The 59935-nt window shown below is 38.9% G+C and overlaps 9 protein-coding genes, 1 non-coding gene and 2 pseudogenes across 11 annotated transcripts; 6 read left to right on the top strand and 6 right to left on the bottom strand.

The window, feature by feature from the left end:
* The first annotated feature begins 206 nt into the window (after window positions 1-206).
* Window positions 207-3523, top strand: LOC121767802 (T-complex protein 1 subunit epsilon-like). The gene is made up of 9 exons (XM_042164133.1): window positions 207-560; window positions 779-1097; window positions 1551-1899; window positions 2083-2215; window positions 2314-2366; window positions 2437-2539; window positions 2717-2883; window positions 2968-3081; window positions 3207-3523. The coding sequence occupies exons 1-9, from the start codon at window positions 362-364 to the stop codon at window positions 3375-3377; spliced, it is 1608 nt and encodes a 535-aa protein (XP_042020067.1). The 5' UTR covers window positions 207-361; the 3' UTR covers window positions 3378-3523.
* A 1302-nt stretch (window positions 3524-4825) lies between these two features.
* Window positions 4826-8517, bottom strand: LOC121767803 (ultraviolet-B receptor UVR8-like). Of its 2 annotated transcripts, none has more exons than XM_042164134.1 (7): window positions 8313-8517; window positions 7450-7486; window positions 7034-7314; window positions 6589-6938; window positions 6104-6505; window positions 5584-5971; window positions 4826-5345 (listed from the first exon to the last, which is right to left on the bottom strand). In XM_042164134.1, exons 3-7 carry the CDS (start codon window positions 7256-7258, stop codon window positions 5103-5105), a joined length of 1608 nt encoding a protein of 535 aa, XP_042020068.1. In that variant the 5' UTR covers window positions 7259-7314; window positions 7450-7486; window positions 8313-8517; the 3' UTR covers window positions 4826-5102. The 2 variants fall into 2 exon arrangements, with proteins under 2 accessions (XP_042020068.1, XP_042020069.1); XM_042164135.1 differs by having other exon boundaries at window positions 8356-8512.
* Window positions 8518-15296: 6779 nt separating this feature from the next.
* On the top strand, window positions 15297-16049 carry LOC121767276 (photosystem II core complex proteins psbY, chloroplastic-like). Its single transcript, XM_042163515.1, has one exon. The coding sequence runs from the start codon at window positions 15447-15449 to the stop codon at window positions 15966-15968; it is 522 nt and encodes a 173-aa protein (XP_042019449.1). The 5' UTR covers window positions 15297-15446; the 3' UTR covers window positions 15969-16049.
* Window positions 16050-19376: 3327 nt separating this feature from the next.
* Window positions 19377-21626, bottom strand: LOC121766650. Its single transcript, XM_042162927.1, has one exon. It carries the CDS (start codon window positions 21624-21626, stop codon window positions 19377-19379), a length of 2250 nt encoding a protein of 749 aa, XP_042018861.1.
* Window positions 21124-21230, top strand: LOC121769629. Its single transcript, XR_006043649.1, has one exon. It is a non-coding gene; the product is annotated as a small nucleolar RNA R71 (small nucleolar RNA).
* Window positions 21627-23294: 1668 nt separating the features above from the next.
* LOC121768149 lies at window positions 23295-26844 on the bottom strand (annotated as a pseudogene).
* Window positions 26514-30317, bottom strand: LOC121768148 (annotated as a pseudogene).
* A 5230-nt stretch (window positions 30318-35547) lies between these two features.
* Window positions 35548-38497, top strand: LOC121767192 (two-component response regulator ARR11-like). The gene is made up of 5 exons (XM_042163408.1): window positions 35548-35867; window positions 36477-36629; window positions 36705-37085; window positions 37168-37244; window positions 37407-38497. Exons 1-5 carry the CDS (start codon window positions 35738-35740, stop codon window positions 38355-38357), a joined length of 1692 nt encoding a protein of 563 aa, XP_042019342.1. The 5' UTR covers window positions 35548-35737; the 3' UTR covers window positions 38358-38497.
* Window positions 38498-38603: 106 nt separating this feature from the next.
* LOC121767194 (small heat shock protein, chloroplastic-like) lies at window positions 38604-39574 on the bottom strand. The gene is made up of 2 exons (XM_042163409.1): window positions 39205-39574; window positions 38604-39124 (listed from the first exon to the last, which is right to left on the bottom strand). Exons 1-2 carry the CDS (start codon window positions 39413-39415, stop codon window positions 38673-38675), a joined length of 663 nt encoding a protein of 220 aa, XP_042019343.1. The 5' UTR covers window positions 39416-39574; the 3' UTR covers window positions 38604-38672.
* Window positions 39575-40599: 1025 nt separating this feature from the next.
* LOC121767904 (transcription factor MYB20-like) lies at window positions 40600-41715 on the bottom strand. The gene is made up of 3 exons (XM_042164236.1): window positions 41553-41715; window positions 41303-41432; window positions 40600-41129 (listed from the first exon to the last, which is right to left on the bottom strand). Exons 1-3 carry the CDS (start codon window positions 41683-41685, stop codon window positions 40688-40690), a joined length of 705 nt encoding a protein of 234 aa, XP_042020170.1. The 5' UTR covers window positions 41686-41715; the 3' UTR covers window positions 40600-40687.
* A 7663-nt stretch (window positions 41716-49378) lies between these two features.
* LOC121767881 (stemmadenine O-acetyltransferase-like) lies at window positions 49379-50847 on the top strand. The gene has a single exon (XM_042164214.1). The coding sequence runs from the start codon at window positions 49417-49419 to the stop codon at window positions 50686-50688; it is 1272 nt and encodes a 423-aa protein (XP_042020148.1). The 5' UTR covers window positions 49379-49416; the 3' UTR covers window positions 50689-50847.
* Window positions 50848-58395: 7548 nt separating this feature from the next.
* On the top strand, window positions 58396-59667 carry LOC121768002 (stemmadenine O-acetyltransferase-like). The gene has a single exon (XM_042164339.1). The coding sequence runs from the start codon at window positions 58429-58431 to the stop codon at window positions 59641-59643; it is 1215 nt and encodes a 404-aa protein (XP_042020273.1). The 5' UTR covers window positions 58396-58428; the 3' UTR covers window positions 59644-59667.
* Window positions 59668-59935: the final 268 nt, after the last annotated feature.

Raw genomic sequence — 59935 nt, 5'->3', positions numbered from 1 at the left:
TGCATATAAATTATTGTAATTAATAACTTATAGTGGAGGCTTAATTAATCATACTTAAAAATTCATTAATCTTACCTAAATTTAATTAGAATAAATATAGCGTACTTTCAAAGGCACTCACAAACTAACTTTCAAATAAATCACTCATTTTCATAAAAAAAATCTACTTGTTGAACAAACACTATATTACAGTTATGCCACTGATTCACACATCGAAGTAAACTAGGGCACAGAACCTATTCATAAACCTTGGAGAAATTTCTCAAACCACTCTCCTTCCCTCCACTCTTCTTCTTCCTCTTCCTCTTCCTCTTCTTCCCCATCCGCATAGAGGTCCCATCCGCTCGCCCGAACCCGCACAATGTCGCTGGCCTTCGACGAATTCGGCCGCCCCTTCTTCATCATACGGGAGCAGGAGCAGAAAACCAGATTGCGCGGCCTCGATGCGCAGAAGGCCAACATTTCCGCCGGCAAAGCGGTGGCGCGGATCCTCCGCACCTCCCTAGGCCCCAAAGGCATGGATAAAATGCTCCAGAGCCCCGACGGCGAGGTCACCATAAGTAAGCCCTCACTCTGTTTTGCCCCCTTTCTTCTATTGTGCTTTTAACTGAACTCCTAGGGTTTTAGATTTAATATGTACGCTTCGTGATAGCTTTCAGTTTCAATTTTGTTGAGATTCCGTGTAGAAATTATTCCTTGTTTTCTGCTTTTAATAGCTCCGTGCTAGATTTCAGCTTGATTTTTTCTCTGTTTAAAAAATTGTTGCTTTTGTTGTCAGCAAATGATGGTGCGACGATTTTGGAGCAGATGGATGTTGACAACCAGATTGCGAAGCTCATGGTTGAGTTGTCACGGAGTCAGGACTATGAGATAGGAGATGGGACGACTGGAGTTGTTGTAATGGCAGGTTCGCTTCTAGAACAAGCTCAGAAGCTGTTGGAGCGTGGAATTCATCCAATTAGGGTTGCTGAGGGATATGAGCTGGCTTCGAAGATTGCCTTTGAGCATTTGGAGAGTATAGCGCATAAATTTGAATTTAGCAGCGCAGATGCGGAGCCTTTGATCCGGACTTGTATGACTACTTTATCCTCTAAGATGTAAGTGCTGATATACACTTCTTTGAAACTCATGCTATTATTTGAGTATATTGCATGTTCTCTGTTTTCTTATTTTGAAAAATGGCAAGTTTTTCCAGTTTTTGATGGGCTCTCTGAATTCTAGTGGAGTGTTCATATCTTAGGAGTTCCAGATCTGAGATACAGTTGTCGATGTTCTTTTCATTGTGCATAGTGAGGAAGCTTAAGAACTTGTTTTGATGAGTTCTGCTAAAGCAATCGTCTCTTTCCCTCTCTGCTACTGCTTTTGAGAATGAAATTTTGTTCATTGTCTTTTTTATGCCCTTAGCATTATTAAGTTATTATTGTCTTGATCATGTGAAAATGTGCTTAATGGACTTTACATTCAATTGTTAATGGATTGTTAAGTTCCCAATACTAATATTCAGCCTGCTGATTTTGACTTGTTTCTGTATTGTCAAATATGCTCTGCAGAGTGAATAGGTGCAAGCGCAGTTTGGCTGAAATTGCAGCCAAAGCCGTGCTCGCTGTTGCAGATTTAGAGAGGAGGGATGTCAATCTTGACTTGATTAAAGTAGAAGGGAAAGTTGGCGGGAAGCTAGAAGATACAGAACTAATATATGGAATTGTTGTAGACAAAGATATGAGTCATCCCCAAATGCCAAAACAGATTGAGGATGCACATATTGCAATTTTGACTTGCCCCTTTGAGCCACCAAAGCCAAAGACTAAACATAAGGTCGATATTGATACTGTGGAAAAGTTTCAAACTTTACGTCAACAAGAGCAGAAGTACTTCGATGATATGGTTCAAAAATGCAAGGTGACTTTTTTATGCATGTTATATTGTTTGGTCATCATTGTTTGTTCTACAATCTTTGCAAAATTTGTGGCAACTGTAAATCATGTTGATCCTTGTCATGGTTTAATCTATGTTTGGTATGTATGCTTGAAATCCATAGAAATAGAGACGTTGGTGTAATTTAAAATCATCAATTTGTCACAGGATGTTGGGGCCACTCTGGTGATCTGCCAATGGGGTTTTGATGATGAGGCAAACCATCTGTTGATGCACAGGAATTTGCCTGCTGTCCGATGGGTTGGTGGTGTGGAGTTAGAGCTGATAGCCATAGCCACAGGTTTTTGGCAATCCTGCAATTATATGAATATTTTTTTACTTATGTTACTTTCTCTAGTTGGCATATCTTGCGAAACATTTTCTCAACTTTGTTATTAGGTGGGAGAATTGTTCCCAGATTTCAGGAGTTAACAACAGAAAAGTTGGGCAAGGTAAGCTTGTACTTTGCCATACTTACATCTAAGAAACCATATGACCTAACTCTTTGATTACTCATGTCAGGCCGGTTTGGTTCGAGAAAAAGCTTTTGGCACCACTAAGGATCGGATGATATATATTGAACACTGTGCGAATTCAAGGGCCGTGACCATATTTATACGTGGTGGTAGGTATTCTTTCAAGTTCTACATTTTGATATGATTTTAAATCGATCAGAAGCAGTTGAGATTTTCCATGGTCGATTCACTTCTTGTTATTTTCTGTTTTTACTTTGGGTTGTGTGCTCATGTCAAATGCTAGAACACGGACGCGGATTGATTCTTCTGTCCTGACAATGCTTTAGGTAATAAGATGATGATAGAGGAAACAAAACGAAGTATTCATGATGCCTTGTGCGTTGCTCGGAATCTCATCCGCAACAACTCCATAGTATATGGTGGTGGCTCAGCTGAGATTTCCTGCTCAATTGCTGTGGAAGCAGCAGCTGATAAGTACCCTGGAGTCGAGCAGGTCAGCCCACATCCTTCCCTCTTGAACCTTCAGTTTCCACTTTCAAGACAATTTTAGCTTAACAATTATCTTCCAATTTTGCAGTATGCAATCAGAGCCTTTGCAGATGCCTTAGATGCTATCCCGATGGCACTGGCCGAAAACAGCGGCCTCCAACCTATAGAAACTCTATCTGCTGTCAAATCCCAGCAAATCAAGGTACTTTCGCACCCGGCTTCATGTCTCGCGCATTCCTTTTATCAGAATCAGATAATGGCCGCCCTTTGCATCTCTTGCTTTCGGTAAACACGAATACTAACATGGACATGATCTTCAATGTGCAGGAAAACAACAGCTACTGCGGTATCGACTGCAACGACGTTGGCACAAACGACATGCGTGAGCAGAACGTTTTTGAGACTCTGATCGGGAAACAGCAGCAGATTCTGCTTGCAACACAAGTTGTGAAGATGATATTGAAGATTGATGATGTTATCTCACCTTCGGAGTATTGATTTTTCTACATGATTTGCTTGAAATCTTAAATTTTGCTGTTATCAAATGCTGCAACAATATTTAGGTTGTGGAATTGGTCAACCTCGTTTTAACTTGTGTGGAACTTTGCTTTTATCTCTTTGAGATGGGCTTTATTTATTTCTCATGTGACGTCTAATTTCCCCTCTTACACTTTTTGGTCTATATACAAAATTTTCCAAATTTAATCATATACTCCAGTCAAATTCTACAGGAATGCAGGAATCATAGAAATAATTCGTGCTGTTATTTTACAAAAATGAAAACATGAGCATTTTAATTTTTTGTAATATTCAGCCAACGTCGTTATTTAACCCTAAATTGAAATATGTCTAGGATTATTGTTTAATATTTTATTAAATTGTAGGTAAGTTTTAAAGTGTTTGAAGTTAGTTATACTTTACAAAAATATGCAGTTCACCTGGATATCAAATATAACACTCCCTTTGTTAAGACGTTTCTATTTGGCATAAGAATTTAGATAGTGGTATTTAGTGAATTATAAATAGTAAAGTAAAATAAAATAAAAATAAAAGAATAAATTAGAAAAGATAACAAAATAAATTAAGAAATAGAAGTAAGTTCATTATTGTTTAAATAAAAAAATGTGTCTTTAGATTAGAACATAAAAAAAATCTCAACTTCAACGACGAAGTTTCCAGTGCATGTTTACATAAGGATCCATTACTATTAATTTCTTATTTATTGTGGTATTATTGTCAAAATTTCATGCATCTTGATCATGATCTTTTTATTCAAATTAAGATTTTTTATTTTGCATAATTGACTTATTTGTAGCCCTAAATCTAATTGATGCTGATGCTATGGCAAAAAAATATATGGAAAACAATTCCCGATATGATTTATAATAAATCATCAAATATGAGAGTTTTGTAATTATCTCATTATTCCTTTTTTTTGTAGCAAATTACCACCTATGTCTCAGTCAGTTATATAACGGCGTTTCAAACATCAAACCTGTCATTTTTTAAATATTATTTTATCCACGTGTTTTAAACCAGTGGCAAACATTAGCATATAATCACCGAAAAGAAAAATAACTTATTTTGTAGACCGGGTCAGAATTCAACATTTCTATGTGATTTATTTGGCAATTTGCCTCATATAAAAAGGCTGAATAATTTTAATCTGGGGGCCAACTCTTAAAATTGCAGGCCAAATAAAATCATTCAGCTTTCAGCATGCATTTAAATTTACAAAAATGTAAAATCGTCCTTTCAACATGAATTTAATTATACAAAAAATGTAAAAATACAACCCTAACATTCACTACACAATAATATACACAGCACAATACATCAAAATAAAAACAAATCTCCAAACAATAGAAACCAAAAACACATTAAAGATAGAACAAAAAAGTGCAAAAAATTTAAAATAGAAGCTTCAAACAAAAAACCTCACAGACTAATAATGGTTAAAAAAGGCATTTTTTCACCAATCTTAATAAGTTAAAAAAGAAATCTTGATGAGTCATTCTTAAAACTATTTACTGGTTTCAGACAAAGAGCTAACGAATTTCTAAAGGAGGTTAATTCTGCAGCTCCTAAATTCTACCCTTATTCACAATCACTGTTTCTATTTACACATACCATTAAACCATGAAACCATCATATATCTACAATGCAATGTTAATAATAAGATTATAAGGCAAAGGCAAAGGCAAAGGCAAAGGCAGATTATAGTCAACTGAGGTCCACCTCGACCCGGTCTGGGTTCGCCCTCTCCGTTTGGTTCGCCGCGAGCTCGACCCCGAGCTGCCCCTTGTCACCCGCCCCAAACGCGTAGAGCTTGTCCGAGTCCGTGAGTGCGAATGTGTGCGCGTTCCAGTATATCGAGTTCGTGAGGCTTATCTGCACAACCCTCTCCTTCACCTCCTTCAACGAGGTCACGAGCTCCGGGCTTAGCACGTTCGTGTGCCTGTTTCCCTGCAATCGAGCAAACACACACGTTAGATCACGAATCGAGACATCAATTGTGGACCAGAAGATCCTAATATGTGTGACGATGAAAAACAACTCAAGACATTTTCCCTCTAACCGATAGATCGAGGGTAGATGGCGAACCATTATTGATCCTCTTTAAGAAAAAAAAGAAAGAGAGAAGATCCTAATCGGTGTCTCGTCTCTAACATGAGATGAGACACAGATTGGCACGAGATCAAACCTGCTCATCAGCAGCAGCGGTGTTGTGTCCGAGGCTCGAAGACTCTCCACATCCGAAAGAATAGACATCTCCATCGTCCGAGACAACGAAGGTCGTGTAGTCCCCTGTTGCAACGTGTACGGCCTTGACATTGCTCAGTGCCTCGACTACTTTGGGAACTGATTCGCAGTCCTCGTTCCCGTGCCCCAAGCATCCGTACCGCCCCCATCCCCACGTGCATACCCTTCCATCCTTCCCGACCACTGCAGCGTGCCAAGCACCGGCAGCAACCACAACGGGCTGAAGATTCAACACTGCAAACTGCTGGATTAATCTCGGCTGCTTCTCATCCGTTCTAGTACCGTGCCCAAGCTTCCCACCTAGCCCACACCCGACAGAGTATACCGACCTAAAATCACGTACAAACGGGGCATGTCATGTTTTAGCACGACAAAGTCTAACACGCAAGAACAACATCAAGACTAACAAAGCCAAGAACTCAACAAATTTGATGTTAAAATAAGGATAGTAGGGAACACACATTCCACTAGGTTGACATGCCAAAGCAAGAAGGTAGCAATAGCCAGCTGCAATTTGAACCACAGGTATATTTTCGAGATCTCCCAACAACGGGCGAGGCTCAAGATCATTAGGTTCCATTTGATGGCCGAGTTTGCTCTCGTCTCCCCATGAAAAGGTGTAAATCCTGCCTTCTCTAGACAACACTGCGGTGAAGAAGTTCCCAATAGCAGCTTGGACAACAAAGATATCTTTCAAAGATTCGACTAGGTGAGGTGTAGTCACTAACTTATTTCCTTGAGCCCCGTATTCGGCTTCACCAAAAGAATCTTTCCCAAAGGCATAGACGCGTCCTGCATCACTAATCAGCATTGTTCGTCCAGCCCCAGCCGCAGCATGAATAATGCGGATTCCTTGCAGAGATCTGCATCAAAACAAGTATGCATTATCAACTTCACCCTTTTGCAACATCGAGGGTTCTCCTCGGGTTTAGAGAGGATATCCGACCTAATTAGGGAAGGGCGCGTCTCCTCAGCAGTGGTTCCATGCCCAAGCTGGCCGGAGCTGTTGGAACCAAATGAATACACGGCTCCTTTAGAGGTCACAGCGAGGCTGTGGCCAGGGCCGGCTATTGCCTGCGACTTCTCCCTCCTCGTACATGCTTCCCCGGCCAGCAAGTATCTCAAGACAAGCTTCCACGAGCCACCACAACTCTGCTTCAAGCATTGCTGCTGCTCTATTGTCATTGGCTTGAATATGGCCCTCTTCTGGCACATATCAAGAGCTGCAAGCTCAGCCAACGAGAGTTCGTGGTCAGGGGTGAAGTGCGCAGGCTGCCTAAAAAACGAACAAGTCGCCTGCAACAAGCATTATGAATTCAATCAGCGGTATCATCAACTCTAATGTCAATCAAGAATCCAACTTTGGGAAATGGCAAGTAAAACACACTTGCCTCGAGTTTGGCAAGATCTTGCGGGTCTAAATTGCAGGCGGAGAGGAAATGCAGGACGATGGAGGGGTTAGCAGACAACGGGAACTCCCCGGGGGTTTCATTCCCAAAGCAATGCCGTTGCTGCCTCTGGTGTGCAACATGGGGAGGCGGAGCAAGGGGCGCGATTGCCTGCTCGGTGATATTGTGGTACTGAACGCTCGATGCTCCACTAGCCGTGGCATCCATGGGCACCGCTATATCGCTGCAGTGCCCTAACTAGGCAAGAATGGATAGTCTAACTACTGAAATATAACAAATTCACAACAAAATGTAAGCTTTTTTTTCGATTTTTTCTACCGCTCTAACTAGGCAAGAACGGATAATCGAACTACTCAAAGATCACAAATGTAAAATGTAGGAGATACAATAATCAATACCTTTCTAGCTACTTGTTCACTGTTATTAAAATCAACCCTGCATTACAAAACACAGCTATGAATACACAATCAAGAATCAAATATATGCAAAGAATGAAAAGTCAAAAGAGATGCTAAAGATGAAGAAAACAACACCAAAAGTCACAACTACCAATCACAGAGAGCTAAAGTGAGAAACACAAGCACACATCAATGATCAAACCAGAATCAACAAAAAAACAATATGTGATCCAATGAGAAAAGGTAATAACCCAAATTAAAGCATCTAATCAAATGATATCCGACAAGCAAACACATTCTAACAAGCAACTATCTTCTCCACAAGAAAAAGAAAGGTGTAAGCGTAGATTGTACGTATACTAAAAATTAAGAATACTGTTGAATGAAGCATTCCCAAAACCACCACAGAATATCCCAACACACCAAAAGCACCCAAAAATACAAAGGAATTCTCACAAAAAGAGGGATAATCTAAAAATCCCATAAATGATTTGGCTGATGATCATGATTCTAGAAAAATGATCATCGCAATCCAACAAAACAAATTAACCTCAAAAAAACCAGTCTTTCAACATCCGATCGCCCAAAAAAGTTAAATTCCCTTTACAAACTGAATATCAAGTGGGATTTTATCACAAAAACCAACATGGGGCAGTCTCGATTCTGCACATTGTTACACAAAAACAGATCAAGAGACAAAAGGGGTAAAAAACCCAGAAAAGCAAAAGCTTTTCACATGCAATAGGCGCACAAGATTTCCCCAAAAACCCACGTATGGAAAACACATAAAAAATTCCGATCACAAAGCAACAGCCTTGAATTTGGGTTTCACGATGATCAAAAGGGAATTTTCAGGTGATTACTTGCGGTTGAATTTTTAGCCTCGCAGATGATTAAAAATTTGACCTTGATGATGGGATATTTGTGTAGAATTCGTCCTCTTCTTTGAGAAGGGGAAGAGAGAGAAAAGGAGAAGTTTTTGTTCGGAAAGAGATAGTATGTGTGTGACTGTGTGTGAGGTTATATAGAAGGCCTTTATTTTCTCTATAAATCGGATGGAATGTATTGAAATTGAAGGGAACAGAAAGATATGAGGTGTCAACCCTGTTTTATTCTGTGGCTTCTGCTCACACTCACACGTTTTACTGCGTGAAAATTATACTGTTTACATGCAAAATGGTGAATTTCATCATGTGTAGAAGAAGATAAAGAAATTTGGGTGTATCTGACTATAATCCAAGATTTTGGGAGATAGAATTTATCCAAATCTAACAAATTCAGGAATTTAGCTATCCTCTTAATAACGTTTTCACAATCTCACCCTATATATTATTATAATTATCTCAGTGCAATTACGAAATATACATTAGCTTTTACGTCTGATATATCGTTTACACTATATTTTATCAAAAAATGAAATAAATGATTGTGTAATGGAGAATATCCTTTCTATATCTCAAGGGTGAAATTGTCATTTACTACACATTACTTAATCCAAGGTTGTATAATTTGAGGTGTGACCTCAAATTGCGACTCCCAATCATATCTAAAAGAGTATATGATAATATAACAAGGATGAGGATAGTGGAAACCTATATTTTCTTATGTTAGAAATGAGGACCAATTATAGTTGCTCACATATAAATGTAGAATATATGTTTATTATTATCTTAAATTTACTATAAATTTATAGTAAAAAGAAAACTACACTTCAATAAACAATCATGAAGAAAGAGTGATTGTAAAGTTTTGTGGTATATAGCTTGTTTATTAGAAAAGCAAGAACTCAACGCATCCACATTTCATAAATTTTCAAGGTTTTGAAATAGCAAATCATTCGAATATATATACCCAAACTTATAAGAAACAAAATTCTTATTTAAAACAATATTAATTTATAATCAACGATAAAAGTGTCACCATGAGAGGGAGCTCAGTTGATCTAATTGATTTGGATTATCATAATTATTTTATTTAATAGGAACAAAAATATGTATATAAAATGTAGGTTTGTGGCTATCTATTGGCCTAATTTCCCCACTTTTGGACTTATTGCTATCATATTAAAATAAACCAGTGATATTAAATGTGTGTGACAAGGGACCATAGGATTGAGTCAATTTCTTCATCCATTATTGGGAGCTTTACCCAATTAAATATTGATGGCATATTATCTCAATTGGCACGTCATGTTTGATCCATAACGACTGAGCATTATATATTATTCCGATAAGGGAATGTGATATTATTTGGTCTAAATTTGTCAAGTGCTGTAAATTTGTCAAGCAACTATTTTATTTATTGCAATATATGTATCTATATAATATACTCTCTCCATGTATATGCGCACAAAGTTAGTTTCATAAATACATGTAATATCTTAATAAATAGCAATATGGCAAATGTGAGGAGAGATGCTTATAAGGTGGTGGCTAGATTGCTTTTGTAGTGGTGGTGGTCTTTTTCATTTTTCACAAATTATGTAAACACCTAAAGAGATCTAAATAACGTGGTCTTGCTGAAAATATTTGGAAACTCCAAATGTTATTAAAAATAATGTGCAATCTGAGAGAGAAATAGCAAAAAAGAACTCTCTTATGTTCACATATGTCACAAATATACTCCATTTTGTATTCGACATAATAGAGAAAAGGGCCATACAATACCGTAGGTGGGTGGGAATGAATTGTGATACACTAGCTATAGTGAGCGGATGGGCATATTTATAATACAATCTATACGACACCTAATAATAGAGACTTTGGATAAATAAGAATTATGATGTAAATTGGTAAAATATGTGAAAAAATAGAAAAAAATTATTTGAATTAGTGTTAATTGATAATGAGACTAATGTAAAAATAGTGTAACATATGGTGAAAAATTTTTACAATAAAAAAGTGGACTAGTTTTGGAAAACAAACAAAATTAATAAAAGAGGACATTTTTTTTGGAAATTACATAGAAAGACCAAAATAATACTCCTTAGGTCCTTCCATTCTTGAAAAAGTATGAACATTTTGTCCAGTACGGGTTTTAATGTATAATTGGTAAAGTAAGAGAGATATAAAGATAAAATATTGTTAGTGGATATGAGTCCAACCGCATTAGAAAGAAAATAGTTTCTAAAATTAGAATATTCATACTTTTATGTGGTGTTCGGTTTGCAAGATAAAATATACCAATATACAATCTAAGAGCATCCGCAGCGGTGGCGAAAGACGCCACCGCCGTCCGCGCCGTTGGCAAGGCGCAGGACCGCCGCCGCTGCAGCCGCGCCGCTGGCACGGCGCTGCTCGATGTATCGAGCACGTCCGTGCCAGCGGACGCACACGTGGCGCGCTCCCATTCGTCAACGGCATAGCCGTTGTGTTTAAACTTTTTTTTATTATTTTTTTTTAAAAATCGGTATTTAATTATAAATAATGCTAAAAAATAAAAAAAATATTTTCCAAATCCCAAAAATATGGCCGTTTTTTTCCCGTTTTTTCTGAATTTTTTTGATTTTTTTTTATTTTTTTTCCCCAAAATCATCTATAAATACACACATTCATCATCCATTTATCACATCAAATCATCTCTCATTCATAATTCTCATACAAACTATCAACACATTCATCCCCCACTCAAAATCTCAAATGGATTTCACCCATATTATGGCGGAAGCGGAACGCGAAGAACAAGAATACTACGAACAACATCGTGTCGCTTACGAAGCATATGTCGCGGCGAATACCCCTGCTCCTCCTCCTCAACGAACCAGATCAAATCGACGGTACATCCATCGTGACCGGGAGGGAGCCCACGAAAGGCTCGTTGCCGACTACTTTGCCGACCAGCCGCGGTTTCCGGCAGATTACTTCAGGCGCCGTTTTCGCATGTCAAAGCGCTTGTTCATGCGAATTGTCAACACATTGTCCGCACGTGTTGAATACTTTCAAACAGGTGTAGATGCAGCCGGCCGGCAAAGTATCACGGCGTTGCAGAAGTGTACGTGTGCCATCCGACAACTCGCTACTGGGCAAACGGCCGACATGTTCGACGAGTATTTGCATATCGGTGAGTCCACTGGAATCCTATGTTTAAAGAATTTTTGCGAGGGCGTTCGTTCTGCTTTTGGGGATGAATTCCTTCGAGCACCCACCACTGATGATTGCCAACGGTTGCTTCGTCTTCATGAATCAGTCCATGGCTTTCCCGGAATGCTTGGCAGCATTGACTGCATGCATTGGAGGTGGAAGAATTGTCCGACTGCTTGGAGGGGGCAACACTTGAGCGGTCACAAAGGCGGCGGCCCAACGCTTATCCTTGAGGCGGTCGCCGACTACCGCCTATGGATTTGGCATGCATATTTCGGCGTTGCTGGATCCAACAACGACTTGAATGTGCTATATTCGTCACCACTCTTCAATGATGTGATGAATGGTGTAGCACCGGCGATCGACTTCACCATCAACGGAAATATATACCGCATGGGTTACTATCTCGCCGATGGTATCTACCCAAGGTGGTCGACGTTCGTGAAGACGCTCCACAACCCGCACGACCCGAGACGGGTTCTTTTTGCGCAGCGTCAAGAGTCAGCGCGGAAAGATGTCGAAAGAGCCTTCGGGGTCCTTCAAGCTCGATTCAACATTGTGAAGGCCCCGGCTCGGCTGTGGTACGTGAATAATATCGCCGACATCATGTTCACGTGTATTATATTACACAACATGATTATAGCCGACGAAGGGCCGAGGGCGGCTAGCTTCTACGACGAGGACGAAGCCGGAAGCTCAACAGCGAGGTCTCCCCTACGCCGAGGCGAGCATACGACGGTTGGCCAGAGGATCGAGACAAGACACACAATGCGCGATACTCGAATCCACAATCAACTACAAGAAGACCTAATCAACCACATGTGGGCGAAATTCGGCAACGAGTAGTGTCATTTTTAATTTTTAGGATTTTAATTATGTAATTTTTAATTTTTAGGATTTTAATTATGTAATTTTTAATTTTTAGGATTTTAATTATGCAATGTTTAATTTTATTTGTCATTTGTAATATTTATTGTGGGTTTTAAATGAATTTTAATATTATGGAAATGTTTTTGTGTAATTGAATTTTATATTAATTGTGCTCGTCCTTGCGGAAGAGCACAGTTGTGGGTGTTGTGCTCTTGCCAGAGAGCAGGCATGAATAGTACCGCCCGGGCCCACAACCGTGCCGCTGGCAAGAGCACGGTTGTGGATGCTCTAAGATTGAGTTGTGAGATTATTTTAGTCATAGGGAGGTTAGCTATGACTAATTATCCCATGATTATCCATCTAGGATTGAGTTGTGAGGTTGAATCTCATGAACCAAACACACAACAAATTTAATCCCGGATACAATCTTGCAAACCGAACACCCATTTAAGGGACAAACTTCATAATTTTCAAGGACGGAGGGAGGGAGTAAGTTGAGTTCATATATTATAGCGCATTTTCCCTCTTGAACTTCGACCATTTACTAATTGATTTTTTTCTCTACTAAATAGCGTAATCTGTTATTGAATACTTGAATAGTTAGTAGTAATTGAAAATTTAAAAAGGGAAGGGGAATTGCATTATCGACGATTTCGTTCTACTTTGTAACTTAGCATTTTTTACTATACAATTCCTAAAATCATGTGTGATAAATTACTCATATAATATCACGATTTAATCCCCTTGAAAATATCAAGGTTTAATAATCCTGACACGGTTGAATTCATGCACTTGAAGGAAAGAATATGTGTATATATATGTAGGTATATAGTAGAGTCTTTATTAAATTACATATATTTCTAGATATTAATTGAAGTGGTATTTACACTCAATCTGCATGTTTTTCGCTGGCCACGATGCCCAATTCAATGTTTTCAAACTGTGATTCAATTAAATGCGTCTTGATATATAATATGGAGTATGTATTTAATTTACCCATTAAAATCAATTTTGTTCGTCAATCAAGCAAATAAATAAACACAAGCAATCATTTATATTAAAGAAATTTTTTTACTCAACTTAACAAATATTAAGATTCCTGACATTACTTGCAACAGTAATACTCTATGACCTACAATGCACTAAAAAAATGTATATGACCTAATCACCCACCACACCTTAGTTATAACTAATAAGTATATTTATATAATTAAGACGAATGTCATGAGTCCTACTAAGATGTTACCACCACTTTAATGCATAAGTTATTACAATCTTTTATTTTTACTCCCTCCGAAATATTTAAACTCATTTTCTTTTTCTAATGTCCCTGACACATTTTTTAAAATATAAATTTAATTATTTCTATTTAATTCTGTCTATTCAATTCATAAAATAATATTATAGTACTATAAAATTTCGTGATAAAAATGAAATGTTTCGATCGCAGGGTCAAGAAATCAATGGACAAGATTAGAATGTACATATGTCAACATAGTCCATACCAAATGTCAACATAATGGTACAATCGTCCATACACTTGTTACTATATACATGTCCTCTGCGTTTAAATATTATTACTCCTACATTTTTATGTATGTTTTAACACATGATTTCACATTTTTGCATAGATGTTAAAATAATGATTCATCGATTATAAAACTGAAATACCGAAAAAGTGTTGGTTCAAATTTTGTTTGTCTAAGTGAATGAAAATCCGTAATGAAAAAGGGAAAGTAACAAGGTTTGTAGCTTTCATTTTGTTGACAATTACTATATGGTTGTAGTGGATATCATAACTTATAGTACTGGTATTCCTGATGCTTATAAGAAACATGCATATGTTGAATAAAAATACCCCTAATTAGTATGCTAGCTTTTACTTATACGACAAGCTATTATTAACATCTCCCCCTCTCTCTTGACTTTTTTATGTTTGACTTTTCAAAATTCTTTATTTTTGATATGTACATCCGTTAACCAATATATATTTATTTAGTTACGGCATGAATTTTGTGAAATCGTATAAATACATTACTATGAATATAGAGTATTGGTGGAATATATGTTCCATCTTTCTAATTATTTTAATTAATTAAATATTAGATACCTTATCTAAAATAATTAAAATGAGTGAACCTACAACAAATTAGAACGTTGGATTGGGGGAGAGAGAGTAGCATCCAAACACCAACTATGTTGGACAAGTTTTGTTAATAAAATTTAGAAATATTTTAATAGATGTATTAAAATGATTCTATTTATCGATGTACTCGTATATAATGTAATAAGCAATAATCTAATAAAGTAGCCCAAAACGTTTTAAAACATTAATTATACGTAGAGGGAGGGGAGCCCAACCAAAGGCCCAAAGAACTTACAGAGACAAAAATAGTAACTATTGATAATTACAGAAATGTGAATTGGGCTTTTGGAAATCAGGATAAAGGACCTCAAAATCATGGGCTCAATATCATACATAAGCTTACTGCTTTGTCCGCCGGCTATTAAATATCCTATATTTTCTTTTCTTTTTCGCCGCATTTCACTTTCGCATTCCGCAAACTTATCACATCCACATTTTATTACTAAAATTTATAATAGAAATATATTTTATGTTCCAATAACATTTTTTCTCCCTTTTTTTTATAAAGTTAAATGATTTCTTAAAGTCTAAAAAATGAGACATGTATGACTGGACAGAAGGACCATACGGAGTACTATTTTGAATACTTTCATCATCCGATTCCACTAAATATCACAATAAAAACACTATATTCCTAAAAATGAAAGAATATGAGAAGAAAGTTTGTGATAAGAAAATGGAAGTGGGGCATTCCACATGAGGTCCAAATCTCACCCACCAATCACACCCTCAAGATAAGAAAACAATCCAAAATCCTAACTCCCATTGGTTCCCAAATATTTCTCCCCATTTCCCTTATTTTCACATTCCAAAACTTTCATTACACTAATTTCTTGGTCACCCTTATTCACCCCCAAAAACACACACACACACACACACACACACACACAGACCTCCCACCAATGGCAGCCACAATGGCCACAACCATGGCACTCCTCAACCCCAAATGCTTCACCCCCAAAACTGCCACCGCCTCCGCCAAGCCCCTCTTCTCCCTCCCCAAATTCCTCACCCCCGCCTCCGCCGTCCCCCTCACCGCCCCGGCCGTGGCGGGAGCCGTCTTCGCGGCCCTGTCGGCCGCGGACCCGGCCTTCGCGGCCCAGCAGCTGGCGGAGATCGCGGAGGGGGACAACCGCGGCATCGCGCTCCTGATCCCCATCATCCCGGCGATCCTGTGGGTGCTCTACAATATCCTGCAGCCTGCGCTCAACCAGATCAACAAGATGAGGGTCAGCAAGGGCCTCATCGCCGGCCTAGCGGCGGCGGGGCTCTTCCATCCGCAAGAGGCGGCGGCTGCGGCGGAGGCGGCGGCGGACAACAGGGGGCAGCTGCTACTGTTTGTGGTGGCGCCGGCGATTGGGTGGGTGCTTTACAACATCTTGCAGCCTGCTTTGAACCAGATTAACAGGATGAGATCGGATTGAGTAAAAAGGATGTGTGTAATTGTATGAAATCTTCTTTTTTTCATGTACTATTCCTCTTAATAGAAACTCTTTCTTGCACAATTTTCTTCATTTTGATTTTCTTAGGGTTTAACATATAAGTGTACTGCAAATGGATAATTTGTGTCTTCGCCTCGTGGGCCCACAAGATTTTGTCTTTAAATATCATAGGCTTTAATTGATTATAATTGCATACAAAAGGATGCAAAGCCCATGGGCCCAAAGTCTTTAGTCCAGTTAGAAAATTTGATGAGTTAAAATCGGATCTTAGGAGTATTTAAAAAATCCAATCAAGCTAGTAGGTACTCCACTTGGTAGATCAATCCCTATCTTTGGGTATAAAGCAATTTTAAATCCGTGGGTAAGCTCTAGGTCCTACCTATTGAGGGGTGCCTATAAATAAATGTGGGGATTAGTTACTGGGCCTGCTGATGGAAAAAAAAATCCAATCAAGTTAGTTGGTTCTTGGTGGAGTGAATGATGTGTAATTTTAGAGTTCTTAATCAATGTATAAAGATTATCAAGTTCAATTATTTTAACTCTAATAATACTACACTACTGCAAGAATACAGTATCGTAGTAGTATTTCAAGTGTCGATCCACAGGGAGGCGAGATTGCTTACACTTAATATGACTACACAAAGCATAAAAATATTTTGTTTTGATTTTGAGATGGTTAACTAATTTAAACTACTGAAACGAGATTTTTAATACGAGAAAGACAAGTCACTCCAAGTTGCTCACTAAGCTTGCGTTGTTTTACACCATTTACAACGAAACATACGACGGGATTATAATTATCAACCTAATCGCGTGCACTGAACATGTCTACGACGTATAGTTCACAGTCAGCTGAACACTTGTTCCATGAACCAACTTTCAATGACATTTAATTCCTGCGGATGCGCGGGAATAAATGTCGTCTACTATAATCACTTACCTAATCCACTATCAATTTATCCCCTGAACAGTTCTAAATCGAAAGCATACCAACAAACGATCAATCCTAAGCTATGTTAAAGAGACTATAGTTAAGATTTAACAACACTACATCATTAGCCAAAAACGTAGCATTTTAATTATCAAACACATTGCTGGTATCAAACATACGATTCAAGGTGTTAAAACAAATACACAAGCCTAGATTACAACTCGGAGCAACAAAGAGAGCCTAGCCTATACACATAGTAGAATGTAGAAATAAAACCATAGGTGTGATGCTCTCGTCGAGTGGAGTCGGGATTCGGGAATGGATGGTCGGAATAATGGCCGGAATGCCTTCCTTCTCTTCTTCCTCTCCTCCTTTCTCTCCCTCTGTCTTTTTCTCTGTCTCGTCCCCCCTCTCCAATTCATTTTCCCAGCCTTTTTAATCCTTCAACCGCTGGGTCAACTGCAAAATCGCAGTTACGCGACTAAAACGCCCGACCGGGCGAATTCAAAGGAGGTAATCGCCCGACCGGGCGAAAGGCTACTGCATGGCCTCGCGGGAAACGCCCGACCGGGCGTTTAGTTGAAATCAGAACGCCCGACCGGGCGAACTTTCTGGACTCCGCATGCACAATATGGAAACGCCCGACCGGGCGTTTAGCGACATCAAAACGCCCGACCGGGCGAACTCTCTGGAATCTCAGCTATGCATTTCCGACGAACTTCCAGCTTCTAACACCCGAAACTACACTCAAAGCACGACTTGGTGAGTTATAATTAACATGAAATCCGGGGTAAAGAATAGGAAATAAGCTTCGCATCAAATACCCCCAAACTTAAGCTCTTGCTCGCCCCGAGCAAGGTACATTTTTTAGCACAAAAACTCAACGCAAGTCTACCCCGCAGAGAAATTTTCATCACAAAGAATCATGTAGGGACGTGAGTGACAAAATCTAAACCCCCAACATTTCCAATCGAGATTTCCCACTCTCAAGAACAATCACTCATCCCCCTAGAACGTCAAGTTAAGGTGCACTTCAAAAAAAGTCCAAGCATGCGATCAAACAACTCAAACCATCATCATTGACTCATTAAGCAATACTAACCACATAGACTCACAGATTTCAAATCGAACCTCTTTAACTCTACCAAGTTCTTTACACAACATCCACAAGCATCAACGATAAGGTCCAAGGTCTTATTTCAAGGTTGTAATGGGGCTAGGGACGAGGTAGGATAAGTATGGATAGTGAGCTCAAAGGCTACACATTTGAGTGCCAAAATCTTCCCTCCTACAACTTCCTTCCAAAGATTAACCAACGAAAAATTACAACCAAACCCACACTCCCCCAAACTTGAGATCTATTCCAGACGAGATTACACAAACAAACATAGAAGCTCTATCTTTATTTCATCAACTTTTTTTTTTTTTTGTAAAGACCTCGACTTTTGTGAATTTGGAGGTCGTCTTTTTCTTTTTCTTGTTTTTTTTTTCTTAGAACTTCATTCTTTTCACCTTCTATCAAGTCTAGAAATGTCTACTCTTTACAATTCACCACCCACACTCAAACTCAAACCACAAAGCTCAACTTGTATTTAGCACCCAAATAGTAGCAAGGTCTATCGATGAGGCTAAAATTAGGCTTATTTCAGTGGCTAAGTGTTTGGCTAAGTGTTTACACAAAGAATAAGAAATTAAGCTCAAGTTGGCTTCTAGGGGATCATTTGATGGACTAGGCATGTGATCATTTGGCCATGGAGTTCATCCTAGTGCCTTGTCCTCCCAAATCGTTAACACAAACGAACGCAAGCACTTCACTCGATAAAGCAAATCAATCCAAAATAATTTCCACAAGTCATGCGATTTTCATACTCTCCTCAACTTAAGAAATCGGATGTAATCACAACATGCTCTTTCAAATAAATTCATGCACCCATTCCATTCATCCTAAGCTTCAAAGATCAAGTAAGATCAAGTAAGATTTCCTAACCAGAAAGCCGAAGATAAAGCATGCACCCGTCAACTACATAGATTCAAAACATCTTTATCACGCAAAACACCCAAAAAACATACATCATCACAAATCATTCATAACCCCCCCAAACTTGAATGCATCATTGTCCTCAATGCATGCAAAGAAGACAAATAAAGTAAAGGGAAAGGAAACTCCCCCAAACTTGGCATGACGTCCATAGTGCATTCGGGTGGGAGGGTGGGTGTAAAAATCCTTTGCAGGTGTGCTTCCTCCTAAGCTCCAATCCTAACTCCCAGTTGCTCCTACAAAAAAAACAAAAACTACAAAAAGAAACACTCAATTCAAAATAAATGTTGGAGGAAAGAATTGAGCAAACAAAACCTCCAACATATGAAATCAAAAATAAAAACAAAAAAACTTGGGTTGCCTCCCAATCAGCGCCTTTGTTTATAGTCGTTGGCTCGACCTTCTTCATCCTTGTCTACCTCTATCCAGGCTCCAATAGGCGCTTCCCCGCCTTCTCTTGCTTGATCACCACATTCTCTCCATCTACTCGAAACATGACCGTATTTGTCTTGGTCTCTATCACAACATCACCGGTTGCTAAAAATGGCCTACCAAATAGGATAGGCATATCCTTGTCCTCTTCCATCTCTAGGACAATGAAGTCAACCGGGAGTACAAATCTATCAACCTTCACCAAGACATCCTCGATGATACCTTTTGGTTTCACAATTGAATGATCCGCCAATTGTAGGTCAATGTCGATTGGTTCAATCCTCGCTTCTAGACCGATTGACCGTGCGGTTTTCAGAGCCATCAATGATATTCCCGAGCCTTGATCAAGTAGGCACTTTGGGAACTCCTTATCTCCCATCTCACATGGGATCACACAGCTTCCAGGGTCTCTTCTCTTTGCCGGCATCTTTCCCTTCACAAATTGTGAGCAAAATGCGCTCAATATCACCACACCATCGTCTTGTATCTTCTCCTTTTTTGCAATAAGATCCTTAAAAAACTTGGAGAATTTAGGAAAGTGTAGGAACAAATCCACTAGGGACACATCTACATTAACTTTCCTGATAATGTTCATCATCCAATCGAGTCCTTTCTCTTGAATTATTTTCCTACCCTTCTTCTTATTCTCGACTGGGAAAGGTGGTGGCGGGATAAAATCTGGAAAATTAAATGGACACTTCGGGTCCATTGCCGGACTTAGTGGATTCTTCTTGTGGATATCACTCATGGTTGACTCTTCTTTTTCTTGTTGACATTCCCTAGCTTCGGTAGTAGCCCACTCAATCCCCTCGTCCGCCCCTGCGTGCGAGGTTTGTGAGCCAAACAACTTGTCCGCCCCTGCGTGCAAGATGTTCGAGCCATTTTGTGCATCTAGCATGATTGGAGACTCAAGATCCTTTCCACTTCTTAACTTAACTGCCTTGCACTGTTCAAAACCTTTAGGATTGGGCACCGTATCACTCGGGATAGCATTAGGAATTCTTGTGTGAGATGCTGTAGCAATCTGCCCAATTTGAGTCTCGAGATTCCTCAATGTAGCCTCCACCTGACCAAACTTCTCTACCGTCCTTTCTTTGAAGCTCTCATTCTCCTTTTGACTCTTGGTCATGAAGGAGAGTATCTGTCCCAATTGATCTTCTACCGATGGCTTCTTCTCATAACCCGGGGGTTGAGTGTTTGTCCTCCATTGGTTCCCCGAGTTGTTGCTAGGACCACTTTGATTCCAGTTCGATTGCTGAGGCCTCCAATTCTGCTGATTGCTGTATTGGTTGCCTTGGTTAAACCCTTGGCCATTGTTGCCAATGTAGTTCACATCCTCGATTGGTGGTCCTTGAAGACTAGAACATTGATCAGTATGATGCCCTCCTTGACACAATCCACATCTCATCACTGCCACTGCTTGGGGTTGAGGAGTCAGTTGCAGCGATTTCACTGCCTTTGTCATCGACGACATCTGGGTGCTTATATCTGCCAATTGAGCTTCAATTGCAGATACTCTCTCTGCATCCTTTGTAGCACCGAATGTGTCTCCTCCTTTCTCCGCTGCTCTCCTTGGGTTGTGCCAGTTCCGTTGATTGTTAGCCAACCTTTGGAATAAGGCTCTCACCTCCTCATGCGTTAAGTCATCCAGGTTTCCATTAGAGCCTGCAGTAACTAGTCTCGTGCCTTCATTGTTGAGTCCCTTGTAGAATTTCAAAAGGTCATGCCCCGGAGCTAGACCATGGCTCGGGCATTTCCTTATCAAGTCTGTGAATCTCTTCCAAGCTTCTGCAAAGGACTCATCATACTTTTGTTGGAAAGAAGTGATCTCTTCTCTCAATTTCTCGATCTTCATCGGGGAATTATATTCTAAGAGGAACAACGTCTTCAACTCTTGGAATGTTTCAATGTTGTAGCCCGATATAGAGTCATACCAAGCTCTTGCTTTCTCCCTCAGAGAGAATGGGAATAAGACCCTCTTGATCAGATTGTGTTCCACATTCGGGGGTCTGTGAGAGTTCGTCAACTCGTAGAAGGCATTGAGGTGGCTCATCGGGTCTTCATCATCCCGTCCATGGAAAAGATTCCCCCCATTAACCAAACTAATGTAGTGAGGTGGAATGTTGATGTTGTTGTTCGCATAAGCAAACTCTCCGGGGTACTCAATTCCCGATCTAAGAGTGTCGCCAAACCTCACAACGGGTGGTGGGACAGCGTTGTTGTTATTATTGTCGGCCATCGACTCAGCTTCCAGATCACTGTCACTATTCTCAAACAATGGGTTATCTCTGATTGGACTCGGCGAATCCTGTTGAATTTCAAACCCGGTTGAACTTCATGACCCTTTCCTTCTTTGATAACAGAGTAATCCGAAAGGCGGTGTACCCTGAGATCTCGTGTGCATTCACGACTTTTTTTTTTTTTTTTTATCTACACAACAGAAAATACACCAAGCACAAGCACAATATATTTCCTAATTACCGAAAGCGAGACCTCTCGACAACTTCGGGGTAAGTACTATAAAAAGTGTGTGCTTAAGTGAAAAACTAAACTACCTAAAAACTAAACTAAGAGTTAGCTAAAAATTACCTAAAAAAAAAACACTCCTTCGTCTTCAAGTCCGGACGTGGTAGATGGCTATCACACCGTAGAACACGAACAAAGTACCTAAAAAACTCAAAAAGAAAAAATCAAACAAAATAAAATAAAAACTAAAACAATTAAGCATAAACAAGCTATTGCCTCCCCGGCAACGGCGCCAAAACTTGATGTGTAATTTTAGAGTTCTTAATCAATGTATAAAGATTATCAAGTTCAATTATTTTAACTCTAATAATACTACACTACTGCAAGAATACAGTATCGTAGTAGTATTTCAAGTGTCGATCCACAGGGAGGCGAGATTGCTTACACTTAATATGACTACACAAAGCATAAAAATATTTTGTTTTGATTTTGAGATGGTTAACTAATTTAAACTACTGAAACGAGATTTTTAATACGAGAAAGACAAGTCACTCCAAGTTGCTCACTAAGCTTGCGTTGTTTTACACCATTTACAACGAAACATACGACGGGATTATAATTATCAACCTAATCGCGTGCACTGAACATGTCTACGACGTATAGTTCACAGTCAGCTGAACACTTGTTCCATGAACCAACTTTCAACGACATTTAATTCCTGCGGATGCGCGGGAATAAATGTCGTCTACTATAATCACTTACCTAATCCACTATCAATTTATCCCCTGAACAGTTCTAAATCGAAAGCATACCAACAAACGATCAATCCTAAGCTATGTTAAAGAGACTATAGTTAAGATTTAACAACACTACATCATTAGCCAAAAACGTAGCATTTTAATTATCAAACACATTGCTGGTATCAAACATACGATTCAAGGTGTTAAAACAAATACACAAGCCTAGATTACAACTCGGAGCAACAAAGAGAGCCTAGCCTATACACATAGTAGAATGTAGAAATAAAACCATAGGTGTGATGCTCTCGTCGAGTGGAGTCGGGATTCGGGAATGGATGGTCGGAATAATGGCCGGAATGCCTTCCTTCTCTTCTTCCTCTCCTCCTTTCTCTCCCTCTGTCTTTTTCTCTGTCTCGTCCCCCCTCTCCAATTCATTTTCCCAGCCTTTTTAATCCTTCAACCGCTGGGTCAACTGCAAAATCGCAGTTACGCGACTAAAATGCCCGACCGGGCGAATTCAAAGGAGGTAATCGCCCGACCAGGCGAAAGGCTACTGCATGGCCTCGCGGGAAACGCCCGACCGGGCGTTTAGTTGAAATCAGAACGCCCGACCGGGCGAACTTTCTGGACTCCGCATGCACAATATGGAAACGCCCGACCGGGCGTTTAGCGACATCAAAACGCCCGACCGGGCGAACTCTCTGGAATCTCAGCTATGCATTTCCGACGAACTTCCAGCTTCTAACACCCGAAACTACACTCAAAGCACGACTTGGTGAGTTATAATTAACATGAAATCCGGGGTAAAGAATAGGAAATAAGCTTCGCATCAGTGAACAATTGAGAATGAAGTCATAAATTTTCCAATTTACAATTTGAAAGATCACGATGAGTTTGAATCTCATACTACTTACTAGTCAGTAGACAAGAATGAAGAGGCAGCACCTAATTAATATAAAATCGAGTGAAGCTTCTGATCCTTCCGCCTGCATCCCGACCAAATATCTGAAGAGAAGGTTGTCAACAAGTTGGTTAAGGAAGAAGGAGATTAGGAAGGCCTGCAATGCATGAGGCCAATAAGGTGTGCAGATGGCATCACTTTGGCCAATCCATCTCATGCTGGCTTTGCTGTATGTCTCTGCAGATGGACTCAATAGTGATTAGATGACATTTTTGTTGCCACCAACATTGGGATCTGTCAACAACATTCTTGTGTTTTAATTATAAATAAATGTAACTTTGATCCAAAAAAGTCTTTAAAAAATTCTAAAGTCCCCCAAAACACAATGCCAAGAGATGTCTAGTGTAGTATTTGAATTGAAACCACGGATAATATTAGTGCAATGTATATGGACTAAACTATAGTAATTCTCATTTGTGAACAACATGAGTTTTAATGAAAAATTGGTAAAGTAAGAGAATGGAGAAAATTAGATAAAATAAGAGAGGTAAGGAGAAAAAGTAGAAAGAAAATAAGAAACTGGATAAAGTATGAGAGAAAGTTTACATTTTTAAAATGTGACTATTTTTCATGAACACTCTAAAATGGCAAAATATGACTATTTTTCATGGACGAATAAAGTATTTATTATAAAATTAGTAATCGTTAGTAAATACTACGTGTACCTCAAAAATAAAATCACTTTTGTCATTTTAGTATATCCTTCAAAATTAATCCACTTCAATTTTGAATAGCTCCATTTTAGTAGTTTTTTTTAATGTGACTCCATTTTCCACTATAATTTTCCCAAATCACATTTTATTCTCAAATTCTTTAATTTTATACTAGGACATTAAAAATCAAATGTAAAAAAAGTTAACTGTATGCGTACCTTAATGTATATAATAAAAAATGGAACACCAAAAAATATGACACTACATCATAGACGAGCCCTATTCCATTGCAACAAATTAATTGAATAGGATAAATTGCAATGCAAAAGAAATAAAAAGAGAAAAGATCTGTCAAATATATTGCTTTAAATCTGTAGAAAAAATTTCTTTGGTTAATAATTATTCACCAACCTGGCATTGCACATCAATTCCATATTGTTCATACTCCAAATTCAAGCTTTTTGACAGCATTGCCACATATCTGAACACCAAAATTCCAAATACAACATTAACATTAACCTAAAATCAAATGAATAAAATTAAGGTGAAATATCCCTGTGGCGGCGTAAACCGTGTAAAGCGGATACGACGACAGGCAAGCGGAGGAGCCGGATCCAATGTTGACAATCGCACCTCTTCCCCTCTCCATCATCCCCGCCACCGCCGCCCTCGTAATCCACGTCAACGCCGCCGCATTCACTCCCACGACGCTCTCCATCAACCTATTATCCACCTCGTGCATGAATCTCGCGTACGGATACGCTAATCCGGCGCTATAAATCAAAATCCCCAAATCTAAACCCCTAATCTCCGCCTCCACGTATCGCGCCATCTCCTCCCCGTTTCGTAAGGCATCGGAGAAATCGACCGTGACGGTTTTCACCTTGACCTCGCAGTGAATCTGCCGGATTTCTCGCGACGTCGCCTCCAGTTTCGAAGGATTCCGGCCGATTAGGACGAGATTGAGGCCTCTCGCTGCGATATCGAACGCTATTGATTTCCCGATGCCGTCGGTGGAGCCGGTGATTGCCACCCAGGATCCGTACGATCTCAGATCTTTTTCCGGCCGGATGAATGTGGACCATGTGTTAGGAGGATTTTTAGTAGGAATTTGGAGAGGTTGATGAAGCCGAAGCAGGCGGCGGCGAGGATGAAGAGGGATGGAATCTCCATAAGAGGGGAATCTGGAGCTGGATGGAGATGCAGTCTACTGTAAATATACAATGCAAGGGTTTTTTCTTTTTTTTTTTCTAGAATGAAACTTAGATTCCGTGTTTGTACGGAACTTTTTTTTATTCCGTGTTTGGGAGAGACGCATGACCCTCATGCTTCTCCTTTTAATGAAACGCATGACGATAATGCATCTTCGGGTGTTTTGCCACTTGCAGTCTCACAATTCGAAAAAATTGAGAGACGCAATCGTCATGCGTTTTATTAAAAGGAGACGCATGAGGGTCATGCGTCTCTCCCAAACACGGAATAAAAAAAAGTTTAGTACAAACACGGAATCTAAGTTTCATTCTAGAACAAAAATAGAAAAAACCCTACAATGCAAGGTGATATCTTCGAGGGTTGTGGATTTCGTTTTTAGTCCCTGTAATTTCACAATATACATTTTGGCCTATCCATGTAAACATGTTATGTTAGTCTCAATAACTTTTCGAAATAATTTTAATAGAGTATAAAAAATTATCTTATGAGTAATAAATTTTCTAGAATACCTCATATTTATTTTTTTGTGATTAATTAATACTTTAATCAGAGATTTTAATATGAATTTAATAATAAATGGGTTAAAACATTGCCTTTTAATTAAAGACATCCTAAATGAAGGAAAATTATAAGCCTATATTTAGGGGACATGGATTATAATATTTTGTAAAAGAATATATTAAGCATCAAAATAAGAGATTGGAAAATTAAGGTACTAGTATCTTATACTCTATATATCAGTTTTAATTTTGGCAAATTATAGTCTTCTAGGTTGAGACATCAAATTATATTTTAGGACAATGGCACATTATATATAGCAAATTAAAATCGATAATTACGTGTACAAATTAAGATCTAACACCAGCTAAGAAAGTTTGCAACTTGATGCAAGTTGGTGAAGAGACTTAATTTCTTCTTACATTACAATAAAATAATATAATTGGATGTTTGATTGTACAACAATAATTCTTAGATTCCCTATCACTTCGAAAATTACATAATTTAGGATTGTTTTTTTATTGAAAGGCAAAAAGAAAAACAACCATACATCATACATACCACCTCAACAATTTTAAGGTTTTATACTTGGGACATCTTTCCTTATTTCATGATGAATCGATTTTGACAAAACGAAGTGTGACAGTAAATTATCGTTTCCTAATAGAGACTAAGACATTTACATAACCGTGAAGCAGCCTTTTATGTTCATCCAGACAAAAAAGGAAGAAACTTGAAACCTAGAAATCTACCAACATTAACTGGTTTCCTTCCTTCTTCTTTACTATAAAATGTAAATGCCTAACAAATACACTAAACTCATATTCTAGCTCATATATAATTGAACATTAAAAATTTTAGCAGGTAAAGAGGAACATACATCTCGAATATGGCAGCAGAAATGCCCCCGTCTCCAATTTCTGTCATGTCATGTTAGCTGCTATTCACCGGAAGCAGCCGATCTCATCCCAGACCTAGAAAGTGCTTGTGTTATGCGTGTGATTTAGGAAGGCGGATGGTCACTGCAGCTCTAGTTCAAGGCTACTCGAACTCAACTTGCAGGGACTGTGTTCTTGGTGGAAAGGGTCATCAGCACAATGCACGGAGCTCAGCCGGTGCGAGGAGTTCCAACTGCTCTGTTCTTGCTCATAGTCGGCTGTTTTCACCATCTCCTCTTCTTTCAGTTTTATGAAGAAAGTCGATGACCAATAATCATTGGCCAAATTCTTCAAGCAACGCGTTGGATTAGGCCATATAAGAGCCTTAGCAGGTAAGACAATGTATGTACGGCTCAAGAAAAGAGACTAACCATTTTCATCAACTCAATCAACGCATTCTTGAAGAGGTCCGGGTGTGCCAAATCTGGAGTTGATAGGATCTCTTGCCTACAACGATGTGATATGTTCACCTTCATTGTTGCACCGGGAGTGATACACGTGTCAATAATGTGGCGTGCCATAGAGATTCTCCTGACATGATCGTCAACTGAGATTTTTTCGAGCTGCAGCAGCTCCTCGTAGAAATGGACACTATCCCCTGCCAAACAGCTGCATAAGGATGCAGACGCAGTTCAATATCATCACACGGGGGAAGAAGTTAAGACGCAAAAAAAGAGGAGTTATATAGATTCTGTAAATGTAATTGACCTATCTGCAAACTCAACAAACCGACTGACGGAATCTTCTGTTTTCAAGAAGCTTATCCAAAGGGTCGTTAGGATTTATCGACCGTGTTGATTCCTGTTGTACTAAAAGACCACTGTCAGGAATGCTGAGGGCCCGGCCCATCATGGTGTAATCCTGTTGGTCGTTTTTCATCGAGCTCAAAAGTGAGGCAAGTGGTTGTGACATTGACATAGAGAAGAATGCCAGTAGAAGGAAACTTGTCTGTAAAAGTGCATGATTATGGAAAATGAAAATTGCAAAACGAAAATAAAACGGGATTAAGTCATCTGAAGAAACTGGCTACGCTTACCATGATTAGTAATACAGATCTTGAAATGATTTGGATCAATGCATTGCCTTCATAGATCTCGTTCAGAGTGTAAGCGACCACCCATACTCCTTCGAGAAACAAAAGGTAGATGCAATAAGTGAGCTTTTAACTCAGATTATGAATTCAAATATTTAACATGCGTTTTTAGAAACTTATACTATTAAATTCATAGAGTAGAAGGTATAAGCAGAAATTATGTACCGATGCAACAAGCTGAGACGAGAATTCCTCGCCAGAGGTCCTTGAGTTCATGGAATCTAAACTCGATATGCTGACTTGCTCCAGTAAATCCAACTAAAGCAGCAATATACAGAGCGTGAACAGAAATAACTGGGATGATCTAATAAGTTTTCATGTGGCAACGGTGGTTTAGAGGCTGGGTGATTTGAATAACTACATTCCCAATTCTCAAATCATTAGCCGAAAATGTTTGTAGCAATACACTAAGAGAGAAATGAACTCAAAAAATCAAGACGAGATCAGTAGATTTATCAAATCACCCCTCAAGAACCTTAACATTCTTGGCAAAGAGCACATGGATATAAATGCAAACAAAAGAAGTAAATGCAAAACACTTACTTGCCGAACCCACAATCCAGGGAAAGAGAGCCAGTGAAAGAAATATAAACGACCGGATGGGTGGAAAACGTCTCCTGAGAGATCATGATTCATGAGCATCAAGAGAATAAAATAAGTAAGATCTTAATCGAGTTTCTTTGTATGAATTTTATGGTATAGAAACATAGGGTAAAAACAAAATACTAGTATACTGTATGATGATGAAGCAATAGTGTTACTACCAAACCCTTCTCATTTTACTTTTTATATCCAACTTTCAACAACTACACTTTGGTGGAAGCAAGCCTATTGAATATCGATCTCAACTAGATTATTTTGTACTCCGTATAACATAATTTTAACACAATTCATGGCTAAATTAATTCATGTTAGATCTTGTTCCTATACTAACTTATCAGTATATACTCGGCACCACCCTCTATCACCCTTTTCCATGGAGTATGCATGTATGCAAATGCCCCTTTATTCCATTAATCAAAAACTAAATATTGGGAATGGGAAATTCACTAAGATACAAATGCATCATTATTCATTACATTCCAACAGCTCAGAAAGAATTACTTACTTAACAAATAAGTTATACAGTTGATATGCTTGTACAATACGGCAGCTCAACAGCAAGCCAAATCCTAATGGACCTTCAACCCAAACTGGGAGCAGATGAACAATTAGGTACAAACTAATGCATGAGTGATTCAATAGACAATATATTACACGAAGATACTCGTACAGTCATGCTGTAGTAAAATTACCAGCCCATATATAGCAAGAGCTCCACCAATGCTTCCTTCTGAACCTCAAAAAACCAAGGGCCATCTGTATAGACCACACCACATTCAACATGTAGGTGAAACGGAACGTACATCTCAAAAATTAAAAGTTGAATAAGGGAAAGACTTTACTTATGCTAAGGAAAAAAGAGAAAGAAAATACCACAATCAATAGTAAAAGGTTGAAACTGGCAATAACTTGCATTGCTACAAGCCAAAAGCCGCTTCCTTTAGGTCTCGGGATCTTATGAATTAGATAGGGCACACCAGCCTTTGCAAGAAGCCTGCAACAGGTAAGCAATTTTCTCATCTCAACAAGTCTTGTATATACATACAACAGCCATGATTACGTAGTGATTCCCACACACCTATAGTCTATATTGTTCTTAAGAGACGTGGTTAATTAGAAACAGAACTCCCTACTTGGACTCAAATTCCTCCTCTACTATGATACAAGGCAGTTTCCTTCAATATTTTGATAATGTTTCACACAAATTTAACAACTAATAATAAGGAAAGAACTACAAAATCCCTACAAAATAGCTTATTTTAGCATTTTATCTCCTCGTTCATTTGGGATTTAATTACATCCAAGCATTTAGCATTCAAACCTAAAACAATCGTTAAATTGACATTAATCTTTGTAGTTAAATTGACATTAATCTTCATACAAAATCAGCTCAATTCAGAATCAAATCCTCAAAAATACACCATAAATCATAATTTTCATTCCCACGACAGAATTAGCAACCAAAATTGATCAGAAATAACAAAATCCTAGTTCATATCAAGCAAAACATGAAGAGCCTCAAGTTCAAAGTTGTAAATATTGACAGCACAAACACAAAAATCTAGTAAAAGCTAAAACAACGTTTTCGAAGATGAATAGATTGGAGAATTACAGGATAACAGAGAGTATAGCGACGGAGACGGCAACATAGTCGCTGGGGCAGCCTCCTCTGACAGCACAAGTCGCCATTGTCAGGTTTCAGCGCCAACTTTTTGAAGAAATGTCGAATTCCACGTGGAATTTGTGAAAATTTCACAATAATTGGGGTACTTGAATTTGTTTCACGACAATATAGTACGGAGGAGTATACTTTAGAAAAAATAAAATATGTAGTCATATTCACGATTAATATATTCGTATTATAAAATAATAATTATATAAAGAAAATATTGGCCGGTCTCTACTAAAGTATAGATTGCTTAATAAAGTAATAACACTAGTAAACATTTGTTAATTTAAAATGAATAGTTTTTAAGATTTAGAAGAAAAAAGAAATATCAAGCCGGCCATTGACAATTCTAAAAAATGTATCGTTAAGATATATAGATAAGATGACATGTGTTACTATAATTTGAAAACTTTGACTATATCTAAATACATTTGACTAATATACTAGTAAAACATTTTAAAATGATACACCTATATCAACAAAATATAGTTTTAGTTTTGTGGATGACCTTAGTTTTATTTTTGAAGATAAAAAAATTTATTATAAATAGATAGTACAAATTAATTTAATACTAGAAAATTAAAAATAAAACACTATTACTCCCTTCGTCTCCTATAGATTGAAACATTTGAAATGGCATGTATTTAATGCAAAAATTAGTAACGTAAGAGAGAGGTAGAAAGAAATGTGTGTTAATGGAAAGTGAGTCACTTTATTAGAGAGAAACCTTATTAGAGAGAACGAAATTTCCTTAAAAGGAAAGTTTCTATTTTTAGCAAATAGACTAAAAAGGAAAGAATTTCTATTTTTAGGGAACGAATGGAATACTATTTTTTTTTTACGGATGAAATATAAATAGTAGTACTACTGCTCAACAAAGTTTACTGGGCCTAATCTGCAATTTTCCGATTGTTTTTCATTAAACTGTTGGGCCTTTACATGTAACGCCATTACACCAATATGTTAATTGATTTCAAAATTTTTTTGCTTGGATTTTGGAACCAAAATAAAGTCTTAATATTCAATCAACATTGTAGGTGTAAACCTAGCAAGGATCCCAAATTATTACAAAATTAGTAAGCCTTTTAGGTGGAAACATTTTACAAAACATAAAGTCATAAACACACACATTACCTAAAAAAATACTAGTATACATTCTACTAGATTAGGATAGAACGAACCCCCACACCCTCCTTGAAAGCTAAAATAAAAGGAAACAGCTAGAAAACAGAATGCCTAAATTCTACTTTTTCTAGAGGCATATACTCAAGAACCAAGCACCATAGTTAAGAATTGAAAAGGCCTAGATTAAGAAGAATAAGCATGTGTAGTAGCAATCAAGAAACTCACAGGGAGAGGGTTTGAAAATGCTCACTTTTTTAATAAAAAAATGTAAAGGAAATAGTCCACTAAAGAGAATTTGCATGGAGTTCATCCTTACAATATGTTAAGACCCAATCATTCTCCAATTCTCTCTTTAGCCAAAAGGAACTTCAAATTAGTGGGCATTTCCTTTTTTGAGCCATTAGGGTTTTCTTTTCAAAACCTACCCCACTCTCAAAAGCTATGCCTTTAAACAATACCCTAAATATATTAATTGGAAACATGAAACAAAAAAATATGAGTGAGTAAACAATGTATTTAATATTATGGGGTGCCTTTTTGTATAAAGATAATCACCATATACCGTTAATCTTGCAACAAAAGTGTGTGTAGATGTGTGGATTATGAGATGATTAGACCATGATTAATTAGTATTTGTACATAGGCATTTTCCCTTTGGTTTGAAGTTATGCCTATCCTTCTCCCTGTTTGAACAATATAAAACTGAATAATTTTTTCTAAAGTCTTGAATTTCTTTTTAAATATTATTTTCCCTAACTGAAGTCTATGGAAAGACTGTACGAGGAATGTATTTTTTTTTTATGTTTTTCTATATATCGAGTTTGAAATTTTAAAAAGACTTCGTATAATTTGGACAGATGCTTTTGCACAATGATTCACACATAACTAAAAATTATAATTTCACAACTTTATAAGCAAAACAAAAAAAAAGCAAAGCAAAAAAATGAGAAGACTAAATTAAACCCTCTGGATTCTTCTGTTTCATGTTTATGTGAAAAATGAGAATGTGTATTAGTTATTGACTGATATGTGTCAAATAAAAATATTAATACAGGACATGATTTGTACAAAAAACAAAATCGTTGAACTAAAAAATAAGATGTGTGCTTTTAGAGAAAAAGTTGATTAGAATTAGTAGATTAATATAATAATATTGTGGAAATGGTTCTTCCACTTTTGTACTTGAAACAAAGTATGCATAGTGTCAATTGAGTCATAATATGCTCAGCACAGGTGCTTCAGTTGCTAAGTGTGTGGTGAAAATTTTAAAGATGATAGTGCAAACCATGTTATACAATTATTTTATGTTTGAAATTATTAAAGAATACATTTTCATGAAAAGTGGAAATATTTAGTGTTTTGGCTGCTGCCACCTTATCAGCTAACTCAGGCTGCTATAGATAATGATAGATTTTCCTCAGCTAAAGTGGTCACACTTGAATAATGGAGTATAGTATAATAACCTATTTAATTAAGCATGCCTTTTGATTGAAATAATTGAATTTATCCACAAAACCAATTAAGTGTGATTTATCGTCATGATTTATTAATTTATTACTTGACGTGTTGATTAGTGAGCATTAATTATATAATCTTGCAAATAGTGTGTATTTGTTTTGCTAGTAAATTCATCTACTAGAATTTTTTACTTGAGGGTTTCTATGTTATAGTATAATATTTCTATGTCTAGTAGCTATTCAGTATAATAATTATTCCAATAAAAGTGTTGGGAATACGAAATCGAGAATCTTCTGAATATAAATTAACAAATGCACATATATTTCTGTCGCACTCTCTAGATTCTTAAAACACTAGGGAAATTAAATTTAGTAAAAAGGTTTAATTTTTAAGTAATTAGGAATCTTATTGCAACTTAAAAGTTAGGGGATAAGTTGTTGGAGAGGTGCGTGAAAGTGACGCTCCAACAAGTTGGCGACAACTAGGGTTTTGAACATGACTTGAATGGGATAAAAATCATATAATGTCCTACGCTGGTTTCCACATATAAAGAAATTAAAATAGAATTAACGAAAAGAAACATTGCGTTTGTCGTTTCATAATTGGAAACAAAATTAGCATGTCTCAAACTATAAGATTTTCCCCCACTCATTAAATTTTTACTTTTTTTCTTACAAAAGAAATACTCGAGGAATTGTTTTTGGCGAGATAGTCATATAGACATAGTTCAAATCCGAAAATAAACAATTGTTTCCTTAAATTCTTAATGTTCTATACAACTAAATAAAGGACTAATAATAACAACAGTATAGCAATAATTTATAATATATGATCTACTATTGAATATAATTAAATTGGAAATCTCAAGTATATTATGGTGTCAATTATGAGAAATTTTTTTCTCGATAAATTGAAGGCTCAAACAAATCACGGAGATAAGAGTCTAACAACGCCACTACAAAGAATCACAACCTAGCCCAGTCCGATCGAAAGAGAAAGAAAAAAAGTCTTGCTAGCACAAGACCAAAAAAGGAGGGCACACAATCCATCATTCAAAGCACACACAACATGCATCAAAACCCACAAGGTAAGTAATAGCAAGGATGAAAGCACTAAACCACAAATCGAAGGCAAGAAAATGTCGCCTCAATATTTAGTGGTATTTCATATGAAAGAGGGAGCTCCATAAATTTTTTTTATCAACCTTGACGAAAGGCATGTCAATTACCAGAATCATATGATGGACAGCATTATTGGGCGAGTCTCAAATCAAAATTTAGAGTATTCAATAGCATATCTGTTATATATATCAATATCAACAAATTTCAAAATATGCAATTAATTAAATTACAAATTTAAATTCAAATTTTAATCTGTTTCGTAGATAAAGACATGAAGCCTCATATAAATTTACGTAACCCAAAAGAGAGTGGTAAACTTTAGCTCCCGTCCATCAAACGAGGTTGCAATAACTAGAATTAAATCGTTAAGCAAATGGTGATTAAGAGCTAAATAGCCCCATTCTAGTACAAGGTGCTTTTATAAAGATAAAATAGGTAGTATATGATTTTACTAATGTGGTGAATGATTGGGCATCTTGCAAATTAAAAATTATTAAATAAATAAAGAAATAGTAATGGCATTTTTTGGAGTGGGAACCATTTAGAGGTTTAGCTGTTGATGAAATATTGGCTCAATTAAAGACAGGGCACAATAAACAAGGTTCTTTGATCAACCAATTAAACTTTCAATTTGATGCAATAATTAGTTTTAAAGCCACTTATTTTGCATCTCAAATATATTCTAAAATAGTAACGATGCATCTTTTAAGTACATGTGGTAATTTATAATTTTTACCAGTGCAATATGTTTGTTAGTCAAGATTCTCTATGCTACTATTACTGTTTTCGGTTGTTTATCTTCTAGGATTTTTTTTAGTTAATAGGAGCAGTATGGTACTTATTAATTAGGATTGATCATAACTTAATTTCAATATGCCTATTTATTTAAAATTTATTATTGTTAAGTAGGCTCCAAATATAACATGTACTATAAGTCGATTCAATTTTCATATCGATAAAATATAATATCACTATATGACAAATCTTTGATAAATCAAAACAGACTAAAATAGAACACAACATAAGCCTGGCACAATATTCATATACATAAGGAATAATTGTCATTTAAATCAAACTTTCGGTTAACTTTTGAAACTGAATTATAAAATTAAATTTTCAATCTTTCTCAATTGTCCCACAATTGGTCAAAATTGAAATTAAAAATGACAAAATCTAATATGATATGACAACAAAATAAAGTTATTTTTTACAAAATGCCGTTATCATATACAATTGATTTTTGCTAAAAGATGTCAATACATCTAAAACGGCGTAATTTTGTTGTCATATCATATTTAATTTTACTATATTCATTTCAATTTTGACTAAACTTAGAACAATCATATGACAATCTTGATCAATCAACAACATACTAAGATAAAACACAACCAAATGATCCAAATCTAAGAGTGTCAAAATCAATTGGAAGCAAAACCATGATGAATTCACAAATCTTGAAATTGATGTGTATCACTCTACCTTAAAATGATCGAATAGTAATAGCACGGGAAAGATAAAAAATTAGTGGAAAAACAAGAAGCTACAACAACAAATTACGGCCGGCGCCAAATATTCGTTGTTCTCTCCCTTCCCATAAAAATCCACACATTACTCTACTTTTCGAGTTCTCTCTCTCTAGTTTTCTCTCACATACTATAATTGTCAACATGGAATAATATATATACGCAGCACCAACACATACACACTTGTTTTTTGTATATCTTAGTGTAGCATCACACCACAAGCTACTCATCACTCTTTTTTTGTCCCTTTTCGGTGCTCAAAATCCGGCCCCTTTTTGTTTTTGCTCTTGATGGATTCGTGCGGGTTTTCTTCGCCGCGGACCGAGTGTTTTCCGGCCGGTCTCCGGGTGCTGGTGGTGGACGACGATCCCACGTGGCTCAAGATTCTTGAAAAGATGCTTAAGAAGTGCAATTATGAAGGTCTACTTTTCTTGTTATTTTTTGCCAAGATTTTTTGAAATGCAACTGCCCTTTTTGATCTTTTGTGTTGAATTGCTTTTCTTGATGTGGGTTTTGGTTGATAAAGATTGGTTTTTTATAGATGTTTTGATTGTGTGTTTGTGCTATTTTGATCTCTCTGCTGTTTTCTTGATTAGCATATCTTTAGGGTGTGTTTTTGGGCTTAGGAAGAAAATTGAAAGAAAAATTTAAGACGATGATAAGGTCTGATATTAAATTACTATAGCAAAATTTCACTTGGTTATTGTGTTGATGAGATGATAAAACTCAGTAAATTTCAGAATCTTGGGGATTTTGCTTTAATTTTTACTTGTTTTGGTTGAATTGTGATAAATCAGAGGAAAGAAAAGGAAAAAGATTGCATTTTTCATTGGTTTATGAAGTCTATGATGTACATAGTGTTGGAGATTATAAGGTAATATACATTTTCTGTATGTCTTCAAGCTTGGATTTGAGTAATGTAATGATCGATAAGTAGCTTCTTTTGTGGAAGATCAGAGTAGCTAATTTTTAACTGTTTTTGGGCATAATATGCAATTTCTTGAACTGGTATTTCTGTGGGATTTTCAGTAACAACATGTAATCTGGCGAGGGAGGCTCTCGACTTGCTGCGCGAGCGCAAGGATGGGTTTGATATTGTGATCAGCGATGTTAACATGCCAGACATGGATGGTTTTAAGCTTCTAGAGCACGTTGGCCTGGAGATGGATCTGCCCGTCATAAGTGAGTCTAACCGGCTTCCTTAAATAGTTGTGTTCCGTATGACCAGGCAGGCGCTAATTGATTGTATCTGTGCAGTGATGTCTGTGGATGGGGAGACGAGCAGGGTTATGAAGGGCGTCCAGCACGGTGCTTGTGACTACCTTCTCAAGCCGATCAGGATGATGGAGCTGCGCAACATATGGCAGCACGTGTTCAGGAAGAGGATACACGAGGTGAGGGATATTGAAGGCCACGAGAGCCTTGATGAGATGATGCTCAGAGGCGGAGCAGACCTCTTGGATGATGGCTTCTTCTTCGGCGGGGATCCAGTTCCCGGAAAGAAGAGGAAGGACGTTGATCACAGGAGTGATGACCGCGTGGGAGGCGATCCCTCCTCGTTGAAGAAGGCAAGGGTGGTTTGGACTGTGGATCTTCACCAGAAGTTTGTTAAAGCTGTCAATCTCATTGGGTTTGAGAGTCAGTTTTCTCATCATTCCCTTGTTTTTCTTGCTGATAAACCAACTGTTGCTTATCGTCTCACTCGCCATGTTTGTTGCAGAAGTCGGCCCAAAGAAAATCCTCGATCTGATGGGCGTTCCGTGGCTAACTAGAGAGAATGTAGCTAGTCACCTACAGGTAAAACTCTACCTTCTCTTAGAAACATAGGGAGTTCTTGATCTTGGTTGAAGGGGAAAGTGGATAGGGACGAAGGGCTCGTTCCCTAGCCTCGTTGCCCTTCTCCAAACTGCGCCCGACTGTTGCTTCACGGTCCTAAGAAATTCCTTTTAATGCTTTCAGAAGTATCGACTCTACTTGAGCAGGTTACAAAAGGAGAACGAGCTGAGAACCACGCTTGGTGGGACGATGCACTCAGATTTATCTCCAAAAGATGCTGCTGCTGGTCCAGGAAACGCGTCCCTTCAAACTCTGGCCACTAAGAGCTCTAAACAGAACGTTTCTGTTCATCGCGACGATCCTATAAACTGCGAAGGAATCACCAAGGCGAGTACTACGACAATGGCAGAGGCCAAAGCTGCTGAGATCAGTGATTTTGCCAAAAGTAGCACCTCAAGTATCAGCTTTGATCGCTCTTTGGTACAAAGTTCTGATGCGAAATCCGAGCCTACGATCCAAGTTCAGTACTCATGGAGCGCTGGAGCTCCGCCTCTCCAGTTCAAACCCGAGCAGAAGCCGCAAGCCAGAGCCCCACCCGTTGGATTCAAGCAAGAGCAGAAACCACCTCTCCGGTTCAAGAAAGAGCAGCATCAGAAACCATTGTTCGTTGCAGAGCACCGATTTGATCACACTCCTGTGGCCGTGCATCACAGGAAGGATAACAAAACCTCCGATAAACCATCACCAGCTGCAACAGACCCTCCATACAGCAAGGCAAAAAGGGGCCAACCGAGCAAGGCAACCAAAGTTGAGAGCACTGCAGCCTTGTTCTGCATTCAGCCCGAAAGCCCTTTTACAGACTGCCACACCATTGATCCAATCCCGAGCTCCATATGGAGCACCAAGACCAGCCAGAGCTTTGAACAGAATCTATACGACGAACCTTGGCACATAAACGCGCTTCTTGGAACTGGATCAGCTCTCGCGAGTGATTACACCTCTCAATACCCACCAAATCTCTACCTTGGCACTATAGACCCATTCTGTTTCAACGGTCAAGAACTCATCACCGACGTCTCTTCCCTAAAGTTCCCGATCGACCCTGTAATAGACGAGGGTCTGTACATTGCTTGAGCCTCGCTATGTTAGGACTATATATTGCTTGTGAAATGCCAAAAAAAAAAGAGAGTGACACATTCCTAATATGGGTGCCTCAGCATTTATCAAAAGTGTGCCTCTGTAACTAACCATATATAATGAGCAGATTTCTATCATCACTTGCAACAAAACACACACCTACTATATGTGAATCTAGCTATGTTTCATCTTGTTTACTCGCATTTGCAATACTCCATTCATTTGCAATACTCCATTCATCAATGATCATAGTATGGAAAATAGATGTTTATTAAACTATCTAACAATTATTACATTTAACATTAATCTTTTTTAGTTAACACTAATGTCAAAAACCTTAGCACTAATACTAGCCTTGGGTATAGTGATATACAACACACCATCCTTAACCTCAGCCTTAATCTTCTCAAACTCAACATTCTCAGGCAAGGCAATCCTGGTGTTGTACTTCCCATAGCTCTTAGCCGGCCACTCCTCGCCCTCTCCGGCCTTCTTCTCGGCCTTCAAGACGAGCATCTTCTCCTCGACCCACACCTTGACATCCTCCTTGGTCATGCCTGGCATGTCGAACCTCAGCTTGTACTCGGTCTCGCCCTCCTTGATCTCCCACGGCGTCCTCCCCCGCCCGTAGCTGCTCACCGCGTCAGCTGCAGGCGAGGGGGCTGCCGAGCCGCTGCTGTAGACAAGAGGGTCGTCTATCATCCTGTCCATTGTCTCCATCATTTGCTGCACTGTCCTAGCTGTTGGAAACCTGTCCCATAAACCTGGAGATGTGACTGAATTAGTTCAAGAAATGGCCTAATTTGGCAATCTGATGAGTAAGTAAAAGAACATATGCACATACCAATTGGAGTCACAGAAGGGGCGGCCCTTTTCTTGACTTGCTGCTGAGGCCTACTTTGCTTTTGCAAATGATCGAGATTTTCTCGGCCGTCTGCCGCCGCCACCCTGACGGAAAACTTGGCACAATTTCTGCCGGAGATGGGAGTTTTCCGGAGGTAGGAAAATTTTGAAGTGGGAGAAATGGGAGTGTAAAGGGATAAACAGTGTGACATCTCTTCTTTACAAAAGTGTTTAATTGATGATTGTTTGAGGTTTAATTGTCCTATGAGGTGTAATTCTTGAGGTATTGGTGCAGATTTAAATGGAAATTGAGAGGATTCTGGAAGCGTCGGATTTACTGGATTTCTCCAGAAGCTGGCCGGAGGTTGAAGAAGGTTCTATACACCATAACGGTCCACTCTGTTTTCATGTCGTTGTCTGAGAACTTTAATTTCCGAATTTAATTTTTTTAAAAACTTTCTTCTACTCCTATATTACTACTAAAATTTATGTATTAGATATAATTTGGGGAAACATAAAACTAGGGGAAATTAATATTGTGTGGTACTGTATCTAACGAGAAAATTGAGTTACGACACTTAAACAGAACAGATGAGTAATTACTCGAAAAATTTTACACCCTCCGTCCCCCATTAATTATCCACTTTAGCCATTTTCGTATATACCCCATTAATTGTCCACTTTCACTTTTACTATAAATGACAAGTAGGTCTCACATTTCACTAGCTTATTTCAGTCACATTTTATTATAAAACTAATAAATAAAAGTGAGATCATATTCCACTAACTTTTTAACCCACTTACCTTTATATTTCTTAAAACTCGTGTCGGAACCAAAGTGGACAATTAATGGAGAACGGAGGGAGTATGCAACTTTGAAATTTTGGACTGGAGAACACATATGTACTTTAGAGGAAAAAATTACCGGAAAAATCATAAAATTTAATATTGTTTGTAATTGTCCTATAAGTTTTAAATTTTGATGAAATTGTGACAATAAATAATTTAATTTATAGTAATTTATATCATTATCTAAATCTTCAAATTCATAATTTTCATATGATTGGCAACACACTTCACATTTACACCACCACATCATTAATCTGAGACATACTACATACATAAAATAATATTACATGTATGTGGTGAAATGGTTTATTATACTCCAAAATTGTGAACAATGTCAAATTTCATAATTTTACCAGACATTTTTTAAAGTTATGGGAAAAATCAGATTTTTTATGAACTTTCGTAGTTTTTTTTCTTAGTTTAATAAACATGCACCGCTTAGGAGCCAACAGTTAAAATAGAACAAATGATTCAATCGATCCCTTAGTCAAATTATTGCCCGTGATAGGTATCATGTGACAAAATATAGAAAGCAAACAGATTAAGTTAGTGATGTCGATCACATGAAAATTTGATATTGAGCTTTACATATTGCACCAACAATACCAATAAAAATTCTCATTTTATACTTCTTCTCATGGGAACCTCTCTCCCAGACCATTGAAACAATCCCAGAAAAACGGATTCTCCATTAAATTCGGATAAGAATCCATAGTGAAATCCTCCAAAGATTCCTTGTTTTGGAACACAATTGAAGATCCCATTCCCATGTCCGAATTCGTGACGCAGGAAGAATAGTCGTTGCTTTGATTCGAGAGCGACGACCCTTCTGTCTTATGCTGCATTTGATCATAATATTCTAGACTTGGGATTGAGATGGTCTCTTGAAATCCAAGGTTTTGTTGGTGCTTCATTTCTTCCTTGTTCGTCTCGAAATCATGAGATTTGGAGATGACCGGCTTGTGGGTTACCGGGTCCAACCCATTCAGCTTCATCTTCTTCTTAATCCTCGTGTTCCAATAGTTCTTAATCTCATTGTCCGTCCTTCCCGGAAAGTATGTGGCTATTTTAGACCACCTAGGCAAAAACAAACATAACGCACTTGTAAACAAGTAAGAATCCCCAAGACTTGACTAAAGTGCCAATTTGGCCCAAAAACCTATTTAGCTACATTGTTATATTGGGCTAGCTAAAAGTTTCCGGTCTGACTCATTTGACAACTCTAATGGTAACATAAAACTTATTTTTACCTATTTCCTAGTCGAGAATGGAGCTCGATGATCATGTCTTCTTCTGCATCTGTCAATGCACCTCTCTTTAAATCCGGCCTCAAATAGTTTATCCATCTCAATCTGCAGCTCTTTCCACATCTCATTAAACCTGCATTAACATCAAAATTAATACAGTATAACAAGTTATTGCAAATAAACTCCACAAAAAAAGACAAATTTTTGCATAAATATTCCTACAAATTACAAGTAATTTTATTTTATGATTTACCTGCAAGTTTTGGAACAAGCCTCCAACATTGTATCCCATTATTTAGGATAAACTTCATGAGTTTATTATCTTCATCGATTGTCCAAGGACCACGTGTAAGCCCCACCTTCTCACAACAAGGTTGTCTTCCCATGATTTGAGAGAGAGAGAGAGAGAGAGAGAGAGAGAGATGGAATGAATGCTGCAAAATAAAGATAGAAAAGCAACTAGTGCTTATATATATCAAAACCAAGATTCTTCCAGCTAATAATAAATTAAAAAAAGATTATAAACTACAAAACTATTGAGCTTAAAGTCACTAACAAAAAAAAGATCATGGTTCATGCTTTGAGAACTATTTCTGACATTATTTTGTGTCGTAACTTGCATCAAATGATTGGAATTCAGCCACATTTTTAGTAGAAAAATGGATAGTTGGTTGTCGCTGACATGGTTTTTTATTGTAATTAAACGTTCGCATAAAATTAAAGTGAGAAGAAACAAAAGTTTTTACAACAAGGCAGCTCCGTTCATGGGGGGCAACTCTTTTATTTTCAATTTTTTTATTTTATTTTATTATTGCAATTATTGTACCTTTTGATTCTGGTTATGGGGAATTTTCGCCGTATTTTTATCTATCATGCTTTCTGTAGATGTTCTGTGTATCAAATCTTTACGTGATTGAGTTGCAAATTTTTTTATTGTGTTTTAATTAAATAGACATTAAATACATATGTGGTCTTACTTTAGACACCCTCGAGTTCGTATGGCAATTATGAATAATCATAGTACTTGCACGAATAAATACATCGAATTAGAGATGATTATGACTTGATTAGTAGTATATAATTTTGCCGACTTTAGTTTAGTTGAACTGCACTTGTTGTAAAGTCTTGAGAAGTTTACTTGGGTTGGAATTTCGAATATATATGGAACTCTTGTCTCATTTTTCTTTAGTTGAATTTTCAATTTAATGGAGTAATTTGTTACTAGAAATTAACTGTATGTAATAAAATTTACAGAGAACAAAATTAAACGACACGGTTTCTTTTACTCGAAATATGGGAGATTTAAATTAAATTATAGTAATTGTTAAAGCTCAAACAATATGATCGAGCTTCTTGAGTAAAGTTTATAAAAAGTATGTCATTTGCACGACTTGATTACCCGACTTGTGATTTACTATGTTTCTTCTTGACACCAAAATTTTTGAATCTGCAAAATTAAATAAGCATCATTGTCAAATTAAACCTAGAATAGGTCAACAATTAAATAATTTTATGCGCTTTTTTGTACCGCAACTAAATAACACCGACACGACCTGATCCTAATGATTTGACAGCATGAATAATCACGCACCAAATAGTGTAATCCTCTTGTCATGCTTGTCCACGAACATCCACCGGTTTAGAGCATCCACAATGGGAATAGCCCAGCAATAGCCTAGCCATATCATAAATAGCCCAGCCACATCAATAATCACATCACTAATAACAATTATATAAAAATGAAATAATTAACAATCACACAATATACGGAATTTAATTTACGAGACATATACGGGAAACATTAATAATACTATTAAAATTTTAAAAAGTACAATAATTTAAAAAAAAGTACAATAATTTAAAAAAATTACAATAATTAACAAAAAAGTACAATAATTCACTCCTTTGCTCCGTCGTCGCCTCCTCTGTCGTTGTCGGCACCATCGCCTCCGCCTCCGTCGCCGCCGCCGCTTCTACTCCCGGCGGCTTCCCTCCGTGCCGCCTCCAAATCCTCCTGCATGCTCAGGAGCAATGTTTGAAGCAAACTCTTCTCCACGGGGTCCACCGCCGCCTGCCATTCGGCCATCGTCTTGACCATCTGAGCGCGCGTTTGTTGACGCGCGAAGAATTTGAGATCCGCTGTGGATTGGCCAAGGGGGATGCCGACTGGACCTCCTGGGAACCCCCGGCGACCCCCCTCGCCTCCCATTGAGCCCGCCTGTGCCCAACCGGGCGAGTTCGGCGAGCGAACGAACGAGGGGTCGGGACCTCCTGGGCCGTCTCGGGGAGGTCGTGGGAACCACCGATGCTGCCGCTGAAATCACCGGTATAGTTCAGTCGTTGCTTCTTCGGCCAGCCAGCGTCGACACCTACTCGGAACTTCTCGGAGTCGTTCAGCACAAGATAGCAGTTCCAGTAGGTGAAGTCCTTATACACCACCTTCAGGGGGAAGGCTTTCTCCGCTATCCTCCTGCAGTCTTCCTCCGTTTGGCCACTGCTCATCATGCAGAGGGCGTTGGTGTACAAGCCCGAAAATTGGGAGACCGCAGCCCTGATTCGGTCCCACCCCTTCCGGCAATCCTCCCCGGTGCATCGCCTCCCCTCCGGGCAAAACCTCTAGTAGGCTGCTGCTACCCCACAAGTTGACGATCCTCTGGTTGTTCGAAACGAGAGGATCGTCGCAAACACTCACCCACGCCTTGGCCAGCGCGACGTTCTCCGCGTCAGTCCACCTCCTCCGTACCGAGCTGTCGTCCTCACCTGGCTGCGAGGACTCGCCGACCCTCTTCCCCTTATTTTTCTTCTTTGGGGCGCCACGACCCCGCCCTGCGCCCCCCGTTTGAACGGGAGCATCCGGAACACCGAGAAGATCTAACCCCAATTCATCGAATGAGAAAGTGTCAAATTGGGGCAACGGCTGCGCCTCCGTTGGGGTCGATGTGTGCGACTGAGCAAGGATATTTACATGCAGTGGCGGAACGCAGTATTTTGTCACTCTCAAATTATCATTCACTTTTTAAGTAATATTAGTGTAGATCAATGAATTAGCTATGAGAAAATCTAAAAAAACAATAGCTGTGAGAATCCAACAAAAAATACTCCATACTACTATAAATCCACAAAACTTCCATTCGTCTACAAGAAATAGTCTTATACTCCCTCCGTCCCACTTTAGAAGTCCCAGTTGAGTTCGGCATGAGTTTTAATAAAATGTAAAGGAAAGTTGGTGAAAAAATATAGTGGAATGTGGGTCTGTCCTACTTTTTTATATTAATTTTATAATAAAATGTGAGTGGAAAAAAGGTTAATGGAATGTGAGGTCTAATACCATTTATAGAATATTCCAACCGAAAGATTCCTAAAATGGAACACCCAAAAATGGTAAACCGGGACTCCTAAAGTGGGATGGAGGGAGTATTTCCATTTCCGTTCGTCCACCAAAATGGAAAGTCACTCCCAAATTATCTTCACTTTTTATGTGATAGGGCAAATAAATAAATTAGCTATAAAAAAAATCTATAAAAAAAACAATAGTTATCAACATCCAAAAAAGTTACTACTTGGAAGTACCATATACTATGATAAATCCACAAAACCAGAATATTATAGTACACTGTATGTAATAAAATCCACCAAACTGGGGCTCAACATCCAAAAAAGTTACTCTCTCCGTCCCGACTAAAATGACACATTTCTTAGCTGGCATGAGATTTTAGGAGTTATAGATTAAAGTGTTTAATTGGAGAGAGAAAATGTGGGTGTAAGTATTAAAGTAAAGATATAAAGAAAGATGGATATTTTAATATGAGTGAAAAAAATGGTTGATTGTATTAATTGGAGAGAGAAAGTTTCTAAAAAATGAAATGTGTCATCTTAGTTGGGACAAACTAAAAAGAAAAACCTATCATCTTAAGCGGGATCGAGGGAAGCGGAGTTGTGAGATTATTTTAGTCATACACTACAAATTTGATTTCAAATACAATTTTTCAAATCATACACTACAAATTTGATTCCAAATACAAATTTTCAAACCAAACACCCCCCGATATATGTAATAGAATCCACCAAACTGGGACTAAAGGCATTCGATACCGTGCAGCTAATGATTCCAGTCTGCTTCCATAGCCAACTGATCTAGCAAATGAACTTGGTATCATTAATACGCATATAATATATAGTTGTAACCCAAATTGTTGGGGGTCCCAAGGACCCATGCTTAAACGTAGGTCCGCCTCTGTTTACATGTACTAATCCGACTCGTCTGTAATCTGTTCAAATTTTAAGAAATACAAGCACTAAATAAAATTTAATGAAAAAATACATTACTCCTTCCATCCCAAAAACAATAAGGACATTTAGGACGACGCAAGAATTAATGCATAATTGATAAAGTAAAATATATGATGAGAATGAGTCTCAGTGGATAGTAAGACCCACATTATTATTTGTATTTAATGGTAGACCCTAGTAGTATAAGTTGTAAATAAATTGATATATATGGGTAATGAGTTGGAAAAACTTTCCATAAATGGAAATGTGGTACTTTTATGGGACGAACGAAAAAAATAGTGTTCTTATTTTTTATGGGACAGAGGGAATAGTATAGTATAAATTTCATTTTTAAATACTTTTTATGTTCCTTAAAAAGGAGATTTTGGAGAAGACACAAATGAATTGGCAAGTATATAAAATAATTAAAGTAGTGTTAGTGAATAATGAAACTCACTTCGTGTGGTTAGAATTATCAACTATGTTGGCTCAATCCAACACGATACGGGTTGGCCCAGTCCCAACCCATCAGTGAAATAAAGTGGAATCAGTCTGGGCTCATTGATTGAAATAGACTACAATTGAGCCGTTTTTAAAACTCAGGCTCAACTCAGACCCACGAACAGTCAAGTCCAGGCTCAAATAAGACTCACAACTACAGATCGTTATAATTATTTTTTTTCAAAGTTTGAAGTAGCTTATTCTAACTTTTTTATTATTTTATTCAAGCTATTTAAGAAAAATTGTGTTAATTAAGTTAAGTAAAAGAAGAAAAAAGTAAAAAAAAATGGAGACAGATGAAAGTAAGAGAGAATAAAAAGCAAGAGAGAAAAAATGTGCTGACTTTTGCTAAAAAGGGAAATGACTCCATTATTATTAAACGTACCAAAATGGCAAAATGTCTCCACGACTGCGGAACGGAGGGAGTATATTATTACTACCTCCGTCCAAAAAAAATTAGACAAAGTAATAAATGGCGGGTTTTAATGTGCAATTGGTAAAATAAGAGATTGAGAGGGAAAATATGATGGAAGTAGTGTTAGTGGATTGTGGGGTCTACATTTAGAATGATATGTAAGGTTAATATTTGTTTAAAACTTCTCATATTTAGAATTGGTCTAATTTTGGTGGACACCTCAAAATAGTAAAATTAGTCTAATTTTTGTGGACGGAAGTAGTATAAGGGAACATACTCTTTCCGTTTATAAAATAATGTTTCAATTTTCTATTTTATTTTTTTTTAGGTCAATTAATTATTTATATCCGCTCCCCCACCGCCGCGTCCTCGCCGAATACTCGGCGATGGCCCTTCCGCCCCCTCCCATCCGTCCACGCCGGGGCGGACGCTTTGTCCACTATAGTTCGCCTCGGCTGCGGCGTCTTCGGGGCGGCCGGCGCGCCGCCCCTATTGTGGATGCCCTAATCGGATACCACCAAATGTGCGGCCTCCCTTCCTCTCGGCTGCCTCACCAATTCCAGCAGCCTCACCGGGTCTACCGCCTCCACCCTGCTGCTGACCGGTTTCTCCTGCTCTCCCATGGACGGCGACGGCCATGGGCGGACCCAAAGGTTGAGTAGGAGGGGCTTAAGCCCTCAATGAAATATTCTTTAAAACTTTTTCTATTATTTTTTTTTAAAATTTAGTCAAGTTTAGTGTAAGTTATAGTGTAAAAGCCCCTACAAATTATCTAAATTACTCAAAAATATACATCAAAATAAAATTTAGAAATCTCAGCCCCTATAGATAATTATTTCTGCGTCCGCCTTTGGCGACGGCTACCTCTCGGTTGCCCGTCCCCTGCGGAAAAAGCCCGTTGCCATCCTCCGCTATCTCCAGCCGAGCCTTTGCTTTCTGGTTCTCGTCCCACCACTCCGGGAATCTGACGAGGAGGAAACATGTATCCCGTGTATGTTTGTGTTTCCCATAGTGTGAGCACCACAATTTAGATTTGTCGGGTTTGAATCCCCCTCGGCGGTTTGGTTGTTGTGCGGCAGCTCGCGGTGGCTGCGGGTTTGATCGTTGTTGTTGTGGCTGATTCCTTGCCATGATCAATCCAAGTCCAATTTGGCCCGGTGATGATCCTTTTCTGAACCTTTGCTATGGTACTATGTTGAAGATTGGTATTCTATTCATTCAACTTGTTGAGAATTACAATATACACACCTCTTTTAAATAGGCTAAGGATTACATAAATACGGCAAGATTTGCCCCAATACTCATTCCGTAATTAACGTGATTCTACACAATCTCCTCACCCCTAATCGATTTTTCGTTACATATTTTCCTTTCTAACGTTACTATTATGAATGTGATGTTGCACTATGATATATACCTTCCACATGTCTAGATCATGGTTTCCGATTTCCAAAAAGGAAAGATTATACTATATCATTATTGTAAAGTTATTTTATTACATTATTACAAGTGGGGGCTTGTTCTTATCCATTTAGCAAAATTAAAGAGTTACGACTTACGAGTTCAAAACTCGCCAACTAGCTAGAATGAGTTATAGTATATGTAACAAAATATTGGAAATTAATTTATTTAACCTATATGCCTCTTCTCCTTTAAAATTATCTTCATCTATATATAACCCTCACCTAACCCAACCTTAATCAATCTTTTAATAAAATCAACCTCAATCAATGTTTTAATAAAATATTATTTTTTTGTTATCCACTTACACAACTTTCTAACGTACTAGTATAACGCTTACTTCCATCATAGCAAAATATTGGAAATTAATTTATTTAACCTATATATGCCTTTCTCCATTTTGGAGAGAAAAAACTTCCTCCATCTCAAAAATAAAAATCTGAAAGAATTTTCGAGGCTAGTGATCATAATTAAATTCGAATCCCTCTAATTAAATTACTATTTAATTAAATAAAGTCCATGGTATATATTAAAAAATCTCAATGCAGCATTTTTTCGTTTCTTCAATTAGAAAAAGATAATTTTATCTAGGGTGGATTCTTGTCAGTTTGTCACGCAAAAAATAAAAGGGTTAACGCTCAAATAGAACCAAAAAAGTTATCTACGGTTGATATATAGTTCTTTATTTAGGCTGGAAAGGTTGAAACAGTGTTGAAATTAAAGGGTATAATAATTAATTTGATGCACTATACTCTGTAGTGTGTGATTTGCAGCTAGCAGTAGTGAAAATTCAAAGCCTTACATCATATATATTCCAATCTATTCATACTTTCCATTTTGAAATTTGATAAAACACACATCACCGTCGTAATATAAAGAGAAACACCGACGTCCATGCATTCACTCCCTTGTGAAACCTAGCCAACCTTTATAGCTTCTCATGCAACTAATTCCATTATTTATCACGAAAACTATATTTTTCATAAAAGCATGAAAATGTTGTATTTGACTTACACAATTAAAGAATTGTAGTGAAATTAATTGCACTTGGAAAAAACTAAATTTCTGATCATGGGTTTTCCATCAATTCTACAAAGAAATGCATACATCCACTCTAATTTTCATATCATATCAAATAATTTGGGGGCATTGTTCAATTATTAAATACCGCGTAGTAGGAAATGGATCCAACTTGCTTAGATTGACCTGATTACAATAAACTAGCTAGATCTTAATTATGATAAAAACAAATTAATAATACTATCCAATTTTGTTTTGCCAGCCCTTTCTCATGCACACGTACATAATGGTACATATTTTCATTGTACTATTAAGACATGTAATTTTTCAGTCACGAAATCGTCACTCACACGGCCACACCTATATAAGTGTCATCTACACCTAGGGATGATCACCGTCTCGAGAGAAAAGAAACCAAAATCACTTCATCACTTCAATTTTCCCACCAAAAATGGAGATTCAAACAAAAGTAATCTCCACAGAGACCATCAAACCATCAATTTTAACTCCAAAATCTCTCGAAAAACACAACCTCTCATTCCTAGACCAACTAGCTCCACCCTTCTTCATGCCCATCGTCTACTTCTACTCTTCAAGCCCCAAAATCCCCAATTCCCAAAAATCAAACCACCTCAAACAGTCCCTATCCGAAACCCTCTCCACCTTCTACCCCCTCGCCGGCCGCCTAATCGGCAACCTCTACGTCGACTGCAACGACGCCGGCGCTCCCTTCTCCGAGGCCGAAGCCGACTGCGACCTGTCACACGTCATCACCAATCCAAACCCTAAACACATGACCAAATTTCTCCCTTTCACACTCAACCAATCCCTAGATCTCTGCATGGCCGCTCAAGCCACCTTTTTCCGGTGCGGCGGCGTCGCCGTCGGCCTCTTGATCTCCCACAAAATCGCCGACGCGCTCTCCTTCTTCTCCTTCGCCAATTCCTGGGCCGCCGCTGCCTCTGGCGACGGAGGCGGCGCTCCGCCCCCAAAATTCGACGCAGCCGCCTATTTCCCTCAGCGAGAAATTTCCGGCTACAAACCCACCGCCGGAATGATGAAGGAAGAGCTCGCCACGAAAATTTTCTCATTTCCGGCGAAGAAAATCGAGATTCTCCGGGAACGGTACGCCGGCGCCGGAGATGACTTGCGGCAGCGGCGGCCGACTCGGGTTGAAGCCCTGTCGGCTTTTATATGGACCCGGTTCATATCCGCAACCGGTTTAAAAGCTGACCCAGCTAAGATCTACACGGTTCAGCACGCGATTAACCTTCGGACCCGGACCGACCCGCCCCTGCCCGAATACCATTTCGGGAACGTAAGCCGGCTAGCGATAGCTAAGCCGGCGGTTGGGGGCAGCGGCGTGGAGCTGCTGCGGAGAGTGCGGGAAGCCATTAAAGCTGTGGATGGCGGCTACGTGGCTCGGCTGAAGGAAGGTGGAGAGCATTTGGGTTTGTTGAAGGAGAAAATGGCTCAAGTCGATAAGGGCGAGCTGGTTAGCTTCAGCTTCACGAGTTTGTGTAGGTTTCCGGTTTATGAGGCGGATTTTGGGTGGGGCAAACCGGTCTGGGTTGGGTCGGCCGGGTTTGCTTACAAAAATTTGGTTACTTTTATGGATACAAGAAATGGAGATGGAATCGAGGCGTGGGTTAATTTGAGGAGAGATGATATGGAGAAATTCGAGGCTGATTTGGAGTTGCAGAAGCTTCTTTTTACGTCATAAATTTATTTCAAATTTCAGTTCACATAGTAATTCGTAGTTAATTTATCTTTCTTTTGTTTTGATCTTGCAAAGTTTGCATCCCTAGCTTTATGTTGTTTTGAAAAAATTTGTATGTTGTATATGCTTTGTATTTGATGCATCACAATGTGAATTACTCCTTTCAAATATTGTCGATTATGCATTTAATTGCTTTCTTAGAATTATACCTACGCATAATATTCTATAGATCAACAGTTTATAAGGATTATTCCCTATGTGCGAATATGAGACGGAGCTTGTCTTAGACCATGTAGCTAGCATGTTAGGATTTTCGGATCACATATGATATGATTAGCTTTTGGTTATAGTACAGATATAGGAAATAAATAGTTTCATTAAAGTAAAAAGCGAATAATTGTACACGTAAATACACAAACTTTGGAATTTGTCTTAAATTCCACAAATTTCTTCTTCTCCCTCCTCGTGAAAGTCGTTAAAGTGGTATGAACGAAGGATGGTTGAATTTTACAAGCGATGAAGATTAGCTTCTACTTTGCTGGTTCCAGTTTTGTGAAGCGGATTTTAGTTGGACAAATCAATGATACATTCAATATTTTGCATTTCGGAATGCGACGTCGTAATACGTCGATGCATGCACCCATGACCTGCCGAGTGTGAAAATGAAACAATTTAGCCATCGATTGATTAGACTTAATTATACACATCTTGTATTAATTATAATCAAAATGTTGAGTTTTAACATGTCAGTATTACAGAGAAAATTGTTTTAGCCACCCACGTTATTACTATGAGTTAAAATAGATGGGAATAAATTGGGATTTTCAAAGAGCATATATATTCAACGAGCAATATCAAATCCCGGATACATGAATAAACTACATTTTTTTCTTTCATATAGTAGTGGACCCAATTAATTTTATAATGTTTGTAGAATTAATTTGATCGATTGAATAATTGAGAATGTGAAGAAGATCATATAGGAAGAGGATAGATATTTATAATTCATTTAGGCCATCCACAATAGGAATAGCCCAGCAATAGCCAGCCATAGCCTAGCCACAAACACCTCCTGCCACATCATCAACACTAAAAATCCTCCTGTCGCATCATCAAAACAAGCAAATAGCACAGCCATAGCCTAGCCACATCACTCAAAATTATATAAAACAAATAATTAACAATCACACAAAATACGGAATTAAATTTACGATACAGATACGAGAAAATTCAATAATATTATTAAAATTAAAAAGTACATTAATTAAAAAAAATTACACAATTAAAAAAAAACTAACGTCGTGCAGTCCTCCGCGCCCATAACTCTTCAATTAAATCCTTTTGGAGTCGAATATGAGCCTCCGTTTGGCGCATGTCAGCATGTGCTTGGAGGCGACCGACTTCATCGTGAGGTACCCCACTCCGTACGTTGGGGGCGGCCACGCCGTGGCTTGGACCGGCTTCATTATCGTCGTTGGTCCAACTAGTCAGTTGTACACCTTCATCTTCAACAATCATGTTGTGCATGATAATACAGGCGTACATTATATCAGCAATGCAGTAGACATGCCACAAACGCGTTGGACCCCTAACTGCCGCCCATCGAGACTGGAGCACACCAAATGCGCGCTCCACGTCCTTGCGCGCCGACTCCTGCAGTGCCGCAAAGTAGGCCTTCCTCTCATCTAATGCGCATCGGATCGTCTTCACAAAGACGGGCCACCTAGGGTATATCCCATCCGCCAAGTAGTAGCCCATATCATGCCGGTTGCCATTAGCGACAAAACTGATGGCCGGACTGACACCCTGGCACTGCTCGTTGAAAAGTGGCGACGAGTTGAGGACGTTGAGATCGTTGTTCGAACCGGCTATCCCAAAATACGCATGTCAAATCCGCAGTTGGTAATCAGCTACGGCCTCGAGGATCATCGTGGGATTCTTTCCCTTGTAGCCGGTCGTGTAGAACCTCTTCCAGGAAGCTGGACAGTTCTTCCACTCCCAATGCATACAATCTATGCTGCCTAACATCCCCGGGAACCCATGATGTTCCCCGTGCATCCGCAAAAGATCCTGGCAGTCTTCGGGGGTAGGGCTTCGAAAGTACTGATCACTGAATATTTCAATCACGCCCAAACAAAAATACTTCATACATTCAAGGGAAGTCGTCTCACGATGTGGAGGTACTCGTCCCACATGTCTGCCGCGCCTCCGTAGGCCAACTGCCGGATTGCCGCAGTGCACTTTTGAATAGGTGTGTGGCCGGGTCTGCCAGCCGCATTGTGTCTGAAGCGGAAATACAGATATCGATGCTCCAAAGCGTTAACAATACGCATAAACAGGGGCCTGCTCATCCTAAAACGGCGCCTGAAATGGTTGGCGTTGAACCGCGGCTCTTGTGCGAAGTAGTCTTCGTATATGCGCTGATGTGTAGCTACGTGATCACGATCAATCACTTTTCGGCGGTGGACCACTGGGCGAGGTCGAGGTACCGCCGGCTGCAAGGCCCTCTGCATCCATCGATCAATCTCACGGTTCGTATAGGCCTCTAGCGCTTCGTTCATTATACGATCGTACTCCTCAACATCCCCACCACTACTACCACCGGCGTTACTCATTTCTCGGTGTTGATCTTGTACAGAAATTAAGATAGAGAGAGTACTCGTTAAAACAAGTGGTGTGAATGAAAATGACGTGCAAAGCGCGTATATATAGTGTTTCAAAAATTTAAAAAAAAATTAAAAATCGGCTAGGCGATGCGCTAGGCGATCCGGACGCTGCAATAGCGCCGAGCGGATCGCCCAGCGCCCCGAAATCGCCTAGCGCTAGGCGGTTTTTTATTCCGAAATTGGCTAGGCGGTTGCAATGGACCGCCTAGCGCACCACCTTGCGCCGGCGCTCGGCTAGGCGGTGCGCTAGGCGCCATTGCGGATGGCCTTACGATCGTGTCTTGCCCAGTTATATCATGGTGGTCCCGGCCCGGCCCCTCAATTAACAAAGTATACACAAAATTAATCAACAAAGTATACACAAAATTAATCAACAAAGTACTAGTATTTATGTAATCGAAATTTTTGCACAAAATATTTTTCAATTACTATGAATAAATCTTGTCAATAGATAAAAAGAATTTAATTTATATTTTAATTTTGCCGATTATTCCAAAATTAACAATAACTTATCATCGAGGATAATTAGTCAAATAAACCGTGCACATGTGTACGCTACCTCGCTCTTTGTTCAGTAAAAGGTAAAGCTTAGAGCATTTTTCCAATTGTCTCTAACGATTATAGTGATATTATAAATTAATTAATTTAAAATTAAAAGATTATTTTAATTTTTTTAAATCAACGTTCTATTCAGGATGATTCCCTATTTCTAGAAATCAAATCGCATAACCATAAGAAGTTATAAATAAACATCTTTATTGAACAGTTATAAATATAACAAATCAAACATATCATTGAACAAACACGTTTTTATCTCAAAAAATGAACAATTTCTGAAAACCATAATATAATAACACCACATAGATTATAATAGTATATGATAACAAGATCAGTGGTTTAATTTACAAATTTGTGGTAAATCAATATTGAGTCCGAAAATTACACAACGAAATAATATAATGCACCTTTATTTCCCTGCGCATACAATAATATATACCCTTAAGATGATATCGCAAAATCTTTATGACAATTATTATATCTTGGTCATCTATTTTCGGATTTTATGGGTAATAAGTAAGTCTTATTTCTGTGCTTATACCCCTTACTCTAATACTAGTATTTACTAGTATTATTGAAATTGAAACTAATTATCTAATCCATTTTGAATTTTAAATTACCATTGGAGATGGTTTTGAAAACTTCGTCTAGAAGCGTACTTAAATACGCAGACTTCTTCATCTCTCTCCTTGTGAAAGCCTCTGCCTATGCTCCACAAAACTGTTAATTATATTAAAAAAAAAGTATCCAGGGGATCTTTAAATACTCCTAGTACTAGTAAACAAACTAAACATTAGGCCAAATATAATAATACTCCATGTAGTAGGAAAGGAATAACATAACAATGGTTGAAAAGCTGGCCTGCTTGAGGATAAATGAATCACAGGTCAGAGTTTAAGACGCTGTGGGGGGCTGGGGGCCGTTGGGAGGAGTTTTCCGGGGATGGCAGTTGTTACGGACTCAATTCTCACATCGGTTGTAAGAACAACTGGTGTGGGATATATAGATCAAATGAGATCTCTCTCCTAATAGGCTAGTCTTTTGGGATGAGTTCTACTGTTTTGTCTGGATCAGCAGTGGGCCGGGGTCCCTTCCTCCGCAGTGTATACATCTGATGCATATAAAATTTTGAAAGAAGCATTTCTATCCTAGATCGACAAAAAACACAATTTTCAATTGGTTAATAAAGGTCCATCTCGAGCCATATGCTTTTGATCAAAACAGAGATATGAGGCAAAGGGCAATACACTGCAACGAAATTGGTTTATCGAGGAAGCTTTGAACATTTACTAATATCAGTTCCTTAAATTGATCGAATGTAATTTATGTGAATTAATTTCATGACTGTATTTTATGATCTTAGCTATTCATGCTTTTATTAGTTTGTTACTCTTTTTATAGTTATGTTACATTAATTATGGAGTATATTGTACAAATTTGATGCATACATTATAGAAAAGCGAAAAGATTATTAAGACTGCATTATAGAGAGCATACTAAAGTTGACTTCCACGAACTAAAGGTACCTTTGAACCAAATTTTTACATCTTCTTACTATATTTGCAGTCTCTCCTCTAGGTGTCCAATTAGAATAAGACATACTGAATGGTGAACTAAGAGTATCCACAATGATTTTCACCCAGCCATAGCCTAGCCACAAACTCCTCCTGCCATATCATCAGCACTAAAAATCCTCCTATCACATCATCAAAACAAGCAAATAGCCCAGTCATAGCTCAGTCATAACCCAGCCACATCACTCAAAATTATATAAAACAAATAATGAACAATCACACAAAATACGGAATTAAATTTACGCCACAGATACGGGAAAATGCAACAATTTTATTTAAATTTTAAATAAATTACATTTTAAAAAATTACATAAATTTAAATAAAAACTAACGTCTTGCAATCCTCCGCGCCCACAACTCTTCAATTAAATCCTTTTGGAGTCGAATATGAGCATCCGTCTGACGCATGTCGGCATGTGCTTGGAGGAGGGCTTCTTCATCGTGAGGTACTCCACCTCGTACGTTGGCGGCGGCGACGTCGTAGCTTGGACCGGCTTCATTATCGTCGTTGGCCCAATCAGTCAGTTGTACACCTTCATCTTCGACAATCATGTTGTGCATAATAATACAAGCGTACATTATATCAACAATGCAGTCGACATGCCACAAACGCGTTGGACCCCTAACCGCCGCCCATCGAGACTGGAGCACACCAAATGCGCGCTCCACGTCCTTGCGCGCCGACTCCTGCCGTGCCGCAAAGTAGGTCTTCCTCTCATCTGATGCGCATCGGATCGTCTTCACAAACACAGGCCACCTAGGGTATATCCCATCGGCCAAGTAGTAGCCCATATCATGCCGGTTGCCGTTGGCGACAAAACTGATGGCTGGCCCGACGCCCTGGCACTGCTCGTTGAAAAGGGGCGACGAGTTGAGGACGTTGAGGTCGTTGTTCGACCCGGCTATCCCAAAATACGCATGCCAAATCCACAGCCGGTAATCAGCTACGGCCTCGGGGAACATCGTGGGATTCTTTCCCTTATAGCCGGTCGTGTAGAACCCCTTCCAGGAAGTGGGACAGTTCTTCCACTCCCAATGCATACAATCTATGTTGCCTAACATTCCCGGGAACCCATGCTTCTCCCCGTGCATCTGCATCAGATCCTGACAGTCTTGGGGGGTAGGGCTTCGAAGGTACTGATCACTAAATATCTCAATCACGCCCTCACAGAAATACTTCATACATTCCAGGGAAGTCGTCTCACCGATGTGGAGGTACTCGTCCCACATGTCTGCCGCGCCTCCGTAGGCCAACTGCCGGATTGCCGCAGTGCACTTTTGAATAGGTGTGTGGCCGGGTCTGCCAGCCGCATCGTGCCTGAAGCGGAAATACATATATCGCTGCTCCAAGGCGTTAACAATACGCATAAAAAGGGCTCTGCTCATCCTAAAACGTCGCCTGAAAAGGTTGGCGTTGAACCGCGGCTCCTCTGCGAAGTAGTCTTCGTATAGGCGCTGATGTGCAGCTACGTGATCACGATCAATCGCTTGTCGGCGATGGACAACTGGCCGAGGTCGAGGTACCGCCGGCTGCAAGGCGCTTTGCATCCATTGGTTTATCCCGCGGTTGGTATATGCCTCAAGCGCTTCGGCCATTCGACGTTCGTACTCCTCAGCGTCCCCCCCACTACCTCCACTACTACCACCCGCGTTACTCACTTATCGGTGTTGATCTTGTACAGAAATTAAGATAGAGAGAGTACTCGTTAATACAAGTGGTGCGAATGAAAATGAAGTGCAAATCGCGTATATATAGTGTTTCGAAAATTTAAAAAAAAAAAAACCGTTGGGCTATGCGTTGGGCGATCCGGGCGCTGCAATGGCGCCGAGCGGATCGCCCAGCGCATAGCCCAGCGGTTTTTGACCGCCTAGCGCTAGGCGAAATTCATTTCTGAAAAACCGCTCGGCGGTTTTCGGCTTCTGCAATGGTTCGCCTAGCGACCGCCTAGCGCCGGCGCTCGGCTAGGCGGTGCGCTAGGCGCCATTGTGGATGCTCTAAGAAATCCCGGCGCTAGGCGGTGCGCTAGACGCCATTGTGAATGCTCTAAGAAATCAAGTTTACCTATATATATTTGAATCACATGTCAAATCAGAGCAACAAAAAGGGCTCCTTGAATCGACATTCAACATGAGTTGGGCTTGATTAATAAGCACACAGATCGAAGCATATTGATGTGAGATATTATTAGATAAAATATGCACGCTTATGCAGCTCAATAAGGTGCACATCGATGAAAACAGTGCCGATATGCATATGCTTACCAAGTCCTTACACCATCTTTGACTATATATCAAGTTGGTGAAGTTCGAAAAATGGCAGTAGCAAATTGCAGTATATATTACATTATTCTATGGGTTTTTAAGCCACCTATATGAGTTTTCTTCTTCTACTACTAGGGCGGCTGTACGAGAATAAAAGGAAAAGCTCAACTCTCTTATAAACAGAGCTCATTTTCACCGTTCTGTACAGAAGTTAGCTTTTTCAACCCACTATTTTTTACATTTCTTAAAACTCATTTTCAAATAGTATATCAAAATCCACAATATTTCAACGATGATAAGTATTACTGCCTTCGTCCCCCAAAGTTTGTCTCAATTTGACCCGGAGCGAGTTTTAAGAAATTGTTTGGCTTTGTATTAAATGAAGGTGTGTAGTGGAATAAGAGTCTCACATTGAGGAGATTGAGGGTGTATTTAATGGCTATTTTTGGTAAGATTCCAAGTGGGACAAACTTTGTGAGACGCATGAAAATGATAAAATGAGACAAACTTTGGGGGACGGGGGTATATTAGTAGAGTTGCCTTGACAGCTTCAAAGTGCAAGTACCTTTAATTTTTTAGTGATCTAGACGTTAACATTTTCAATTTAAATAGTTAGACGCTTAACATTGTTGTGAGAAGAAAATCAAAAGCCATCAAAATCCGTTTTGAGAGATTGCGGTACAATGGAGATTGAAACAAAAGTAACATCGATTGATACCATCAAACCATCTTCCCCAACCCCAATATCTCTCCAAAAACACCACCTTTCCTTTCTTGATCAAATGTTTGCACCCATCTTGATGCCCATTGTCTACTTCTACTCATCAAACCCCAAAATCTCCAAATCCCAATTTTCAAACCACCTCAAAACATCCCTTTCCAAAACCCTCTCCATCTACTACCCCCTAGCTGGCCGCCTCGTCGGCAACCTCTACGTCGACTGCAACGACGCCGGCGTCCCCTTCGCTGAAGCCGAAGCCAACTGCACCCTCTCTCAAGCCGTCACCAATCCAAACCCCCAAAACACCTACAAATTCGCAATCCCCCCAAAAACCCTAGGCCTTTGCATGGCCGTTCAAGCCACCTACTTCCGCTGCGGCGGCGTCGCCGTCGCAATCTCGATGTCTCACAAGGTGGGAGACGCCTTATCCGCCTTCATGTTAGCCAAGGCCTGGTCCTCCTCCTCCTCCACCGACAGCGCAACGCCGCTGCCAAAGTTCGAGGCGGCCACCTATTTCCCGCCACAGAATATTCCCGTGGACGTGACCGCCTCGGCACTGACGAAAGAAGAGCACGTCGTGAGAATCTTCACTTTCCCGGAGTCGGAGATCGCCGCTCTTCGGGAAAGGTACTCAGACGGCGGAGGGCGGAGGCCGAGCCGGTCCGAGGCCTTAACGGCTTTTATATGGACCCGGTTCATAACGGCCACGGGCGTGAGATCGGACCCGCTTAAAACATGCGCGTTGACGCATATAGTAAACCTACGGGGCCGGGTCGACCCGCCGATGTCTGAATATAGCTTCGGGAACATATTAGGGGTGTCGAGGGCGAATCCGGGGGCGGGAGACGACGGCGCTGAGCTTGTCCGGAAAATGCGGGAAGCCGTGAAGGCCGTCGACGGCGGGGGTAGGAATTTCATGGAAGAGAATGCGGATTTGATTGGTAACGAGGTGGTTTCGTTGGGTTTTTCGAGTTTGGTTGGGTTTCCGGGTTATGAGGTGGATTTCGGGTTGGGAAAACCGGTTTGGATCGGACTGGGCTGGATACCCTTCATGAATACGGTTTATTTCATGGATTCCAAGTGTGGTGGAAATGGAATTGAGACGATTATCATATTGAAAAAACATGATATGGACAAATTGCAAGCCTCACTAGTGATTAGTACTAGTAAACTGTAATCAAAATGTGTATATTATAGTATTTATTTTCTTTTAATAACATATAATCGGAAGATTCTATACTAGTTGTCTGGTTGGTATAAGATTCAATAATAATGTTATTCTCGTAAATGCTTGTGTAATTTCTAATTCTAGTTAAGTATTCAAAGTGTAATTCGATTTTTTTCCTAATTATCAACAATCATGCATTTTGTCATTTTTTTTATTGATTATGTCTAAACATTTTTACAATTTATTAACACTTGTAATTAGTAATTACTACCTCCGTCCCCCAAATATTGTCCCACTTTAA

Source organism: Salvia splendens, chromosome 15 (genome assembly GCF_004379255.2).
Source record: "Salvia splendens isolate huo1 chromosome 15, SspV2, whole genome shotgun sequence".
NCBI classification, from domain to species: domain Eukaryota; kingdom Viridiplantae; phylum Streptophyta; class Magnoliopsida; order Lamiales; family Lamiaceae; genus Salvia; species Salvia splendens.
Note: the sequence above shows the minus strand (reverse complement) of the source record. Positions and strands in the feature narration are given on the sequence as shown.

Coding starts and splice junctions, on each gene's coding strand:
- LOC121767802 (XM_042164133.1), top strand. CDS start 362: ATGTCGCTGGCCTTCGACGAATTCGGCCGCCCCTTCTTCATCATACGG. Junction 2,540..2,716: donor GACCATATTTATACGTGGTG/GTAGGTATTCTT, acceptor ACAATGCTTTAG/GTAATAAGATGATGATAGAG. Junction 3,082..3,206: donor TCAAATCCCAGCAAATCAAG/GTACTTTCGCAC, acceptor TTCAATGTGCAG/GAAAACAACAGCTACTGCGG.
- LOC121767803 (XM_042164134.1), bottom strand. CDS start 7,258: ATGGATGCCACGGCTAGTGGAGCATCGAGCGTTCAGTACCACAATATC. Junction 6,939..7,033: donor AAGATCTTGCCAAACTCGAG/GCAAGTGTGTTT, acceptor TGCTTGTTGCAG/GCGACTTGTTCGTTTTTTAG. Junction 5,346..5,583: donor CCGCTGCTGCTGATGAGCAG/GTTTGATCTCGT, acceptor GCTCGATTGCAG/GGAAACAGGCACACGAACGT.
- LOC121767276 (XM_042163515.1), top strand. CDS start 15,447: ATGGCAGCCACAATGGCCACAACCATGGCACTCCTCAACCCCAAATGC.
- LOC121766650 (XM_042162927.1), bottom strand. CDS start 21,626: ATGGCCGACAATAATAACAACAACGCTGTCCCACCACCCGTTGTGAGG.
- LOC121767192 (XM_042163408.1), top strand. CDS start 35,738: ATGGATTCGTGCGGGTTTTCTTCGCCGCGGACCGAGTGTTTTCCGGCC. Junction 37,086..37,167: donor CAATCTCATTGGGTTTGAGA/GTCAGTTTTCTC, acceptor TGTTTGTTGCAG/AAGTCGGCCCAAAGAAAATC. Junction 37,245..37,406: donor ATGTAGCTAGTCACCTACAG/GTAAAACTCTAC, acceptor TAATGCTTTCAG/AAGTATCGACTCTACTTGAG.
- LOC121767194 (XM_042163409.1), bottom strand. CDS start 39,415: ATGTCACACTGTTTATCCCTTTACACTCCCATTTCTCCCACTTCAAAA. Junction 39,125..39,204: donor CCCTTCTGTGACTCCAATTG/GTATGTGCATAT, acceptor TCACATCTCCAG/GTTTATGGGACAGGTTTCCA.
- LOC121767904 (XM_042164236.1), bottom strand. CDS start 41,685: ATGGGAAGACAACCTTGTTGTGAGAAGGTGGGGCTTACACGTGGTCCT. Junction 41,433..41,552: donor GCTTGTTCCAAAACTTGCAG/GTAAATCATAAA, acceptor ATGTTAATGCAG/GTTTAATGAGATGTGGAAAG. Junction 41,130..41,302: donor CATTCTCGACTAGGAAATAG/GTAAAAATAAGT, acceptor GTTTTTGCCTAG/GTGGTCTAAAATAGCCACAT.
- LOC121767881 (XM_042164214.1), top strand. CDS start 49,417: ATGGAGATTCAAACAAAAGTAATCTCCACAGAGACCATCAAACCATCA.
- LOC121768002 (XM_042164339.1), top strand. CDS start 58,429: ATGGAGATTGAAACAAAAGTAACATCGATTGATACCATCAAACCATCT.